Here is a 72,089-nt window from a genome sequence, read left to right as displayed (position 1 = left end):
CCAAGACAACATCAAGGTGAACAACTTTTCTCAAAACAACCACTGCAAATTCTTGCTCAAATTCAAATGGTGATCAAGCAAAGTAGCAACCATGAAACAAAAACAAGATCATACCCATTTTGAGATTTTGCAAACCAACTCCAATTTGACCACCACCACCATTATACTTCAAATATTATATCTTTACAACCCACCAAAATTCAATCGAAAATTCAAAAATCTTGTTCTTGCGGCCATTGTGTCAAACAGGTTGTGTGCACCATTCTACCAACTACATACATGCTATAATCCAGTGTATTTTTGCCCAAACCATCAAGCCTAGCTCAGCATTGGTACTCTCCTACACCTCTTGCATCATTGCAGTACCGGAGCCATCATAGTTTGGACAAGATTTTGCACAACAAAGTCATGCCGTGCATGCATGACACACACACATGAGCACTTCCTCTCTAGACAATTCTACCGTGTCAAACCATGTCCTGGCTCTTCCCCTTGTCCTCCTGGATGTGCCAGACACGCTGCTCGACCCAGTGGTGCACCGCACGCACCAGAAAACGCGACGCCCAGACGCGCCCAGACGTGCACGCGCACGCCAGAGCGTGCACGGACACGCGCCAGAACGCGCTCGGCCACGACGTCGCCCCGCTCGCCTGCATCACCCCGTACATCTCTCTCTGCGCCACCAGCTCCCCCACGTCACCCTCTACGCCGTGGACATGCCCGTTGGCCCGCGGGAACACTGTGCGCGATGCCACCGTCGACGCCATCCGCCGGTACCCGCGACAGAGACCGCACGCGCCCGTCCTCGTCTCTGCATATTTTCCCCGCAATCAAGCCCTGCGTCACCGCCATGACATCGCCAACTCGTGTGCGTCCTCGCCAGTCCGCCGGTGCCACTGTATCACCGTCGACGCCGATGACCTCACTCCCGCGCCTCAGACCTCCCTGGATGCTATAAAAGGGGCCGCTCCCCTCTTGTTTTCTTCACACCACCAGCCTCCCCTCTCATCACAACCTCTCCTCATCCACTCGCCGCTGCACATTTCCCAGTAGCGCCACCCAATTTCACCGCCGGAGGCCGTGATCTGCCGCAGAAGCCATCGTTGATTGAAGCTGCCCCAGGAGACGCCGTCTGTTCGAGGAGGTCTTTCGTCGTCCACAACGTCGCTGCCACACCTCTCCGTCGATCGCTGGTGCCCAGGATTGCCGCCGACCCCCTACCTCCACCGTGCCAGCACCCGCTTCTCGCCGCCGCCGACGACGACGCTCCACCGTTCGATCATCGCCTCATCCAACGCCCACGAGCAGCGTACCGCTTCGGTGAGTTACAACCCGCTGACGAGTGGCCCCCACCCTGTTAGGCAGCCCACGCGCAGCGGAAGCGTGGTGGGCTGGCCTTTGCGTTTTTAAACGGATTAGGCCCAGTTTCGTTTCCCGCCGGCCCACTTAATTCAAATTTGACTTTTCAGTTATTTTCAAAATTGCTTGCAGATGCTATTTTCAAAATTTAATAGAATCAAATCTACCCTACCAAATTTGATGAATTTTGTGTTGATGGAAAGCTTGTGAAAATCTCTTTCCAGCCCCACTGGTCTCACCTACCAATTCGTCGTAGAATTAATGTGACAAAAATAACAAGGCTGGGACTTTTGTAACTTCAAACAATTATTAAAAATCAACCCTAAGTGATTTTTAGTTGATTCCAACTCTCATAGATCACATTTCACATACTCTACATGTTTATGTAAAAATATCACATAGTTGTTTGTATGATCATGGACTAGAGCAAAAGAATGGTCATGTAGCTATTTCTAGTTCATTTAAACTTATCCAAAATGATTTCTCAAATAGTATGAGAGGTTCCCTCTCATTTAAATCATGGTCCTAAGCAATTCAAAGTGATGTCTTGACTTGGTCTATGTCATCTCATAATGGATTACTTAAAGACATTAAATTGTTGCAATAGTAAGGATTAAATGATATGAGGTTAGTACCTCATTTAAATCATTTTTCCCAAATAATAGATATGAAGTCTTGACCTTGATCAACATGAATTCATACCTTATTATTATCTGAGGAAATTAAATTGTAAAAAGATTCAATGAGAGGAAGTTATTTCTCTCTTACAATTTTTCTTAACACAAAAGCCAACCCCTTTTGATTAGTGTTATGATGAATGAATAGCTTGTGTGAACCATGTGTGTGATTAGTATAGCCTTAAGACTTGCTTGGTGATTGTATACTTCGTATTCGATTTTAGATGCTAGTACCGAGGAGTACCAGGAGGAGGAGGTCTACTTCCAGGAAGAAGAAGACCATTTTGATCAGTACACCAACCAAGGTAAGCTAATATTCTTGCAAGCTACCTTAGTGCAAAGCTCTCCTTGAGCAAGGCACCATTGCCCTATTAACTTGACTTTCACATTACAAATCCCAGTTTTTATCTCTCAAAGCTTTATTTGCCTTACAAGATTACTTTTATAGTTAACTTGAGTCTAGTTGTGAAGTAGTACAAGAGTATCAAAGTTAGCCTAGAAAGCTACAAGCTAGTTAGCACCCCTCATGCTTAGTTGCTAGTGCTAAATTAAAAATGACTACTCTAGATGGGAACATGTGATTTGAAATGACTTTGAAAACCTTGGAATGATGAGTCATTCCATTAAAACATTTTGAAGGTGACTTGAATGACTTGGTGAATTTGATAAAAACTGATGATTGAGTTGGATGTGATACCATTCCAATTCTTGAGTACCCCCACAATACCTGATTATGGGTAAGGCTTTAGCTGGAAATTTATGTGTCTTAGTATGGGTTCCCTCTAAACAAGCGTCATAGAGGTTATGCCGAGGCTGCCTCCGTTGAGAGTGAAATGACGTGAAATGAGGTGAATGTACGATCCAAGCCATATGCAGTCCCCGGGATAACAGTTGGCTATCACCGGGAGGCCAAGCTCATGGGGAGAGGTGCCTATACTAGGGTGTGTAAGTGAAAGGTTAATGGTTGATGATCCGCATACTGAGTTATGATTATTCAGGGTTATCCCTGACGGATGCAGTCAAATGTTGTGGCACAAGTGTGCAACCTCTGCAGAGTGTAAACCTATTCGAATAGCCGCGTCCGCGGTCATGGACAGTTGGAAAGGCCATACTGTTCCGTCATCTGAACTTTTACAAATGTGACTTATGAATTGAATTGGAAATGTGACTTTAATTTGAATCACAACAGAGTTGTGGGAATGATACTAATGTTCCCACTTAAGTTAGTTAGCACATGAGGAGTCTTTTACTAAACGGATTTATATTTTTGTGCCCTCAGTTCCTTAGTTGTGCTCAGTTTTCCCCAGCTCCTTAATTTTTCCTCAGTTTTCCCCAAGACCTTGTCTGAAACCATCACAGGTGCTGTAACGGCCGGTTGCCCGACGGTTGACCATTATCTTCTGACTAGTGGGGCCACGTAGAGCCCGCAAAGACATGTCAGACCATCCATCTTTGTTTGACCGTAAGAATCGATGTATCCCTGACCAAAACGCGCACGAGTGGGGCTTCGGTATATCGAATGACAAGTGGGCCATGGCGCTGATACAAGGGGCAATACACGGGTAGGAATAGATTTTTAAACGGAGCGCTACAACGATGGCACGGAGGAGGTGGTGTAACATCCCAACTTTTCAATAAAGAAGGGAAAGAGAGAGTTTCCAAAAAAACCCAAAATTTAGAACCAACAAAAACTTTTTATCATCATATAGTGCTATGCATATAGATCACCTTGTTAATTATTTGAGTGTGCATTTTGCCATGATGCTTTCTTGTGTGATTACACTTACACTCAAACCCTAACCATGATCTATTGATCATCCAATTACAAGGAAAAAGAAAAGAGAAAAGAAAAGATAAAATTCACCTCAACACACACATATGGCTTATGCCATTTTTGCAAATACTTAACCTAGACCATTTTGGCTTGCACCATTAGTTGTAAATGGTTACTAAACACTTATTAGTACTTTTGGAATCAAAGAAACTCAAATCAAATCAAATTTGAATCAAATTTGGGCTCACATGCAATTATGGTCAAAATGGCAATTCTTAGCCTGATGCCCACTTTGAGCCCTGCTATTTAGAGATTTCTTTACTGTACCTTGCCAACTCTTTGCACCTCATCCAAGGTGAACAACTTTTCCCAAAACCATCACCCCAAATTCTCTCTCAATTTCAAATGGTGAGCAAGCAAAGTGGAGACCATGAAGCATATGTTAGATCATATGCAATATGTGATTTTGCATTTCAACTCCATTTTGACCACCACCACCTCCATTCTATTTCTATTGTTATATCTTTACACTCCACCAAAAATCTTTCCAAAATTCAAAAATGTTTTTCTTTCAGCCATTTCTACAAACACTTTGTGGGCAGAGATAAAAATTGAGCCCATGCTGAGTTTGTGGGTTGGACCAAGTCCAACCCTAGCCACCTCTGCTGCCCTGGAGCATCACCTCACCCCTCAGCATCAACTCCATCACCTGCAAGCACTAGACGTTGGTCATCTTGACCAAAACCCTGCATGTCGTGCTCACCATGCCATCCACTTGCCATCTCCCTATCTGGTCACCTCCACCCTGCACCACCGTGTCCATTAGCTCACCCTCACTCTCCTGATCACGCCAGACCCTAGCCTCGACGAAAAATCGCATCACATTGTGCAGAATGCGACGCGACCAGACACGCCCAGACGTGCACACGCACGCGCCAGAGCGCGCCCGGCGAGCCTCGCAGACACGCCCAGAGCACACGTCGCCCCACCAGCTCGCGTCACCTCCGCCCTTGCTCTCTGCGCCACCTGCTTCACGACGTCACCGCGCACCGCCCAGACACCGCCATTGGCCCGCGGGAACGCCGCAGACGACGCCCACTTCGCCGACGTCCGCCGCGGGTACTGGCCGCTCCCGTCACGCGCTCGTCCTTGCATCGTTTTCAACGCAATCACGGCTGACGTGACCGCCATGACCTCGCCTGCACACGCGCTTCATCGCCAGTGGCCAAACTCCCCTGTAGATGCGTCATCGTCGATGAGCTCCTCACCGCGTCACGGCCTCTCCTCGCTGCTATAAAAGGAGCACCCCGATCCTCAAATTGAGCACACACCTCGCCTCCCCTCTTCTCCCTAAGTCGCCTAGCCACCTCGCCGCTCCACATTGCCCACCAGAACGCCCCAATCGCTACCTCACCGCCGCGCTCCGTCGCAGAAGATCGCCGGAGCTAGACGCCGCCCCAGGAGACGCCACTGCTACCAGGCGCTTCGTCGTCATCGACAACGTCGCTGCGCACATCTCCGACGACCGCTGGAGCTCCGTCGAGCTCGCCGACCCCCTACCGCCGCCGCCAGTGAGTTCCTCTCTCGTCGGAGACGACGACGTCCCTCGACCGTTCGATCCCCCCTAATCGTGCGGCCCACGCTCAGCATACCGTTTCGCTGGGTTAAGTCCCACTGACGGGTAGCTCCCACCCTGTCAGCTGGCCCGCTGCGATGCTGGGTCGGCCCAATTCCCTCTCGCTCTGCTTAGCCCGTTAGCATTTCCCGCCAGCCCACTGCGTTTGAATTTCGAATTCTAGTTTTAATGCAATTTGCAATCTGATGCCAACTTCAAAATTAAATAGGGACAAATCTACTTGGCCAAATTTTACAAACTTTATATCTCTGGAAAGCCCATGAAATTATCTACACAATGCCACTAGTTTGAACCCTAGATCTTGTGTAGAATTAAAGTAGCAAAATAAACAAGGCAGGGACTTTTGTGAGTTCAAACAATTATTAAAAATCAACCAAAAATGCTATTTAGTTAATTCCAACTCCTATAGCTCACATTTTACTTACACTAATTGTTTCTGCAAAAATATGGCATGGTTACTTTGGGTGATCATGGCCTAGTTTAATTAAAGGACTATATGGCTATTTCTAGTCAATGATATTGTCCAAAACTATGTATAAATCATATGGGAGCTTTTCTCTAATTTAAATCTTGTCACAAACATTTCAAAATGAGGTAGATACCCTGGTCATTTAGGTCTCATGTGAAATTGTTTGATGATATTAAATCATTTATATGTTAGGATTAAATTGCATGAGGTGCTTCACCTCATTTAAATCATTTTCTTAAATGATGAGTATGAAGAGGTTGACTTTGGTCAACCTAGGTCATATATTCTTCATGAAGGAAATTAAATTGTAATAAGATAATGTGAGGAATTTATTTCTCTAAGGAATTAAAAGGAACACCTTAATCAGTATGAGAGGAAATTATTTTTTCTTAAATAAGAAAACAAGTCCGCCAACTTAATAGTAATGTGTGATGCTATCCTAAGTTGTGTAACTCATGTGTGTGTGCCTAGTTTAGTACTTAAGTTTGGTATGATGATTGTATACATCGTATTCGTATTTTAGACGCTAGTACCGAGGAGTATCAAGAGGAGGAGGAGGTCTACTTCCAAGGAGAAGAAGACCACTTTGACCAATTCCCCAACCAAGGCAAGATAATACTCTTGCAAAGTGCAAAGCTCAACCAGAGCAAGGCATCATCCCTTTTACTTTATGTATTAATCCCACTCCAAGTTTTTTACTTTACAAGCTTTATTACTTTTGTTTTATCAAAGTACTTTTTGATTCATGATTCACTTGGTTAGTACTGGATTAGTTCAAGAGTATCAAAGTTAGCCTAGAAGCAAAGCAAATTACTTGGCACCCCTCATACCTAGATGCTAGTGCTAAATTAAAAATGACTACTCTAGATGTGAACATGTGTTTGTGAAATGATGGTTAAAACCTTGGAATGATGAGTCATTTCCATTGAAAGATTTTGAAGGTGAATATGACATGAATTTGACTTGGTGAACTGGTTAAAAACTGATGATTGAGTGGGATGTGATACCATTCCAATTCTTGAGTACCCCCACAATACCTGATTATGGGTAAGGCTTAGCTGGAAATTTATGTGTCTTAGTATGGGTTCCCTCTAAACAAGCGTCATAGAGGTTATGCTGAGGCTGCCTCCGTTGAAAGTGAAATGACTGGGAGGCCAAGCTCATGGGGAGAGGTGCCTATACTAGGGTGTGTAAGTGAAAGGTTAACGGTTGATGATCCGCGTACTGAGTTACGATGCTTCGGGGTTATCCCTAACGGATGTAATCAAATGTTGTGGCACAAGTGTGCAACCTCTGCAGAGTGTAAACCTATTCGAATAGCCGCGTCCACGGTCATGGACAGTTGGAAAGGCCATACTGTTTCCGTCATCAGAAATTTATCTCTTTTTGACTTGTGAATTGAACTTGAAAGGTCACTTTGAATTTGAATCACAACAGAGTTGTGGGAATGACACTAATGTTCCCACTGGAGTTAGTTAGCACATGAGGAGTTGTTTACTAAAATCTTTCTAAACTAAAATTGGCTTTATGCAAACAACCCTAGATCTTAGAACACTCTCAATAGCAATGTTAGTACTTACATTAGTATTAGTTTGCGAGTACTTGAAAGTACTCACGGCTTTGTCCCTGGCTATTCAAATGGCCAGACTATGAAGCCGAACAGTAGTATGAAGAGGACGACCAGCAGGACGTCTACAACAACTAGGAGCTTCTAACGTCAAGCGTTGCCTGTGGAATAGATAGTCCACTACTACTTCGCTTCCGCTACGTATTTGTGTAATGATCAATAGATCAAGTGTTGTAATGAAACTGGATCATGTGATCCTATTTGTCTAATGACTATGTTGGTATTGTAATGAATGATGACTCCTTGATATTCAACTGTTATGTCTCGCAAAAACAATCTTCCTGGGATTGCGATGTATGGCATAATAGGCATCTGGACTTAAAAATCCGGGTGTTGACAGGTGGCCTGCGGGTTGCCGAGATGAGATCGACGTCCACAAAGAACTGCATGAGGCGAGACCAGACGCATTAGATAGATATGAACTAGACGCATTTAACCATGCAAAGAAGAGATGAAATGGTCGACGACATCGACGACTACCTCAAAACTTTGACTGACCGTGTCCAACACGAACGCGAGCAATGTAGAGAAAACTAGTGTCTCTCCTTTCTGGCGTGTATAGATGGGTGCTAGAAGAGTGTGGTGGCGAAGGGAAAGACCTCGCGGTGGTCTGTGGCGTCCAACATAGCGGGGCGGCGTGGCCGTGCCCACAACGGCGCGCATGCATGTTCGGCATTGGCATCAGCATGTACGTTCGGCATTAGCCTCGGCGGTATCTCTGGTGTGTCAGTGATCGAATGAGGGGACGGGATTGAGGGTGCATCCCGACGGTGACCTAGCAGTGGCGGCGAGCATAGCCGTTCTGACCATGCCGATATCGGCATCGGCATCGTTTGGAGGCTATGGTGCTCAAATCAAGGTGAGATTTGTTTCTTGTATGCTAAAAGTGATTTGAAACAAGTTTTGTGTTGAAGGTTAGGTAACGAAAGTTTGTAACTAAGTCCAAAATTATACTAGCGCCATGGTGAGGTTCTTTTTGATAGAGCTATACGGTTGGGCAAACTTTTTTGACACTTTTTAGATAGGGTTCCTTGTTGTTACAAGTATGGCATCATGTATTGAAAATTTGGGGTCATTTGGAGATGTTCGAAAAAATCAGTTTGCTTAAACGCATGCCGTTTCATCTCACTGAAACCAGCTTTTCTAACAAGGTGATTTATTCTACCTTATCTAAATGACCTCAAATTTCATACAACTGATCTTCTATACATAGATAGATAGATTGTTTCATTTTTACATTTTTCGAACTTTTTATTTCCCTTTATAATACCCAATTGATTTTCAGGTCAAAACCTCGAAAAACAGCATCATGTATGGCATCATTTTCGCCATAAATTTCAAATTTTGTGAAACTTTCCCTTTTAGATATTCCTTGTTGTTATAGATATGGCATAATGTATGCCAAATTTGGTTAGGTCTCACTGAAACCAGCTTTTGTAACAAGTTAGGTTTTTTCGACCTTCTCAAAAGGGATTTTTTTCTACCTTCTCTAAATGCCCTCAAAAATCATACAGACGATCTTCTATACAAAGATAGGTAGATTGTTTCGTTTTTACATTTTTTGAACTTTTATTTCCCTTTATAATACCCATTTGTTTTCAAGTCAAAACCTCGAAAGTTAACATAAGTAGATGGTGAACCCTTCCAAACTTCAAATACAGAGATTCCCTAGATAGATTGGTTCGTTTATCATTTTTACCGTGAATAGTAATGGCTACAAGAAATCGGTGATGGTTTATCATTTTTTGCGTGAAAAGTAATGGATACAACAAATCGGTGATGGTTTATCATTTTTTCGTGAAAATTAATGGCTACAACAAGTCGGTGATGGTTTATCATTTTTTGCATGAAAATTAATGGCTACAACAAATCGGTGATGGTTTATCATTTTTTGCGTGAATTAATGGCTACAACAAATCAGTGATGGTTTATCATTTTTTCTGTGAAAAGTAATGCCTAAAAGAGTTTATAATTTTTAGCGTGTGAACATGAATAAAGAAAACCGCCCTTTAGCATACTTAGAGAGTGGAAAGTAACCGCCGACAGAGAGAGAGGGGTTATCATGCCCGTTAGATCATACGATCAATAGTCGGCGGGCACGATCCGCGTGACATGGGCTAGACCAATCAGGGCAATGTTGCACGTGTGCGAGAATTTGTGGAGGGAGAGGGCAAAACTGAGTAGTATCAAGAAACCAAGGGCACCTGTGTAATAAACAGACTAAGGGATTCAAATATGAGATTTTAAAAATGGAAAATGCGTGTTTTGTACAATGAAACCCATTTTTGCCTATCTCAAACTATTTGCAATACAAATATACATGAGTGTGAGAATTGTGGCCTCATTAGACAAAGTATGTTTTGGGGACAGCTGTTTTGGGAAGGGCTTATTGTGGAAAACCATGCACCTTCATAGCTACTAGGTGATTTGAGAAGGCCTTTGAGAAGTGGCAATTTGTGGTAAAACTTGATTTATCTATGACTTATCTATGTTTGAGAACTGGCAATTTGTGGTAAAGACTCCATGAGTATGTGCCACTATTTTTCAGAATTTTTTGCACATTAAATGACTCATTTAACTAGTTAATCTCATTTGTTGACTGTCTGTTGACCAGCCACTTGAGGGTAAAACTGAGCATATTGCACTAGCCAGTATTAGCACTCAAGGGGAAAACTAAGCACACAAAAAATGCTAGTATAATACTCGAGGTTATACCTGAGTATATCTAAATTTCCAGGGTTAGACTCGAGGACGCGTGTTGCGGTGCAGAAATGGAAGACGTGCAATTGTTGACGCGTAGAGGCGGGTCGCGGTGCAGAAGTCGAAGACGTGCAATCGTGGATGGGTGTCGCATTGCAGAAGTCCAAGACGTGCAGACGTGCAGCGGTGGACGCGTAGGATGCGGGTCACATTAACCACCCCTCGCCTTTATAGACGCCTCCTCCCACTATCTCTGTCACTCTCACTCGCCCACGCAACGCCATCTCTCTCACGTCCCATCATCTTCTCCAAAGCAAAAAACCCTCTCCCTCTCCCTCTCCCTCTCCTCTGTCGGCGAGATGGACAAGGAGAATGCCAATCCCATCGTCCACGGCGCCGTCGGCTCCAAGCGCGACGCCTCCCTCTTCGACGCCGTCCCCTCAACGGACGTCGCCGCCTCCTTCGCCGGTGCATAGGAGGCTGCTGCCGCCGGTCGCGGTCAGATCCCGCCAGGATATGACCCCTACGAGTATGTGTCTTACGTCCCGCCCCTGAACCCCTACGACACCTCCATGGAGGACGCATGGGGCGAGGTAACTACGGTTTGCTTCCTTTTTTGTTCCCCATTCCTTTTTGAACCCTATTTTTGCTGGTGTAGATGGATCTGTATATGGATGAGTATTGGGTTAATATTTGCGCCGATTTTATTCTATTTTGCTTTGATCCCTTCTTGATTTCGTTTAAGATTTGGGGTTCAGCCGTTCGGTTAATTTATGCAAGTAATAATGGGATCTCAATCAGTTAATTTATGCAAGTAATCATAGGATCTCAATCAGTTATTTTATGCACGAATCAAAAGATATCAGCCGTTTAATTTTGCAAATAATCTGGAATGTGTTCAAGTTCAGATCTGGAATCTGTTTCTTTGCCTATGATGAATCGGTGGGCACAAATTTTTACAGGTAGGGTTCAGCGAACCATTGCTGTGTACAAATCTGTTGTGCATGAGCTTTGGTTCGCTGACTACATCCATGTAGACATATAATCGTGTCCACTCTAACTGAGACTGCCTCTGTTTTTCCTAACTTTGTTATCATGCATGTTAGTAATCGTTGCAACTCATTCACTAATAGTTCCCGTTTGATATGGATCAGCTGTCTGGCAGCGACGTCGGCAGCGACGACGAGCACCATGACATCAAGACTCGCCAGGTGCTGCGGAGGCTGCAGGTCGGCCAGTACGTCTCCTACTTCGCCAAGGGTGTCTACAGGTGCCCCTTCTGCACTAGGAGGCTCAGCGACACTGACTTCAACTGCCTCCTCACGCATGTCGAGAACATCGGCAACACCTTCCCCAAGGTCAGCGGGTCGGTGAACCCCCACTCCTTCCGCGCCAAGCACATGGCCTCGGCATGCACCTCCGCAGCATCCAGCGGGTGGAGATCTCCGCTGGGCGCATGCCTCCGCTCAAGCCCAAGGCTCCCAAGGGGAGCAACAAGTGGAGGCAGAGGCAGATGGGGTAGGCGGAGTCCTGGACGTGTGCTGCTACTGCTGCCTCCTATTTTTTTGTTAGCTAGGGATCCCTTGTTGTTATGTTGTTAGTATGATGGTGTTGTGAAGAACCTCGAACATGTTACTATGTTTGGCTGCTGTATGCAGCTTATTATCTAGGGAGGGATCCCTATTATCTATCCCTATTCTACTATATGACCGTGTGAATTTATCGTACATTCCCTGTAGATTTGCTTCTAGATTTAACTACATACATATAGGCCAGATGGAGTACTAAATTGGGCTCCCTACTAGATTTGCTGCCATATTGGGCAAACAACGAGGGCCAAAAGGCACAAATAATAATTAAAGAAAGACAGAAATGCAAGCTTCTCTAGATTTGATACTAATTAGGTGAAAAAAGGCAGAGAGAAGGAGGCGGAAAAGGTACTCTTAAAAGGGAAAATGCCAATTTGGGCCGAGAGAGACAAAACCCAGCTCCTGCTCACATGCAACCAAACGCTATCTCGTCCTGTCCCACGCGGTCCCTTTCTACAAGCCCCACGCGACATGGGCCCACACGACGCGGCCCCACACGTCAGCACGGAACGGTCAACTAAACGGGAATCCTGCCGTCTGAGCTGCTTTTGCGCGTTTCAAACAAGGACTTGGGGAAAACTAAGGAAAAACTAAGGAGCTGGGGAAAACTGGGCATAACTAAGGAACCGAGGGCACGGAAATAGAAAACCCTTTACTAAAGTGTTTATGAACTAAAATTGGTTTTATGCAAATAACCTAGAGCTTAGCATACTTTCCCTCAAACTGTTAGTGCTTACACTAGTATTAGTTTGCGAGTACTTGAAAGTACTCACGGCTGTGTCCTTGGCTATTCAAATGGCCAGACTATGAAGCTGAACAGCAGTATGAAGATGACGGCCAGCAGGATGTCTACGACAACTAGGAGCTTCTCCTAACGTCAAGCGTTGCCTGTGGAATAGATAGTCCACTACTACTTCGCTTCCGCTACGTATTACGTAATGATCATTAGATCAAGTGTTGTAATGAGACTGGATCATGTGATCCTTTTTATATAATGACTACTATGGTGTTGTAATGAATGATGACTCTATGATATTCAACTTTTATGTCTCGCAAAAACAATCTTCCTGGGATTGCGATGTATGGCATAATAGGCATCTGGACTTAAAAAATCCGGGTGTTGACAAATTGGTATCAGAGCCATTGTTTGACCTTAGGAGACCCTAGTTAGAATGGACGTTTGAAAAACTTAGTTTCAAAAACAAATGAAGTGAATATTTGCCAAAAACTTATTCACACTCTTACCCGTGAGACTTTTTCCAAAAGATGAAATTCATGCTTCACTTTGAAATTCTACATAAAATTGTGATCCACTTGCACTTCTCTAACTTACTCATCCAATTCACTTTCAGATGGAGCCAATCAACACCAAGTTTTACCAGCTGGGGAATGGTGGGAGTCTGATCTTCGAAAGGGACTTAAATGCCCTGTCGGACTTCCTTGGACGCCCTCACCCCGAGTTCCACGGAGTCAAAGTCAACGACCAGCCCGGAGGGGAACTTCAGTGGATTATCACCGCTGATCTGAGGGGCAAGATGGAGCCTCCTACTTCGGAGAGGATCCTCTTTTCCTTCAGGGAAAGCAACTGGGTGGACGGACTTGCTCGTGCTCTTCAGGAAGCACTTGCACGTCTGTGCGGGCAGAATGGGGTAGCACTCCAAGAGGCTCGCTTTGCTCACCTCGCAAGGCGTAACTCCGCTGGAGAACCCATGGACCTGCAATCCCACCCCGAGCTGAGGCACCACGTGGAGCATCTGGACTTTATGATGTACCAGACGCAGAAGGAGCTGGACAACGCCCGTGTCTACGCTAACCAGACTCACGCCCACATCACTCAACAGGGCGATGCCATCAAGATGCTTGCAAAGGATCGCAAGTCACTCCGCCAGCAGCGTGCCAAGAAGGACGCTACCATTGCGCGCCTTCGCGCAAAGATAGTATCCTTGGAGGCCACTGTCAAGGCCCAAGAGGACCAGATGAGAGAGATGGAAGAAGAAGGTGAAGACATTCAGGGAGGAGGAGCCTTCCTAAGTGATGATGACGACTTCGAGGAGGATGAGAACACCGATGTGGAGGACTACGAGTTTCTGGATGCCGGAGAAGATGACTACATCCCGATAGATGTAGATGATGAGTAGTTTCACATGTTCACTTGCGTAGGTGTGAGTTGTATCCCGTCCCTTGTATCGTAGCTTGGAAAAAATGGTTCTTAAAACCATTAGTGTGTTAACATGTAATGTGTGTTGTTTGCAATGAATGAAAGTGTTGTTTGTTGTTAACATTACAAAGTATTCGAGTTTTAAACTATTTGAACTTACTCAAAACAAGCCATAGAAAATTCCCTCTTATCTCATGATCTATCTCAATGTTCAGATGGCCCCTCCAACCCATAGCGCAAATCAGGCTGCCATGGTGCAGATGTTGCAAATCATGTTGGAAGATAGAGAGGCTGAAAGAGCTGAACGACAGGCCAACATTGCAGCACTTCAACAGCTGGCTAACAACAACCATGTAAGGGTATATTGCCCCTATGTGTGGTTTTGGTAATTAATGACAACCCCTATGGACTAATGTTTTCATTGAGTTTATATGAAGGAATATTCCATAGGTACTACTTGTACTCCATGTGTTGGATTCAAGTATGGATGCCATGAAGATAAAGGTGTACCTTGTGTATTGGCATCAAGATCATCGGTATGAAGATATATATGTGATATGATCAAGAAGAAGAAATGAAGATGGAGTTCCTATGTGGAACTCGATATTAGCCATGATCTATCTTATGTGAGTATGAGAAGATACAAGGTTGAGTTGGGCAAGTTCAAGATGAGCATCTTGAGTGAATCACATGCTTGAAGCTTGTCGTCCATTTGGTGATAATGGACATGTGAAGATGTGCATCAATGGAGCTTTCCCATCATAGTGTATGGGGGACTATTTGTGAGTCTTCACGAAGCAACATTGATCAAGTGAGGCATTCCGGCTTGTGTAGAGCTTGAAGAGTTATCATCAAGATCAAGCGGGATGCGCAAGGCAAAGGTATGACCTTGATAGGTTTTCCTTTTACCGGTCTCAAGGTGGTTGATGGGAGACCGGATTATAGGATAGATAGCCGCACTATTAAGAGGGGCTTTCGGTTGAGTAACTTGATCACATCGTCTTAGGGAGCTCAATCCTTTGCATACTTTGCATATTCTTATTGCTTCTTAGTGTTTCTCTGTGTGAGGTTCTTGAGCTTGTTGCTAGCTTTACAACAAGCCCAAGTTCATCGAAAACGGAATCCGCATGCATCTTCTATTGCGTTTTCGAGTTTGGACGTCTTTACCGTTTCTTGACGGTGGGAGACTCCCTCTCTAAAATCATCTAAAAATGTTCTGTGAGGAGTCTCCATGGTACCGGTTTTTGTTGGGGTTCTATTCGTCGTTATCTTTCCAACAAAATTGGTTTCATGTCAATCGGAGTTCGGGAGCATTAGTTATCACAGTTTTTGTATAAACATGTTTTCCTGCTCACCCGGTCAGGGACCCGGTCGGACCGGCCCATGCGCCGGACGGTTCCGGTCTGCCGCCCGGTCAGCCGGCCTCACAACCGGCCTGCCCGGCGTGCCGACCGGTCAACCGGACGCCAACCGGATGACCTCCTGGACGACACAAAGTGACCCCGGTCGGGGTCTGGCCTGCCGACCGGTTTGGACCGGCTGGTCCGGTCTGTGGCCCGGTCTGACCGGGCCCTGGACCGGACTGCCCGGCCCCAGGCCCGGTTGACCGGCCTCCTCGACGGTTGACTCAGCCCAACTTTTCCCCAACGGTTATATTTGCTCTTGGGCTATAAATAGCCCTTCTTCCACCTTGGGCTGAGTTAGTTCTTCCTATTCTCTCTCCTCCATTGTTCCATTTTGAAGAACTTGCTCTCCCCTTTGAATCCTCCAACCATTCTTGCTCATTCTTGAGGATTTGAGAGAGGAGATCTAGATCTACACTTCCACCAAACCATTTCTTCTCTAAGTGAGGGAATCTCTTGGGATCTAGATCTTGGAGTCTTTGGTTGACTTTCCCCTTTGTTCTTCCTCTCCAATCTCATCCTAGCATTCGTTGCTTTGGTGGGATTTGAGTGTGAAGGACTTGAACACCTCTAGTGTTCTTGCTTTGCATCATTGCATAGTGTTGAGCTCTCTACCAAGATTAGTTCGAGTGAGAGACCGTGAGCTTGTTACTCTTGGAGGGAGACCTCCTAGTTAGCTTGGTGATTGGTGCTCCGGTGATCTCTTCAAGAAGATTGTGAAGAGGCCCGGGCTTCTCCTTCGTGGAGCTTGTGAAGTGGTTGTGGAGCTTGCCATCTCCGGAGCGGAGGAAAAGCTAACCATAAGGAAAGGGCCATTATCCTTCGTGGGTGTGGTTTGGAGAATAGGGTGAGCCTTCGTGGCGCGGGGAATCCTTCGTGGGACCTCCACTCCTCCAAACGTGACGTACCTTCTTGCAAAGGAAGGGAACACGGGAATACATCCTCGTCTCCGCGTGCCTCGGTTATTTCTATACCCGAGCTCTCTTTCCTTGTGATAGCCATCGTGCTTGAAGTACATATATCTTGCTATCACTTGTGCTACATATATCTTGTGCCTATCTTGCTTAGCTCTAGTTGCTATTGTTACACTTAGTTGAGCTTAGCATATTTAGGATTTGTGCTTGTAAACTAAACGATAGTTTAATTCCGCATTCTTACAAGACAAATCCGCAAGAGTTTGTAATTGCATATTCACCCCCCCCCCCCCCCTAGGCGACATCTCGATCTTTCAAACCATGGCCATGGAAACCATGATCACCCTGGGTCAAAGCTGAAGAATTTCCAGAACACAAACCCCCCAATGTTCAGCAAAACAGGAGAGCCACTTGATGCCGACGACTGGCTCCAGACCATGGAGAACAATCTGGAAGTTGCGGGAGTCGAAGCCGCAGAAAAAGTCTTGTTTGCTACCCATTACTTAGCAGGACCTGCAAGAGCCTGGTGGACCAGCACCCGTGCCATGAATGCCGGCCAGGTCATGACTTGGGCAGATTTCAAGCTCAAGTTCAGCAAGTATCACGTGCCCCCGGGTCTGATAAAGAAGATGAGGGATGAGTTCCGGGAACTCAAGCAAGGTAGAATGTCTGTGGTAGAATACCACGACAGGTTTCTCACACTGTCAAGGTACGCCCTGGACGAGACCGACACCACCGAGAAGAGGAAGGAAAGGTTCCTGAACGGACTGCATGATGAGATGCAGACTGTGTTGGTCAACATCCCCTTTGCCGATCTTGAAGCCCTGGTGGATTCCGCCATCCAGATGGAAGGCAAACTGCATCAAGCCAACGAGAACCGAAAGCGCCGCATGATGAACCAGAGTGGGCCCAGCAATACCCCAAGGTATCGCCCCAATTCAAGTGGAGGATTCCACCCCATAAACAACAAGCCCAATGCACCGATATCACGTCCGGGTTTCCAGAACCGGAGTGGAGGACACCCTAGGCCAGGAGGCCACAACAACAACAACCACAACAACAACAACTTCAACCACGCCCCGATGAGAGCCCCCAACAAAAACAACACCAACACCGCACTTGCACGCCCGCCCACTTTTGGCAATCGATGTTGATGCCGGACCAACGAGACCGAAGAGAACGCATGGTTCGCTCGTTCCCACTTGTGTTGTTGGCGTCGAAGTACTCCTTCATCCTCATCAAATATGTGTCTCTTGTTTGATCGGTACCGGTTGTTGGATCCATTCCAATAGTCAACCATGTCTTGCAAAGCATCTTGTCCACTGTTATGGTGTAGTTCGCCGATCGACCGGGATGGCGAGGTTCAATCAACCCTTCTCCTTCCTCATCAATATCCTCATATTCCTCCCATCCCTCAACGGTGTAGTTCGCCGACCGACCGGCGATGGTTCATCGGTGGAGGCGGCGGCGGAGGCTACGCGCGGCAGGTCGCGGTCGCCTTCATTTTCTTCGGCGGCGGGTTACCGGCGCCAGCGGCTGCGTACGGGCGTTTGGAGCGGCATCTTCCTCCTCGGCGGCGCCCACGCCGTGCTGAGGGCTTGCGCGGCGGCGGCGCCTGTGTGCAGCGTCGCGCACGACGGGACGAAGAGAGCTCGGGCAGTGGCGGTTGTGTTGCCGGCGTCGGCGCCACCGCTAGGGTTTGGCGCATGGGGCAGCGGCGCGACGGAGGCGGCGGCGGGTGGAATGGAGTAGGGAGGGGTCGTTGGCGTGCCGGAGGGCCTGTCCATCGTCGGGATTGCGCCGGTGGCTGCGCGGAGGCGAGGGATTGGGCGGTGGGGCGGCGAGGCGCGGGGGAAAGTTTCATCGCGGGGTAGCCGGAGCCCAAAATTTAGCGCTTGGGATAGGGCAAACCGGCCTGCGCCACAGCATCGCGCCGTTTGCAGCGCCTGCTGGAGGGACAATTTTGCGGTCCCATGCTGCAAAACGGCAGTTTATATAGCGAGCCCTGCAAAACGGCAGTTTATATAGCGAGCGACCTATATAACGTGCCTATTGGAGATGCTCTTAGGCGCACTTAGCCACCATGCCACAGAGGGTTGGGCTGGGGGCATGGATTATGAATCTAAGAACTAGTCTAGAAGTCGTTATTTCACTATCGTCTCAGATGGCTGTTTTGACTAATTTCATGAGTTGATGAGTCGACCGATTAGTTGTGGACTAGTGTCGACTAGTCCTGTTTCCCGAGTCGATCGATTTTAAAAAATATATATTGTTAAGTGAGGCACTTGGGAGCAAAAATTAGAAGCCCTATCTAGATGATATAAGTTAAGGCCTATGCCACCGGAAAGTGTTGTTGGCTCCCGAGCAACATTATTCTTGTTATTTTTAAAAATTAAAAGTTATTTTTACAATTGAAAAATCTGAAACTAATTCCGGAGATTGTGAGTGATACATCTCACCAGCATTATTATTTACTAGGTAGGAAGGCGCGGCTTGCCGCGCGCTTGCCCGCCTACGGCAGGCAGGCATATAAGAATAGCCAACGAAATCATACGATTGAAATCAGGGATGTGTTAATTTTATGTTCCTGTAATATGCACATAAGAAACGTTATTGCAGACAAAATATATTTACTTTAGGAGTCCACATCACTAGGAGAATGTAATAGGGTTGAAATTGCCATCAGACTTGTTTTAAAAAATAGTATAAAAAGGAAAAATACAGGAAGCAATTTGTTGTAATACAAGTACTGCATGGATATTATCATAAGAACGCTGGTCTAGACATGTAGATATACTAACATTGCTATAAGTACTCATATGGATAAAGCTGCTATAGCTGGTCTGAACTTTTTGACAGCAGATTAGGACAAATAGCAATTCTGTAGCAGCAAAATAACATTGGACAGCAGGTTAGGATTAGTAGCAGTAAAATAGTCATAGTTGAATTCACTTGTCATTACAATTGTACACAACTTGGGAAATGACATAACTACCATCTCGTGGTAGTTTATGGTCTATTACAACATCAAAAGTAGGCAGTACTAACATAATTGCTTTTGCTCCTGTTGTTCTGAAACATTGTACTGAACTATACATAGGCAATTCAAACAGTGGCCGGCCCCGCTCTACTCATTGAGAAGCAGGCATAATTCATAATTCTCAGAGCATTGCAATACTATAACAGCATATATGCAGGACATTTGGGGGCCATGTTCGTAGAGCGAGAAAGCCATGCTTCTGTTCAGCTGTAACGACAGATTGCTGACTGCATAGAGGGTCCAAATATTTCATATCTTGCCTACGACAATTTGTATGAAGAATGGTGGCAGCACCTTGTACTTTGTAGCGCAGTCATTATTTGTCACGGAAAAGCGTCCTGCAGACATTGCACTTTGGCTGCGTTTTTTCTTGGATCTTTTTCACGGCACTTTAGAAGGAATAGTTTTAAGGAAAGAAATAGAAGGCATATCAATAAAACATTATTTGTGGGAAAGTAAGAAACAGTGGCTCTACTAATAGCTGACAAATACTACGTACCTGGCAGACACCTTTGCAATTTCAGTTGGGGGTGTTGATTTGTAGTTTCCATCTGACAAATCCTAACATACGGAATGAAGCAAACAGTAAGAGACGGGGAGTATCACACAGAAATGAAAGTTCAGGTATTCTGGTCAAACTTACTCCTGAACATCTCGATTCATGTATGATATGTGGAGCAGCCATTGGCTGGAGAATAATTCGATCAGTACTCAGTAGAAGCATGATCACTTGCATTCCCTAAACAAATGGAGCAAGTGATGTTGCTTCCACGGATAACTGCTCTTTTAGGGCAAACACAGTCATAGCACACCGACGACCAGAACTGCTCTTCTTTGAGCTTTTGCGTGTATTTGTTTAGGTTGGCAAAATTAGTATCTTTCACTACTATAAGAGCATTGTCTTTTAAATACGATAAAGCAGCAAGATATGCTGACTCTTTAGCCTCAGTACTCAACCTAGTTCACCATAGAAGTCCCGACTCTCCATAAAAGGGTTTCCTTTGTGTTGTGGGACATCCATAATAACCTGTATATGCCGCTATGTCTTTGTCACCCATGCATGTAAACTTGAACTCGTGAATTAGTATCCCAAGTTTTTATGCTGCCTTTTTCAGAACATGTACAGGGAGCAGAAACCTCGATCAGTACTCAGTAGAAGCATGATCACTTGCATTCCCTAAACAAATGGAGCAAGTGATGTTGCTTCCACGGATAACTGCTCTTTTAGGGCAAACACAGTCATAGCACACCGACGACCAGAACTGCTCTTCTTTGAGCTTTTGCGTGTATTTGTTTAGGTTGGCAAAATTAGTATCTTTCACTACTATAAGAGCATTGTCTTTTAAATACGATAAAGCAGCAAGATATGCTGACTCTTTAGCCTCAGTACTCAACCTAGTTCACCATAGAAGTCCCGACTCTCCATAAAAGGGTTTCCTTTGTGTTGTGGGACATCCATAATAACCTGTATATGCCGCTATGTCTTTGTCACCCATGCATGTAAACTTGAACTCGTGAATTATTAGTGTTGATATTATTAGTGTTGATATGATTTTGGCAGATAAAAAGGTACGGTTGATATGATTATTAGTGTTGATATGATTTTGGCAGATAAAAAGGTACGGTTATTACCTCTGTGTGAATTGAATAGTTCCTGAAATTTACTATTACCTAATATATTTCTTCATAGGGAAATACAATCCATGCTTCTATTGGAAACAAACTGTTCAGCAATGTCTTTGTCACCCATGCATGTAAACTTGAACTCGTGAATTAGTATCCCAAGTTTTTATGCTGCCTTTTTCAGAACATGTACAGGGAGCAGAAACCTTGACACAAAAAAATAAAATATAAATAAGCATTTCATGTACTACTGAAAAAGGAAGGTAGAAGTTCAACCTAAAGTCTTTACTGTATGGTAAAAAGATGCATGAATAGGTAAGATGAATTTCAGAAAGCAATAGCATATCACCGATCCGCTGTAAAATATAAACCTAAGAACCAATCTATAGATTCAACCTTCCATTTATCCTTTATCATGTGGAGATTAATAAATCCATAGAATCAATCACCGGCTATGTTCACAGTAGTGTTAATGAGAAGAAATATCTCATGAGGCAGAGTAGAGTGACAGAAACAAATGACATAGAGCTAACCTGGGGAAGGCCCTTACTCAGAAGCTCGTCGTCTATCGACTCTCCAGAGGCATAAAGGGTCATTGCTAGGGGCTCGGTATCCATGGCAGTGTCCACGGCAAGTAGACAAGCAAACAGATGTAAACAAAGTTATGAAAACTGTTAAATTAAGGTAGCATCTAAAAGATATATAGATAGGGGAAAGTGAGGCTGTCAACATGTCACAAGTGTTGACTTACAAAATATATCTATATTACATTACCAGGTCATTTCGTTTCCAAAAAAGCATTACCAGGTCATTACATAGTATAACCCAAGTCACGCCTAGGATCATATCAAGGAAAATACAGACACAAATGAAAACGGCATGATGTTTAATAGTGGTATATCCCAGCTTGTGCCTAGGATACTTCTGCGGGTGCATGTCTTCTTCATCTGAAGAGTTCTAATAAATGTGTGCATACATTTGAGTATGGAACAGTCATTTTCTTGTAGTAAATGAAAATATTATGCTGTTTAATAGTAGGTGATTTTAAGAACAATTTTAGAAATATTTGAGGGAACCGGTAACCAATTGATGTTGTCTTTTTGGTGGTTTCTATCAGAACAGGGTTCGTCAAATGTCTGGTGGTTTCTAGGAGTCACATTATTATACATTTGTGCAACCTCTAAGATTCTATTCCAACTAGCCAAGGGACAAATGAACTATGAAATGAGACATGATCTAGAACACAGGTAGCAATATCATATTTTGCATCATCATACCAAAGTTTATTTTAAGAATTCAACAATGAATTTGTAATCCATAACTATGAAATATAATATAGTTGTTTTGCAAGAACCTAGGGAAAACAAACTACAAATAGGGAGAAGGAGTAGTCCTTATCATGGAAAACATCTAACAGAGTTAAGTTTAAGGACCAAGAATCCATAGCAACAATAGCATTACTACCTTATCATAGAAAATACTACTATATAGCTTGGAGGTAGGTTTTTCTTTAGAAGTTAACAAAAACAAAATATAACCAGTACTGCCTTATCATAGAAAATACTTCTATATCTATATCTTTAAGGTAAACAAGTGAACATACTGACATGTTTGTACATGGCTTCATCACCAAAGGAGGTGTATCCAGAGGAGGTATAATACTGTGTTCCAAACCTAATAATCAAAAGAGAGTTAATAGATAGAGAGGTACATCTATTAGCAAGCAACGGATAATAAGTCTTTGGGAATAACATGAATAAAAACTATACATTCACAAGTCTTGTATTCTTCTTGCCATGCTAGAAGCTAAGAAGGTATTGCAAACTACTCCCTCCGTGCAGAAATATAAGACGTTGGGAGTAGTTTCCGACCAGGTGAAAATGCAATGAAAATACATCTATACCCCTAAACTTAGATCCCGATCTCAACTCCCCGTCCTCGCCCAGCCCCGTCGTCTGCCGGAATCGATCCTCCACCGGCCAGCTCCTCCTCCCCCAACAAGCTTCCTCCTCCCCCGTCGTCCGCCGGAATCGATCCTCCACCGGCCGGCTCCTCCTCCCCTAGACAGCTCGCTCCTCCCCTAACAAGCTTCCTCCTCCCCCAGCCAGATCCCTTCTCCCCCGGGAAGAATCGGTCCTCCCCATCACCACACGATCCACGCCCACGTCCAGCTCCGATCGATCCCGGAAGCCGCCCGCCATCCCCTTGGCCGGAAGCTCATCGCCCTCGTCCAGGGATTCGCCAGGAGGCGCCAGGGCCAGGAGGTCACCAGGGATTGGATCACGCACTGCCTCCTCCACCGACGATTTGGTGACTGACGGAGCCACCAGTTGCAAGTTGTCGAGGTACCGGGCGGCGTCGGCAAGGGAGGAGCAGGCCGATCGAACTCAACAATCCGTGCACGCCGGCAAGCACCTCCAGGTCGTCGCCCCATCCTATGGTCGTCGAGCCACCCGAAGCTGTTGCGCCTGAAAATAGCTTCCAGATCTTAATTTTCGCTCTGTAGAAGACCATGTGCATCAACTTCCCAAGGATTCTCCCGCACCTGTAAAAACTTGCTTCAGTTCCTTTGATAAACAGTTATTTTTGCACACTCCATCAGCAATGCAATAGTTTTCATATGAAAGTGAGAACGGACAAATTTTTAATGCTACTGGAAACAGAATATGTAGCTCTGGAAACAGAATAAATGATCCCCTGTTTCTATCTTGAGTGCATTTTCACAAGACACACGAGCCATAAACTTTCAAAAATAAATCCATGTACTGCAGCATATCTCATATATGCACGTGTTTTTATAGTGTATTTTCAGAGCATTGCTATTATACTATCAGCCATACCTTGTATACAGTAAGATATTGTGATGCATTTATAATCATGCTTACCGGACAATAATAGCTGAAGATGTATCATTTTCACAAGAACAGTTAGCTGACTAGAGCATTTTCAGAAGAGCAGCATATGCAATTAAGAAAGAGACTGGCGACTGGATCCATCAAAGAGAAGACTGAACAAGAAAGATAGCTGAACAATGACACTTAACACTGAAGAAAAGACAACAGTGTACATGACCATAACTCCATCAGACAACTTCTTTACAACAGAAGAACTGAGATGTAGTATGTGAGTGGTTGATTATTAGAGCTAACTTCACATTGACTGAATATTTGCAAGTTAATTTACAGCATCAAGTGAATAAATCAAAATGGAATGCAGTTACTCAATGTTTATTCGGAGATCATAAATTGGTGTCTCATCTGCTCAGCTCTTTCACAATTCACACATCGAAACCAGCAAGGGAATTCAGAACAAGCAAATTTATACAGGCCATGCTAATTGATGTCTAAACAGAATATTGCTGAATCAAATAATGGTACTCCCCAACACATCAATATTCAGAGAGAGATGGTTGTCTCTTGTGCTCACCTCCAATGCCAGCACAGTCCTCGACCACCCTCTTCTTGGTCTCTACGAGGCTCCCTCTCCATGCCCACACCCACTCCTATGCCACCTGAGAAGCCGTCCACGGCAGTTGCTCAGGTCCGACCGCCACCGGCTGTGTTAGTGAAAGGATACAAACTGCATTAGGCACTGCATATTATCCTGCAAGAACTTGATAGCAGATGCATGGAACACAGTTCACCTCATAGCCCTTGCTTCTCCATGCTGGTTGTCGTCGTGCTAGTCGGAGAAGAAGTCGAGCTTCTCCACGCCGTTGGAGAGCAGATCCATCACCCCCACTGAATGTCAATGGCCATGCCTTAGTATGTCACTGAGATCAGATAGGGCATAGTCTTGCTTTGCCTTCTCAACCTGACAAGAATCACCAAATCGTCAATACAGCAAACAAAGAAAACTACAACAATCAGTCTGTCATGCTACATGATTTTCTTGCATATTTGACCCCTGAAATGCAGGGAGTACTTAAAAAATGGCTACAAACTGCTACTGTTATATCGGTGAGGAATGAACATTTTTCTATTGAGCAGGAAGATACAACTATAGGTCATGCAAAACTGTTCAAGCATACATGGAGAATCGACATGAACAATCATCTCCTTAAAAAGCTAAACTGGATGGAAAATTTTTGAAAGTCGTTGACAGTAATAGCAAGACAGCACAAAAGGTATACAACTCTGAACAACTGTACATTGGCAGAATTTTACACATGCTAATCAGTTAAGCTAAAAACAATTTCATTGCCAACTCAATTTGATCTACTCTAAGCAGGCATCTCACACTTTAACTAACACAAAGATTTTAAACAAATGCACATGGAGTATGCAAGACAAATCATAAAGCTACATTTTTAACCAAAGTATCATTCATATGATAGTACAGTGCTACTAGTAAACCACTAGGAGGTAGAGCTCTCTGGTACACTACGCATCAACAATTAAGCAAGGGAGAGAGAGTCGACATGGTGTTTTGGTCATGGTATGGCTACATCAAGCAAATACAGGGAAGGACTCAACATAATTCCATGAGATATATCACGAGTCAGAAGTATTGATACTCACATTTCCTACGAGATTCACATGATTTCCTCCCCACTGATTCTAGCGTGAGCACATAATAGAACAACTAGACATGGGGAAGGGGGATACCTGACGCAGTGGAGTTCGAGAGGCAGCTGCAGCTCTGGCAGCAGCTCTCCATGAGTCCCATCGCTACCCCGGAACTGGAGCTCCCACATGACAGTACCAATATCTTGATGACAACGGCGGCGAAACTGGAGCTTCGCTGCCGACCATGGGAGGGAGGGGGTGAGGCGGGCCATGCAGGAGAAGGCCATTACGACGACGCCTTCCTCATTCTAGCCCTCCTCCACGGACAACACCGACCCCGGCGTGGGCCTTCGCTGAGATCTGGGAGGACTTCTCCACACCACCACAACCTACGACTGGAGCTCCGCACAACCACAACCACAATTGGAGCTCCACCCTACCTTGGCTCGACAGATCGAGCACCACCGCTGCAGATCCGGCTACCCGGAGGAGGGAAAAATCGGATTTTGTCGAGCTCGATGCGGCAGATTAGGTAGACCGCGGGAGAGGCGATGAAGCAAGAGGAAAAGGGAGGCAGCGACCTGCGCGAGGTAGAGGGCGGTGGCGGGCGAGGGAGACCGCGGCGCTGATGTTGGCGACGGAGATCGCACCGGCGAGGAAGGGTGCGGGTGAGCGAGGTTGACGAGAGAGCGTGAGCTCGAGCGTCTGTCCGCACGAATCGAGCGAGACCATCCGCCTGACGCGTGCGAGGGCAAAAACGGAAACCCGGAAAATTTCGTAACGTGAAAAAAGTTGGTCTATAAATCCCCAACGTCTTACATTTCCGCACGGAGGGAGTACAAGCTTAGAATAGAATACCCAAGTAGTCATGTGTTGAATGTGTTTTGGTCAATTTTTAATATCAATCTAGTACACTCTAAACAACACATGTTACAGGAATTGTTTGCCTGGCTAGCAAATAATTTTGCAGGCACCAGGATATATAGTTGCCAAGAAGCGAATACCAAACATGTGAACCTCAAGCTCGATTATTAGGTTAACACAAACTGCAAAATAACTAAGAAACAACCCGAGAACAATTTCTAAGAGAAAGAAATAAGAGAAAACTCTTTTGTACGATATGAATAGGGTCATACTGGACAAGCTGGCGAGAAGTTGTGAGAGCTCAGATGTCCCTCCTAACACAGATCGAGCTTGCAGAATTGTGTTGAACAAATCTACTTAAACCATCGCAACAAGCTGAATAATAAAAATGATATGCTCAACGACAAAATTTAGCTAATATGTGCACAAAAAATAGAATAGTGTCAGTCTGAACAATGAAACATAGGACGTCATAGCTGTCAATAAGTTATAAATATGTAGATGCAAGATACTCTCATTAGTCATGTGTGAATGCAGGACATGTTTAGATTCCATTTACAACTCAAGAAAAAGGTCTTCAACAATAATGAGACGTTTACACTCCCCTGAATGGCCCTCCCACTTTCTGTGTGTGTTCCTCTTATATGATGACAAATACAAGATAGGTATATCTATTGACGGCAACATGTGTGATTATTCTTGGTCAATCAAACCTGCATACTCTCTACCTCTATTCTAGATTGCTACAACTTTGTACGGTAAAAGTTGGGATATGAATACTCAATTTGGCCTTGACTAACTGCATTTTCTGTTCCATACTGAAGTAGCTTGTACTAATTGTCACTGCTTTCTGTCCTGCAAACCAGGAAGCACTAAAGCAAGCTAAGGCCCATCTACATATTTACCCCTTTCTGAAGTTCTACAACTGAAATACATCACTACTACGTATAATTGAAGTCCGGAAGGAAAAAATCAAAACTTTTGATAATTCTCAAAAAGTTGACGCCAAGTAACAGTACAGAAGATAAAGTTAAGAGGACTCAGACCTAGGGCATATGATGCCAGGGATGCCAAGCTCCACTGCGGGTGAACGATGGAAAGAGGAGAAATTACCTTGTAACCGACAGCCTGAGCCATAATTACCTCTTTTCAGACGGCCATACATGAATACGTTCAACCAATAGATACTCGAACCTGCTAGAGAAGTCCAAAAACAATTAAGACTGAAAACAGAAAAATAGTGTTTAACTTTTTGTAGTTATACCTACTCTATATCACGGTGCTAACCTGATAGTTAACATGTAGTTGGATTACAACAAATATATAACCCAAAACTATGTAAACCAATAATGTGTTGCACAGGTAAGCTAGCATTTCGTAATCAATAAATACCAATATAAGGCCATCATCAAAACCAATAGTTTTACTACAGTGATTCTACTAAAATAATCCATTTTGTACTGATTCAAGAACAAAAGATTAAGCATCTAAATCTGCTCCCCATGAAGTAAAAGGAAATTTGCGATCTCACCTTGCATGCGTAGAAAACATCAGTGCTTTCCTCATCTTCCATCTCGAAGTTTCTTACTATTATTATGACCTCAAATCAAAGCAAATGTATTAGCGATGATCTGCCGCGCCCTAACTCCAAAACTGTGCCTCGAGGGGCACAGGGCTTCACATATGTGCCGCTATTAGTATAGGAAACCTTGCCCGTGGATCTCCAATGTGATAAGAGCAGCTGTAATCTCTAGGTCACCTACCGGGTGACATTATTAAATAGAGCCAATTATTCCAGATGAAAGCAATGCTCATAGTATTAGTATTATTATCTACAGACCAAATTTGGGACTATGAAAACAATAAGTAAATAATACCATCTCTCATACCTGTATTGTACCAAGAAGTAAATGTTGCATTGTAGTTTTTAAGAAAAAAACAAAAAATATTGTACTGCCAAATCATTTATTTAAATTCTTGTATTATGTAAGCTTATAGAAGGAATGATAATGGGCAGGGCCTAACAAGCATATTTCATTTGGTAGATCTGCCAGTTTACCACTACAAAGCAGATCTTATATATGCAAACCAAGCCACAGAAAATAAATGTAGTTCAAGCATCACACTTTTCCATTTGAATTTAGCAGGTATCACACCCTATGAACAATAAAGAGTTGATACTGCTACCTTGCAAAGCAAACAACTGCAGTAGCAGAATTATAAAGGAGGATACAAAAAAACAAATATACTCTCAGTCCCAATCCATTTCGGCAAGATGCCAGTATCAATATACTGTCACCTAAGGATGGGAATGGGTCGACCTGGACCTGGCCCTGCTGGCCTTGAGGCCAGTTTGAGAGGCCACGGGTCGACCCAGATTGAGTGAAGTCACTGGCCTCGCTGGCCCAAATGGGTACGAGGGGCCGGCCCAGATTTTAGCTTTTGTGCGTTTTTTTTGTTGTTATAAAGAACAACTAATCTAGTTTCAGCTCTCACCCGTTTAGCAAAGTTCAGTTGATTCTATGTTTAAAAAAAGTTCAGTTGATTCCAGTACGGTACAGAAGTAGCTAGCTGATAGCTAATTGGCACTACATTCCATAGCTAGCTGAGGCTATTTGCATATTGTTATACTAAGCACGGACCACGGTAATACTAATTGCGTCGTTGTTAGGAGCTGGTACATATACTAATTGGCTCAGATAGCGATCTGCATGCTAGGAGCTGGTACCACTCGCGGAAACTACGTAATGGAACAATGGAAATAACTAAGCAGAGTACTTTTCAAGCGGTGACCAATTAGAGCCAGTTGAGTGCTACGATAGAATCCAATGTGGGTCGGCCCTGCTGACCCATTGGGTAATTCGGTGTCGGCTTCACTGACCCGTTTTTTGTATGAAGCCGACCCGACTGGCCCAATGGCCCTGTTTTTTTGGGTCAGGCCAGTGACCCAGTGGGTCGAGCCGGCCCATTCCCATTCTGAGTGTCACCTTGCAAGCCAATAAATAATTTTGTTGCCACCAAATCCTAAAAACAGAAACATAAACTCTCACTCTCAATGATTTTGGCAAGGATGCCCTATATGCTAAGTATAGCAACGGGCAGGTCAAGCTCGTCGTTGGCCTCAACAACACACTCCCCATCATTGTTGTCGACAACAATGATGATTACCTGCATGTTTTGGAAGCAGTGCCTCCACATGGGCCTATGCATCATAAAACAAGAAGTTCTACTTTATGAACTTCTGAACAAAGATGCACACCTACTTCCTAAACTTGTAAACAAAGATGGAACTTATACCTTTGGACTGCCACCAGGATCACTCCTTGTGTGCTATGGTGCAGGCTGATGATTTAAGCCGTTGCAAGCTTAAGTCCAAGGAGGGAACTGATCCTATGAGTCATCGTCTCCAGTGATGTGCAGAAGATTAAAAGGTGCCAACCAAACCCAAGAATTGCTCCCTACTTTATTATTTCATAACATGCACAGTAGTTGCAAAGATGATATCATAATCAAAACATCAAGGAGCGTGTCGATTTACTCGTCCTAATATCCCATACCGGCAGTTTATTTAGAATATCTAGGCAAAGTGTATTAAAACCGAGGATCGTAAAGTTTGGGGGTGCGAGGGCCAAGGAATTTAGCCTACCACACCAAAATTGTTTCAGCCTAGAGGTATTTCCAACAGGAGAGATAACAATACAGTAAAATTCGCAAGATTTTCAGGCACATAAATGCAAGTTGGTCCTTGCCAGCAAGGTGTTATGGACAAATCAAAACATATTCTAATTCGGTGATTAAAAGGTCTTTCAAGAAAAGCAATCGAAAATATTCAAGGTACATAAATCAATGTGGTGTTACAACTTGGACATTAATTGTATGTTTCCGCTGGCTACATGATACTATTGACAAAAGGGATGCATGTATGATGAAATTTGGATCTGTGATGCTGGTGGGTGGATTATAGAACTGTAGGTGAAATGTATAGGTCAAGTTCTCGGGTACTAATTAATCATTTTGCATCCTCTGTTTGGGGCTTGTTTCTTGTATCTATCCATGGCGTTTTCACCCACCAGTGTTCTGCAACTAACTAAATGTATATATTTGGTGAATCAAATGCTCACAAATTTAGTAACTAATTAAATCTACATTGGGTGAATCAAATGGTCAAATACAATTCAGAGATATCCTTGAATATTTCAGGTCTGTAAAACGAAATTTGAAACATTTTTTCAATTCACTAAAAAGGTTCTTACTTGATGACAGAATCTTCCATATATGTTCTTACTACACATGGTTAAATTCTTCATCGCTTCATATCATTATCGGATGATTATCTCCTCTTCAAACATAAGTCACCCTAATGCAGGTAAATAAAAGAGTTAGAAATTGAAACCAACAACCTAAGCTCACCTCCTTCGCGACAAACAATTGCAAGGAAAAATTTTAGCTTGCTATAAAAATTGAAATGAAACGACGACATGGGCCTGAATCAAAGCACGCTACAAAGAGAAAGAAAGAAAGAAAAGAAAAGAGTATACATGTACCTGCGAGATGGAAAAGCGATAAGCAGCACCCATCTTCTAGCAAACCCAGGCGAAGGACACAAAGCTGCACACATGAACACAGTGACCTGTAAACCAGCTGCGGCCATGAAACAACCAAAAAAGGAGCAGAGGAAGTACTTGCATAGCTTCAGGCTACCATTTGCTAAGGAGGAAAGACTTATGCAGCATAAAATATACATGAAAATAAGAGGAATACATGAGCAGCACCGTGCGCACACGGCATGTCATTCAGAAGACCAAGCGTGGTCTTTGCCTCAAACGGCTGAGAACTCGCAGACCCAAGGGCTGGAGGGCATGATCATAGGTCTAAGGCTCCAAGCATAATGAATCATTTGCGTTTTGACTTTTGAGACCATGGCACAAAATAGGAGGAAACAAACATCATACTATATGCACACAATATTTTGCAACGATACCGATCATTAACACCATCAAAAATACTTCAATGTTTCTGCAAGGAAATAGGAAAATTTATTCCAAATATTCAAGTTACTCGGACATGTGCATCTACCCATTGCTGCAACTCCTCTCTCTTCAATGCATGCAACAAGTGTAAGCACTCACTCAAAGCAACCTCAAACATAATATTTCCAGGTTAAATTACTCAAAAAAGTGAGACAAGGCACCATTAAACAGCAAGATCAAATTCTCCTCACCGGGACTGTCATGCTAATTCCTCCACACACACCATCATGTCTCTCTCTGCCTCCTTTTATCCTAGCTCTCACCCGGTGCCAGCTGAGCACCATGAAGGAGAGCCCCATGGAATGGATTGCTGAACATAGCAATCACAGACAACACAAAAATTAATCCAGTTGATTGACAGTGGCTCCAAGGAAACAAAACGAGGGAACCTCAAATCCTCCGAGAGAGAGAGAGAGAGAGAGAGAGAGAGAGAGAGAGAGAGGGAGAGCAGAGAAAAGGGGAGGGATAGGCAATGAGGGAATACCTGCGGACAACCACCGCTGCTGCCAGTCACCACGGAGCCGGCGACGCGCCGGTGTAGGTCGTGATCCTCAATCCCCTCCGAATCAGCTCTTCCTCGAGGAGAACTTGAGCAGCGACGCCATGGCGGCGGCTAGGGTTTTCAGGAGGGAGAGGGGGAGGAAAAGCAACCACGGACGGGAAAACAGCGCAAGGCACCCGCCGGCGAAGGGCAGATGCAGATCGCCACGCACCGCCAGGCCGGCCTCCTCCACTCTGAAATGAAGATGGAAAGACAGTTTTGCCCTCCCATGCTAGAATGTTTAAAAGAGATGTAGTAACTTGTGTTGAACTTTTTTTTTTGCAGGAACTTGTGTTGAACTTGTGTCAGTTTTAGTTATTAAATCTATTAGTATTTGATTATCATATACAGTATAATACGTAGTGTTGTTGTACTAGCGACTGCTAAAATACATGTCAACTAGTTGAGGTCTAGACTGTCGGTGCTCGTTTTTTTGCTTCACACACCAATCAAACTGATGTAGGCAACGGGGAGAAAAGAATTATGAAAATAGAAATCTGCTTCAGAATTTGAAGTCCAACGGAATTTTTGATTTGGTCATAGCTGCAGACAAGTATTCAGCTCCAACATTCTTTGATACGGACCACCAAACGGCGGTCTACTGGGATGCAGAACATACTCTTCTATGTCAACTCAGCACAAGAATGTAACTATCCCCTGGACTATGGTAAATCAAGGCGTGAGATCGGCTCCAGATCAACAGAAGGATACAAGGTGAAGGAATTTCAGAGAGAGACGCAGGGAGGAAGACAGAAGACAGGAGACAAGATTCAGTTTCATTCATTTTCTTCATACTGCTTACAGTTCTGTCTCCATACTAATACCCAACTCAACGCTTACATGTGACCATGGTCCCACGACCCGCTGGACTCACATGCCTTTCTTGCTGGTTCTGTATCGTGTACAGCTGCAGGTGTTACCAAGAACATGAATACAATCACAGATTCAGAGGATCACAGGTACTCAGCCACCGCTGCACCGCATCAGCAGTGCTCCGTCGGAAACCAAAGCAAAATGTGTATTGCAGATAGCTACTACCTTGAGTCAGCTTACTAGAAGAAGTTAGGCCACGATGTCAACGTTACGAATACAAGCACATGATCACAGGTTCACTGTTGGAGACCAAAACAAGCGTTGCATCAGTGGTTCACAGGTTCACTTTTGGAGACCAAAACAAGCGTTGCATCAGTGGTTCACAGGTTCACTGTTGGAGACCAAAACAAGCGTTGCATCAGTGGTTCACAGGTTCACTGTTGGAGACTAAAACAAGCGTTGCATCAGTGGTTCACAGGTTCAGGCCCGGGCAGCAAGACCTCAGCCTGCGCTCACAAATAAAAGGGTAGCCAATTTTTAGTACATAAAGATGTTAAGTGCGTGACTATATCAGGCAATAGTCAAATAAACAAATAAATAAAGCAAGTAATGTACTCCCTCCGACCGGATTTAATCGGCGCTAGAGTTGGAAAAGCGATAGAATAGTATGTATGTAGTGTGCGTTGATTAAATCCAAACAGAGGTAGTATAAATGAGAGTTGCACAGGGTAAGACATCTAGGAACATAATCATTAGGTTGAATTATGCTCTGGAGTATAGAGCATTTATTTCATAGAGAAATCAACTATCAAACACAAATTTGATACAAATATTAAAAAAATAAAGTTAAAAAATGAAGACATGCTTACAACCAAACAAATGTATATATGGAACAAAATTAGAAGGAAGCACTTACAGATCATACAGATCAAAAAAATTGAATAATTCAGAGATGAGATCCGCCAAATAATCTCCCAAGCACAGGGACATTAGTATCTCCAAACCGGAATCACAATCATACAACAGAACATTATTATTATCCTGAAAACAAGTTACGTCGGCATGTTAAGTGATAATAGTTTTGGAACGTCTTATAAGTAAATGTAGCATGATTTTGTTAGGAACTAACCCAGCTATTGTAGAAGCAATGACTAAAATAATTTCTTGATAAGAAGAATGGGGTGGTACGGTCCATTCCTCTGTAGTCGCCTTTATTGAAGGTTACCATGACCACTGGATCCGTTGACACCAATTCAATCCAATCACCATTTAATTTGCATCTGCGTAGGGCATACCTGAAATCCGCTTTTTGATATGGGTCAAGAGAATCAAACAATATCTTTAACTGGTAAACGATGTTTGCCCTGCACATTGACGGAAGACCAGCAAAATGAGAAAGCAACACCAATCTGTACACCCAGCACAGACGATGCCTCTGCTCAGCTTGGTCCCAGACAAGGGTGCTCTTCCGTAGTTTCTTAATGAGGTTTTCCAAATACGCTGGCCACTTTCCATCAACTGAAAAATGATTCTTGATGGAGGTTGCAAGATCTTGAAGGTTTCTACGAATTAGGCGAGGTATGGCGTTAGCTGTAGCAGCTCGATTCGGGTGGACCATACCATTTTCATCAACAGAGAAATCCTCTAATCCCAATGTTCCAGTCCAACATCTTCCGGCATCGATAGTGTCGATTGCGGACCTCAATACACCTCTCAGGGTCGTCAATCCTAGGTCTGTATATTCTAGTTCAGTGTCAGCTCGGCCCGGGATCTGTTTCGACTGAAGAATATCCTCTAAGGGAATGTCGGTAAATACAACCATTCCACCACAGAGCCTTGAACGGATCATTATGGTTGAGCCCCTGTCAATTCCTTGTTCTGATAGTTTTAATTTGGGTTTTAATATGCGACCCTCACACTCCAAATATTGCTCAGTCTGACTGAACACAGCCTTCTTCTCAATAAGTTGTCCCAGCTCTGTAGAAGTTTTTGTTAGATCAATCTGTACTGATAAAGTTGTGCCAGAAACTGTTTTCACGAATACTTGGCTATCCATAGAATTCTCAGTTCCGAGGCAACTAGTCACATCCGTACTATCCTGGGCACTCAGCAGGTCACTCTTCTTCTCAGATTGAATGCAACAGTCCATATCTGCAGGGGTGTACCTCTTCAGTTGATTGGCTAATACAGGTGGCAGCTTGCTAATCAATTCTGTTTTGCTTGCAGTACCATCAACATCTGTCTGCTCATTTTGGGTTTCCTCCACTCGTTGGGCATTATGATCATCCAGTACATGTTCATCAGTTGTAAGGCAACTAGGAGCAGCTTCTTGAACACCTTCATGACTTTTAGCTTTTTCATTGGCTGTCCTGCAAGAGGCTAAGTCCTTTTGACCACAGCTCTTCCCTGAAGTTCTATCAGTTTCCGGCAGCTCAGAAGCAACCTTGGAACAGTTCTTACAAACTGTCAGGCCATGTGAAAATAGTTTCAGGCAGTCCTCAATTGACGGAAGAGAGTTCATATGTTCTGCCACATCATGAACACTTTCGCTGCTCTCAGTTTGCTCCTTCTCTTCTGGATTGTGAGAATCTGCTACCAATTCCTTCACTTTAGTAGAATCTGCAGATTCAAGCATACAAGGATTTATTATTTTCTTCATTGGCTAGATCATGCAACCAAAACCCTCATACTTTGCATTTTTGGAATCTATCATCCACACTCTAAGCTGTTGTTTTCGACAATAGATGTGTACTTAAGGTAACCAACCATTTGGGGTAACACTCACAGTGTGAAGATAAAGACTCAACACCCTAAGCTATATCCAATGGAAATTCAACACCCTAAGCTATACTGTTGTTTGCTATGGTAATACTAACCATAGAAAATAAGTTTCCATGTTAATACTGCTGAAACATCCTACCCTATTTTATGTAGCCATCCCGAAGAGTTCAGTGCTATATGAGTATAGACTTACCAGCTTGCAAAGGGTTGCTTCTGGCTGGAGAGTCCTCTGGTTGAAGAACATGTAATGAATTATGTGTAACTTCATTATGTGAGCAACTTTTGCAGGAAATAGTCTCAAGCAGCTCGGACCTGAAAATGAAGTTATACAAAACACTTAAGTTTCCACTAATGGGTTCTGGTCTAAATCATATTGTCAATAAACACTCAAATTCAGTTGGTACTTAAATCACAATTAAATGGATGGTACAATTAGACCGTTCATATTGTCACAATTAAATACTCCTGGAATGCCCGTCTACGGCACTGATAATTACTGGGCTACCGAAAAGCAAATGTTTGTGTTATAATTATAACATTGGTTTGTTGTTCACTTTTTTACAGGGGATTTAACACTCAAACACAGTTGATACTCAAATTACAAATTAAACCCATGTACAGTTAGACCGTTTACATTGTCACCGTCTTTCCTTCTTTTGTAAGAGATAACAAATAAACTTTTTTCTTATATGCTAGCCTCACTTAATATTTAGCCTGCTGCAAAATCAAAATATAGATAGTAAAGGTATACAATGATTTGAACCATTGGAGAAGTTCAAGTATAGCACAAGATCAACTGACAAACCATCATGAAAGGATAAGCAATGGCTATTCGTCAATTAATGAAATAGATGAGACTGCAACACTACAGAGCTAAATGGGTAAGTCGCATTCAAAAGCACAAATTAACACAGTGGGCATGTTCTATACTAGGCTCACTTAATGCAGTTTAGCCTGCTGCAGCTTTAGAATACAAATTCACTTTACTGTTAGGCTGTTGCAGTCATTCGGTGAATGCAATGTATTCCTGGAATGCCTGTCTGTTGCATTGATAATTACTAAGCTACTGAATAAAGAGAAAATGTTTGTGTTATAATTATAACATTGCTTTGTTTATTCACATTTCTTTAATATAAATCGTGGTAGCCTTCCAGTGATAAAAAAAGATAACATAATGGAAAGTGGACAGTCTCAATGGTTCTTTGACCTACAATGCCGGCTGGGGTCTTCTTAAAGCTTTTGCTAAGCGAAGTTATATTCTTAAATCTATTATAAGCAAGCTATGAAGCAAAATAGTTACTGTATTTCTGAATATCAGGAACTTAACGGAACTGGCATACAAGAAAGGTATCAGATATTACTGTGTACCAAAATCAGTACCTGGGGTCCATGAATGGTCCTACTTGAAGAATCTCCTTAAAGCTCACATGCCCACTCAATTTAGGAAGACCGGATGCAGGTCTCTCAAGTTGAATGGTTAACACAGGCGGCAGCTTGCTAATCAATCGTGTTTGAGTTGCTGTCTGCTTATTTTGTTTTCCCGCCACTTGCTGAGCACGATCATACATTACCTGCTTTCCACTGCTGTGTTTGTGAGTGCTGGTATCCTGAATATTCTGAGTACTCAGCAAGTCAGTCTGTTCATCAGTTGTAAGGCAACTAAGCGCAGCTTCTTGAACACCTTCATGACTTTCAGTTTTTTCATGGGCTGTGCTGCAGGAGGTCAAGTCCTTTTCACCACAGCTCTTCCCTGAAGTGACTTCTTCAGAAGTTATGTCCTCAGAGAGTGTAACCTGATGATGTGAATCTGGAAGATATGGTTGCCTACTTGGAGATTCTGCCGACAAGCTACCAAAGTCACTTGGGCATGTTTTCATGTCTGACATTTCAGTCTGGTCTCCATCAATAGTTGTATTTACATTGCTACTTGCCATGATGTGTTCGACATTTTTACTTCCATCGGTTTCTGGCAGCTCAGCGGCAACCTCGGAACAGTTGTTACAATCTGTCAGGCCATGCGAAAACAGTTTCAGGCAGTCCCCAATTGACGGAAGAGAGTTCATATGTTCTGCCACATCATGAACAGTTTCCCTGCTCTGAGCTTTCTCCTTCTCTTCTGGATTGTGAGAATCTGCTACCAATTCCTTCACTTTAGTAGAATCTGCAGATTCAAGCATACAAGGATTTATTATTATCTTCACATTGGCTAGATAATGCAACCAGAAACCCTCATACTTTGCAAATTTAGAGTAGCAAATCATGCATATATCATATATTGCCACATGGTGTTCTTTTAAGTTTGGTGAAGGAGTACTTACCAACGTGCAATAGCAGCATATCTTCCTTGTTCTCGTGCAGGAGCTCCTCAGCCGTGTCCGGCGACTCGCTGTCCAAGCCCAAGTGGTGGCACCGCCCCATGTTGCTGCTGCGGCTGCTGCTTGTTGTCTCCGCAGACAAGTTGCTCGAATCTGCTCGAGACGCGGCCGCAACCTGCAGGTCCAGCAGCGCCTTGGCGACCTCCCCCTGCACGGTCACCAGGCGCACGGACAGCAGGCGCAAGTTTTGGAGCGCCTTTGCCGATGCGGCCTGCACATCCAGCCGCATGGTTTCCAGCGCTTTCTCGGCCGCCGCCTCCGCCCTCTCCCGTTTCATCTTCTTCTTCCTCTTCTCCTTGCCCATCGCGCGCTTGTCGCCTGGAAACTGAGAAACAGCAAGAAGTAGCCGCGTCATTAAGTAAGCGAAAATTCCGAGGAACCGCAAAACGAGAGAAAACTGCACCGATACCACAAGTCGAAATCGAACAATCCTCACCGCCTTCGACCCTAGTGAGGAAAATCGACCGTGAACACGAAGCAAGAAGCCCACACACAACAAGAAGAGGAGAAATCCATCGGGAAAAAACCCCAGCAAAACAGAACACCCGAGCGAGTTAACCGCGTAGTGGACTTCCCCCATTGCTAGAAAGGAAAGCAGAAATCTACATCGACAGGACAAGACGAAATCGAACATTCCGGTACCGAAGCATCACCACCTTGGCGGCTTAGAGAGGAAATCGGCCGAGAATAGGAGGCAAAAACCCCCACAAACAACACCACGAGGAGCAACCGACCATTCCGGGCAGGCCAAGCACACGAGAGGGGCGGCGGGGATTCGATTCGGGGGTACCGAGAGAGAAACCCCGCCCACCAGCACTCCACCAACACCGATCAACCAAAACGCGCACCCGAGTACGCGGCGGGGCGGGATTTCGTTGGGGGGAGGGGGGAGGAGGAGACGAGACTTACCAGGAGACGGCGAGGGAGAGGGCTCGGAGGAAGAGCCGAGCATGCGGGGGAGGCGTCCGCGGCGGCGCCGATAGCTGGTGGAGGAAGGAGCTACGGAGGGAGGAGGGGGAAGGGAAGGCCGTGGCCGCTGCGGCCGGAGCTGTTTTTTCTTTTTCTTTTTTTCGCGTTTAGAACATTCCGGAATCTTGTAGGACTACTTAATATTTCGAATCGAGCTCCGCCCGGGTCCCGAAATTTTCGCTTTGCGGCGGTGGCGCCGGGTGGGATTGGGGAAAAGCCCTATATGCCGACCTGGGCGGCCTTTACTGCGCAACGCAAAACAAGGCGGTGTGCGTTGGGCCAGCCCAGTGCGTTGTTTTTTTACTTTTTCGTTCTATCTCTTTCCTTTTTCTTTTCTGTTGTTTATTTTCTCTTTATTTTCTCAACATCTGAATATTTCACAAACCTTTTTTTAATCCTCTTGTATGAAGAAGAAGAAGAAGAAGTTGGGGTATAGATGGGGCTAAGGGGTTACCAAGTCAATCTCACACCTTTTATTTGATGATGACTATTCATGTGGAAGCTTATATGACTAACTGAAGTTCCTTGTAACAAGTGTTGGACACCTGCTGTGCAACTTCTAGACATATGGTGAGTTTAGCTATGTCTACAAATGCCTTGGTGAGAGATAAAATTTGTGAAGCCGCGCATATTGACACAGGGGCCCTCTCGAGTAATATGTCTAGGGCTCCTGACGCTTGCTGAGCTGGATAGCAATGATTGCTTCAAACACTTTACTGAAATAATTCTACCATGAGTAAATGTATGGAAAGAAAAAACAACTATTGATGGGATGCCAATGTTCCAAATAGCTAAGGGGGTGTGTAAGAATATGGTGGGATGCCAATGTTCCAAATAGCTAAGGGGCTGTGTAAGAATATGATGGATGCTATCTTCCAATTTTTGTGGGGCGATGATGAAAAAATGCATTTTTCGCTTGATGAAAGATTTGCTACGTGAAAAGGAAAGGTGGTATGAGATTTAGAGATTTCCACCCCTTCAATTTAGTTATGGTGGCTAAAGAGGAATGGAGGCTCTTACTGATCCAGACTTAGTCCTACAAGCCAAATACTATCTTTAAGATAACATTTTAAATGCAGGGCCGAAATCTGGCTCCTCCTTTACTTGTTAGTTCCTTGCAAGTTTAACCACATTCAGACGTGGATTTCTATGGAGAGTTGGCAATGAAGAGAGTAATGAAATATGGGATGATTCATGGGTCCCTGCTAGTCCTACTAGGAGATTCGTATCACTAAGCAGAGGACTGGGGAGGCGGGGTTGTTTATGTAAAAGTGAATGAACTAATCAACAATTAACAATTAAGGTTTTCATGACTTTATTGCATGGCGCATTATACAAAGCATATACTGTACCGTGAGATGGCGCCGTGAGTTTGGCCTTACTGCGGGTCAGCTTGCAATCCCAAGGGTGTCAGCGACAAATCCCGTCTGAAAGAACCTTTGGAAACTGAAAATCCCTTGAAAAAAATGTCTCAAAACAAATTTTTGTGTGAAAACAACTTACTTCCGAGTCATAGGTTTATAATCAATGTTTTATTTACTAGTTAGCATGATAAGTGATTAAATCATCGCAGAAAGTAGATGGTAGACGACAGGGCGTGCTTTATAGATGCTTCTCCCTAGGTACTATCATAGTACCATTACCGACAAGGCCACGACGGTGTACAAACACGTCAGATCTACAAACATCATGTTGGTTCGGCGCCCCTCCCATGGGCATCGGATCGTCTCCAAAAACCAATCTTGTGTCTAACCTAGCTTTCGTCTAGTCTATTTTGGCTACTCCGGTGACATTAAATATTAGACACAAGTTACAGAATTCGACTCCAACACGTAGCCTACCCGTACGGTCTAAGTCCAATTGTAACCTATACACATATTCAACGCAACTTCAATAATCTCCACCTTTTCTAATATGTCGCCAACTTGTAAATCGACATCTTCGCACTAACATCTGTGTGTTTTGAACTTGGTTTTCCTCATTGCTTACTTGCATGAGCCAGCGTGTGAATCCTCACCGAACTCGGTTGCCTAGGTCGATCCCGCCGCGACTTCTTCCTCTTCAGCTCCGCCTGGAATAATGATTACATGCACTTTGTACAGGTTATATCTAGCCCTCCTACCCTTTAGCACAAGCTTCTTGTCCTTCTTAACTCACATGGTCAACTTGCCCATGTCAACACCGTATACATAATTGTTGCCATGCAGTTTCCCACATGCCTCCGAGCCCTTGTCACATATCTAACATTTTTTAGCACCGTTTCATCACCATCTTGAGTCTTAATCTTTATATCTGGCATGCCCATAATGCGCTGAGGCGCACCATTGATCGACTTCCACCAGGCTTGTAGGTAGCAAACCACACGTTGTTAGACGTCACATGATAAGAGGTCCGTGAATAATCTAGCACTCACACTCCATCAAACAGTTTTCTTACTAAGGTCGGAACTTCAGTATCATAATTAGTTGATAATTAATTGCAGAGGTAACGAAAATATTTGCAGCTCCATCAGTTTTGTTGTACGTGGACCAATGCTTCTTGGTGTGACCCACTCCTTGCAGTGAAAACAATGCGTCTTACCCTTCTTCTTTTTCTTCTTGCAAGATTTTCCACCATGATTGTGTCTAACCCTTTCCATCACTACCACGAGTAGAAGCATCTTACTCGGAAGTTTCATTTCTCGTTGATCATAAGATAACAACGTAGTTTGTACTTCGCTTGAAGTGATGCTTGTATTGTTATACGTCAGAGTAATAACCAAATTTTTGTGGGACTTAGGCAACGAAGTAAGCATGAGCAAGGCCCTATCCTCGCCGTCCACCTTGGCCCCAGTACGTTCCAAATCGTAGACCACACAGTTGAAGGCATTGACGTGTTCAGTAAGATCTGCCTCCTTCTTGCATCCTCATGCCAATACAACTCGTCATGTCCATGAACTGCTCCTCCAACATATTCTAGATTACGCTTAGGGCATCTCCAGCGGCGCTACGTATTTTAATGTCCGCGAGCGTCCATTTGCGTCGCGCTGCGGACGCTAAAATGATCGTTTTTGTCCGCGCGTCCGTTTGCGTCTGGGGGCTGCTCCAGCGGGGCGACGCATTTTTTTTCTTTTTTTCCTCTTCTCCATTTAAACATAGTTCCAAATATTACATACTGAAACATGATTTTACACAAACTAACACATAGTTTGGAACATGGTTTACACAAACTAACAAATAGTTTGAACCATGGTCGACACAAATATAAAATTTAAAAAAAAGAAACCAGTTGTGTTGATTTCCGTATGTTCGCTGCCAAGAAAGAACATTCGAGGGCACACCCAGTCACCCAAACTGGAAAATCCAGCGGGAGGAGATGGTGCCCTTGTTGGTTCTACCGATGAGACGAACATCCAGAAACTTCAACTACTGGCTTCGTCTGGCCCGTAGCCAGATTCGCTGCAAAGAAAGAACACTCGACGTTCTAACTATCGGTGTCCGAGCCGGATTCGCCGGTGTGGTAGTGCCTGCGGCAGGCTGTGTCGTCGAACACCTTGACGATCATCTCGCCGTCCCCCTCGTAGAGGAAGGTGAGCTGGCAGCCGGGCTCGAGCGCGAGGTCACGGGCGAACTTGCCCCAGCCCGTGTGCAGGTACATCTTGCCCTGCCCATCGAACAAGACCTCCACGGACCAGCGGCAGAAGTTGCAGCTGGCCTCCCGTAGCTACAACTGCGCCGGCTCGACGCCGTCGACGAACTCGGCGAACTTGTCCGGGAGCCGCTTGATGGCGAGTGGGTCGTCGTCGATGCGGAGGAGGAACTCGAAGCAGCGCTCGTCCTGCGAGGACGAGGAGGGCGCAGGCGACGACGAGCGTGGGGCCTTAGCTGCTCCACCACGGCGGCCCCTGCCCCGGCCACGGGGGCGCCCAGGGCCGCGGCCTCGACCGCCTCGCCGGCCACCTGGACCGGCCATGGACTTCCTCGCGGGACTGGCAGCGTCGCAGGAACACCTAGGCGGCGCTACGGTCGAGCTTTGTGGCGGCTAGGGTTTCTTTGGAGGAGTGGATGAGGAAGAAGAACGCGCGCCTGATACGTCCAAAACGTATCTACTTTCCCGAACACTTTTGCTATTGTTTTGCCTCTAATTTGTGTATTTTGGATGCAACTAACACGGACTAACGCTGTTTTCAGCAGAACTGCTCTGGTGTCTCGTTTTTGTGCAGAAATCCAACTTTCGGGAAAATCCTCGGAATTTATGCAGAAGGCCCTATTTTCCTAGAATAATGACGGAGCCAGAAGGACAATTAAGGTGGAGGCCCGAGGGCCCCACACCATAGGGCGGCGCGGCCCCAGGGGGGCCCGCGCGGCCCTGTGGTGTGGCCCCTCGGCCGGCCTCCGACGCCCTCCTTTGGACTATTTATCGGCCTCGACCTAAAAACGCACGGAGAGAAGTCGAAGTCGCGTAAACCCTCCGTAACGCCGCCACATCGCGAAACTCCGTCGCGGGAGCCGTGTCTCCGTTCTGGCACTCCGCCGGGACGGGGAATTGGAGGAGATCATCGCCATCATCACCGCCAACGCCTCTACATCAACCAGCCATGTTTCCCCCATCCATGTGTGAGTAATTCCCCCGCTGTAGGCCGAAGAGGATGGTAGGGATTGGATGAGATTGGTCATGTAATAGCATAAGATTGTTAGGGCATAGTGCCTAGTGTCCGTAATTGGTACTTTGATGATATTGTTGCAACTTGTTATGCTTAATGCTTGTCACTAGGGCCCGAGTGCCATGATCTCAGATCTGAACATGTTATTGTTTCATCATGATATTCATTGTTTATTGATCTTACCTGCAAGTTGTATACACATGTCGCTGTCCGGAACCGATGGCCCCGAAGTGACAGAAATCGGGACAACCGGAGAGAATGGTAGCGATGTGAGGATCACATGTGTTCACGGAGTGTTAATGCTTTGCTCCGGTACTCTATTAAAAGGAGTACCTTAATATCCAGTAGTTTCCCTTGAGGCCCGGCTGCCACCGGCTGGTAGGACAAAAGATGTTGTGCAAATTTCTCATTTCGAGCACGCACGACTATATATGGAACACATGCCTATTGATTGCTTTGTACTTGGACACCGTTTTATTATTATCTGCAAATGCCCTGCTATGATTGTTACATGAGTTTCTCTCATCCATGCAACGCCCGTTATCCGTCCCCGTGCCTACAGTATTTTAATCCTGCTGTTTACTATAATCACTACCGTCGTCTCTGTGTTACTCTGTCGTTATTTCACTATCATCGTGCTATAAAACTGTTACTACTGATAAACTCTTGCGAGCAAGTCTGTTTCCAGGTGCAGCTGAATTGACAACTCCGCTGTTAAGGCTTCCAAGTGTTCTTTGTCTCCCCTTGTGTCGAATCAATAAATTGGGTTATACTACCCGCGAAGACTGCTGCGATCCCCTATACTTGTGGGTCATCAAGACTGTTTTCTGGCGCCGTTACCGGGGAGCATAGCTTTATTTGGAAGTTCACTTGGATTAATATTGTTCGCTGCAAATTCTCCATCATGGGCAAACCTCGCGATACTAAGATCGCCATATTACCATCCACTACAAGAAAAGGTACAATTCTGAATACCTCTGCTGCTCTTGATTCACCATCTGTGATTGATAAACTTGTTTCACCGCCACATGCTTCGCATGCGGGTACTTCTGCTGAATCTGAAAACTCTCATAATATTGATAATATTTCTGCTGTGCTTGATGATAGTGGTTCATTGGGATCCTTTCTAGATGCTACAATTGCTAGGTCTAGACAAATTGAAAATACTGAAACTCCTAATGCTATTACACCTGTTAATTCACCTGAACTTAATTATTTTAGTGATGATCCTGATGAAGATTATGTGGAGCTTAATAATGATTTTATTGAAAAATGCAATGCTACTACTGATGCAAGAAAAATTAAAAAGTTGCTTGCAGAACATGCTGTTAGATATAAACTGTCTCCTGATCCTAAGTTTGCCACATCTCCTATAAACATTAAGGATAAAGATTATGATTTTTCTCTTGATCTATCTCATATAGCTATTGTTGAGAAAACACCCTTTTGTGGTACTGAAAAAGAAAGTGCTGTTGAACACATGACTGAGTTATCTACTCTGAGTAGCTTGTTTTCTGATGATGTCAAGATGCGTACTTACTTTGTTGCTAAAATCTTTCCATTCTCATTAAAGGATGACGCTAAAACTTGGTATAATAATTTGCCACCTAATTCTATTAAAAGTCCAAAAGAATTGCTTGATGTTTTCTTCCGCAAATACTTTCCTGCTAGTGCTCAACATATTGCTTTGCAGAGAATTTATAATTTTGATCAGGGAGATGAAGAGAAATTGCCTGAGGCTTGGGCGAGATTTTGCTCTCTTATTAGAGCTCGGCCTGATCATGATCTGGAAAAGCATGATTTACTTGATATATTTTATAGTGGACTAACCATTGAGTCTAGGGCATACCTGGATAGTTGTGCTGGTTGTGTGATACGTCTCCGACGTATCGATAATTTCTTATGTTCCATGCCACATTATTGATGTTATCTACATGTTTTATGCACACTTTGTGTCATATTCGTGCATTTTCTGGAACTAACCTATTAACAAGATGCCGAAGTGCCGCTTGTTTTTTCGCTGTTTTTGGTTTCAGAAATCCTAGTAAGGAAATATTCTCGGAATTGGACGAAATCAAAGCCCAGGGGCCTATTTTCTCACGAAGCTTCCGTAAGTCCGAAGGAGAGACGAAGAGGGGCCACGGAGGGGCCACACCCTAGGCGGCGCGGCCCCCTTGGCCGCGCGGCCCCGTGGTGTGGGGCCCCCGTGCCGCCTCTTGACCTGCCCTTTCGCCTATAAAAAGTCTCCGTGACGAAACCCCCGCATCGAGAACCACGATACGGAAAACCTTCCAGAGACGCCGCCGCCACCGATCCCATCTCGGGGATCCAGAGATCGCCTCCGGCACCCTGCCGGAGAGGGGAATCATCTCCCGGAGGACTCTACGCCGCCATGGTCGCCTCCGGTGTGATGTGTGAGTAGTCTACCCCTGGACTATGGGTCCATAGCAGTAGCTAGATGGTTGTCTTCTCCCCATTGTGCTATCATTGTCGGATCTTGTGAGCTGCCTAACATGATCAAGATCATCTATCTGTAATTCTATATGTTGCGTTTGTTGGGATCCGATGAATAGAGAATACTTGTTATGTTGATTATCAAAGCTATGTCTATGTGTTGTTTATGATCTTGCATGCTCTCCGTTATTAGTAGATGCTCTGGCCAAGTTGATGCTAGTAACTCCAAGAGGGAGTATTTATGCTCGATAGTGGGTTCATGTCTCCGTGAATCTGGAGGAGTGACAAGAACCACTAAGATTACGGATGTGCTGTTGCCACTAGGGATAAAACATTAGTGCTATGTTCAAGGATGTAGTCACTAGTTACATTACGCGCAATACTTAATGGAATTGTCTGTTGTTAGCAACTTAATACTGGAGGGGGTTCGGATGATAACCTGAAGGTGGACTTTTTAGGCATAGATGCAGTTGGATGACGGTCTATGTACTTTGTCGTAATGCCCAATTAAATCTCACTATACTCATCATGATATGTATGTGCATGGTCATGCCCTCTTTATTTGTCAATTGCCCAACTGTAATTTGTTCACCCAACATGCTGTTCGTCTTATGGGAGAGACACCTCTAGTGAACTGTGGACCCCGGTCCAATTCTCTTTCTTGAAATACAATCATCGTAATATCGTTCTCTTGTTTTTCTCGCAAACAATCATCTTCCACACAATACGGTTAACTCTTTGTTACAGCAAGCCGGTGAGATTGACAACCTCACTGTTTCGTTGGGGCAAAGTATCTTGGTTGTGTTGTGCAGGTTCCACGTTGGCGCCGGAATCACTGGTGTTGCGCCGCACTACATCTCGCCGCCATCAACCTTCAACGTGCTTCTTGACTCCTACTGGTCCGATTAAACCTTGGTTTCTTACTGAGGGAAACTTGCCGTTGTGCGCATCACACCTTCCTCTTGGGGTTCCCAACGGACGTGCCAACCACACGCATCAAGCAAATTTCTGGCGCCGTTGCCGGGGAACTGAAGAAAAGCTACACCACAAAGATTTCTATCTCCCACGCCAACTTCACGCCAAAGAAGAATTTCTCGGCGCCGTTGCTGGGAGATCAAGACACGCCGTAAGGGGAGTCTCCACTTCTCAATCTCTTTACTTTGTTTTTGTCTTGCTTAGTTTTATTTACTACTTTGTTTGCTGCACTAAATCAAAATACAAAAAAATTAGTTGCTAGTTTTACTTTATTTGTTATCTTGTTTACTATATCAAAAACACAAAAAATTAGTTTACTTGCATTTACTTTATCTAGTTTGCTTTATTTACTGTTGCTAAAATGGCCAACGCTGAAAATACTAAGTTGTGTGACTTCACAACCACAAATAATAATGATTTCTTATGCACACCTATTGCTCCAGCTGCTACTACAGCAGAATTCTTTGAAATTAAACCTGCTTTACTGAATCTTGTTATGCGAGAGCAATTTTCTGGTGTTAGTTCTGATGATGCTGCTGCCCATCTTAATAATTTTGTTGAATTATGTGAAATGCAAAAGTATAAGGATGTAGATGGTGATATTATTAAACTAAAATTGTTCCCTTTCTCATTAAGAGGAAGAGCTAAAGATTGGTTGCTATCTCTGCCTAAGAATAGTATTGATTCATGGACTAAATGCAAGGATGCTTTTATTGGTAGATATTATCCCCCTGCTAAAATTATATCTTTGAGGAGTAGCATAATGAATTTTAAACAATTTGATACTGAACATGTTGCTCAAGCTTGGGAAAGAATGAAATCTCTGGTTAAAAATTGCCCAACCCATGGATCGACTACTTGGATGATCATCCAAACCTTCTATGCAGGACTAAATTTTTCTTCACGGAATTTATTGGATTCAGCTGCTGGAGGTACCTTTATGTCCATCACTCTTGGTGAAGCAACAAAGCTTCTTGATAATATGATGATCAACTACTCTGAATGGCACACGGAAAGAGCTCCACAAGGTAAGAAGGTAAATTACGTCAAGAAACCTCTTCCTTGAGTGATAAGATTGATGCTATTATGTCTATGCTTGTGAATGATAGGACTAATATTGATCCTAATAATGTTCCATTAGCTTCATTGGTTGCACAAGAAGAACATGTTGATGTAAACTTCATTAAAAATAATAATTTCAACAACAATGCTTACCGAACAATTCTAGTAACAACTATAGGCCATATCCTTATAATAATGGCAACGGCTATGGTAATTCTTATGGGAATTCTTACAACAATAGTAGGAGTTCACCCCTGGACTTGAAGCCATGCTTAAAGAATTTATTAGTACACAAACTGCTTTTAACAAATCTGTTGAAGAAAAGCTTGGGAAAATTGATATACTTGCTTCTAAAGTCGATAGTCTTGCTGCTGATGTTGATCTTTTGAAATCAAAAGTTTTGCCTAATGAGAATCATCATAATAAAATTACTACTACAGCAAATGCCATTCAAGTTAGAATTAATGAGAATATAAGATTAATGGCTGAACTGCGTGCTAGGTGGGATAGAGAAGAAAATGAAAAACTAGCTAAAGAGAAGAATATAGCTAAAGTTTGGACTATTACCACCACTAGTAATGCTAATGCTACACATGTTGCTGCACCTCCTACTCATACTAATAAAAGAATTGGTGTTAGCAATGTTTCCACTTCGAATGCAAAGCGCGAAAAACTGCCTGAAACTGCTAAAACTGCTGAAACTGCCTGTGATAAAGCTGCTGAAATTTTTTCCAACATTGGGGATGATGATCCCATTGCTTTAGATTATAATGGTTTGAATTTTGATGATTGCCACATCTCTGAAGTTATAAAGTTCTTGCAAAAACTTGCTAAAAGTCCTAATGCTAGTGCTATAAATTTGGCTTTCACGCATCATATTACAAATGCTCTCATAAAAGCTAGAGAAGAGAAACTAGAGCGTGAAGCCTCTATTCCTAAAAAGTTAGAGGATGGTTGGGAGCCCATCATTAAGATGAAGGTTAAAGATTTTGATTGTAATGCTTTATGTGATCTTGGTGCAAGTATCTCTGTTATGCCTAAGAAAATTTATAATATGCTTGACTTGCCACCGCTGAAAAATTGTTATTTGGATGTTAATCTTGCTGATCATTCTACAAAGAAACCTTTGGGTAAAGTTGATAATGTTCGCATTACCATTAACAATAACCTTGTCCCCGTTGATTTTGTTGTCTTGGATATTGAATGCAATGCATCTTGTCCCATTATATTGGGAAGACCTTTTCTTCGAACTGTTGGTGCTATCATTGATATGAAGGAAGGTAATATAAAATATCAATTTCCTCTCAAGAAAGGTATGGAACACTTTCCTAGAAAGAGAATGAAGGTACCTTTTGATTCTATTATGAGAACAAATTATGATGTTGACACTTCATCTCTTGATAATACTTGATACACACTTTCTGCGCCTAGCTGAAAGGCGTTAAAGAAAAGCGCTTATGGGAGACAACCCATATTTTTACCTACAGTACTTTGTTTTTATTTTGTGTCTTGGAAGTTGTTTACTACTGTAGCAACCTCTCCTTATCTTAGTTTTGTGTTTTGTTGTGCCAAGTTAAGCCGTTGATAGAAAAGTAAGTACTAGATTTGGATTACTGCACAGTTCCAGATTTCTTTGCTGTCACGAATCTGGGTCCACCTCCCTGTAGGTAACTCAGAAAATTAAGCCAATTTACGTGCATGATCCTCAGATATGTACGCAACTTTCATTCAATTTGAGCATTTTCATTTGAGCAAGTCTGGTGCCATTTTAAAATTCGTCAATACGAACTGTTCTGTTTTGACAGATTCTGCCTTTTATTTCGCATTGCCTCTTTCGCTATGTTGGATGAATTTCTTTGATCCACTAATGTCCAGTAGCATTATGCAATGTCCAGAAGTGTTAAGAATGATTGTGTCACCTCTGAATATGTCAATTTATATTGCGCACTAACCCTCTAATGAGTTGTTTCGAGTTTGGTGTGGAGGAAGTTTTCAAGGATCAAGAGAGGAGTATGATGCAACATGATCAAGGAGAGTGAAAGCTCTAAGCTTGGGGATGCACCCGGTGGTTCACCCCTGCATATATCAAGAAGACTCAAGCGTCTAAGCTTGGGGATGCCCAAGGCATCCCCTTCTTCATCGACAACATTATCAGGTTCCTCCTGAAACTATATTTTTATTCCATCACATCTTATGTGCTTTTTCTTGGAGCGTCGGTTTGTTTTTGTTTTTGTTTTGTTTGAATAAAATGGATCCTAGCATTCACTTTATGGGAGAGAGACACGCTCCGCTGTAGCATATGGACAAGTATGTCCTTGGTTTCTACTCATAGTATTCATGGCGAAGTTTCTCCTTCGTTAAATTGTTATATGGTTGGAATTGGAAAATGATACATGTAGTAATTGCTATAAATGTCTTGGGTAATGTGATACTTGGCAATTGTTGTGCTCATGTTTAAGCTCTTGCATCATATGCTTTGCACCCATTAATGAAGAAATACATAGAGCATGCTAAAATTTGGTTTGCATATTTGGTTTCTCTAAGGTCTAGATAATTTCTAGTATTGAGTTTGAACAACAAGGAAGACGGTGTAGAGTCTTATAATGTTTTCAATATGTCTTTTATGTGAGTTTTGCTGCACCGGTTCATCCTTGTGTTTGTTTCAAATAAGCCTTGCTAGCCTAAACCTTGTATCGAGAGGGAATACTTCTCATGCATCCAAAATACTTGAGCCAACCACTATGCCATTTGTGTCCACCATACCTACCTACTACATGGTATTTTCCGCCATTCCAAAGTAAATTGCTTGAGTGCTACCTTTAAAATTCCATCATTCACCTTTGCAATATATAGCTCATGGGACAAATAGCTTAAAAACTATTGTGGTATTGAATATGTAATTATGCATTTTATCTCTTATTAAGTTGCTTGTTGTGCGATAACCATGTTCACTGGGGACGCCATCAACTATTCATTGTTGAATTTCATGTGAGTTGCTATGCATGTCCGTCTTGTCTGAAGTAAGAGAGATCTACCACCTTATGGTTAAGCATGCATATGTTAGAGAAGAACATTGGGCCGCTAACTAAAGCCATGATCCATGGTGGAAGTTTCAGTTTTGGACATATATCCTCAATCTCAAATGAGAAAATTATTAATTGTTGTTACATGCTTATGCATAAAAGAGGAGTCCATTATCTGTTGTCTATGTTGTCCCGGTATGGATGTCTAAGTTGAAGAATAATCAATAGCGAGAAATCCAATGCGAGCTTTCTCCTTAGACCTTTGTACAGGCGGCATAGAGGTACCCCTTTGTGACACTTGGTAAAAACAGTGCATTGTGATGATCCGGTAGTCCAAGCTAATTAGGACAAGGTGCGGGCACTATTAGTACACTATGCATGTGGCTTGCAACTTATAAGATATAATTTACATGATGCATATGCTTTATTACTACCGTTGACAAAATTGTTTCATGTTTTCAAAAATCAAAGCTCTAGCACAAATATAGCAATCGATGCTTTTCCTCTATGAGGACCATTCTTCTACTTTTCAATGTTGAGTCAGTTCACCTATTTCTCTCCACCTCAAGAAGCAAACACTTGTGTGAACTATGCATTGATTCCTACATACTTGCTTATTGCACTTATTATATTACTCTATGTTGACAATATCCATGAGATATACATGTTACAAGTTGAAAGCAACCGCTGAAACTTAATCTTCCTTTGTGTTGCTTCAATGCCTTTACTTTGAATTATTGCTTTATGAGTTAACTCTTATGCAAGACTTATTGATGCTTGTCTTGAAGTGCTATTCATGAAAAGTCTTTGCTATATGATTCACTTGTTTACTCATGTCATATACATTGTTTTGATCGCTGCATTCACTACATATGCTTTACAAATAGTATGATCAAGATTATGATGGCATGTCACTCCAGAAATTATCTGTGTTATCGTTTTACCTGCTCGGGACGAGCAGAACTAAGCTTGGGGATGCTGATACGTCTCCGACGTATCGATAATTTCTTATGTTCCATGCCACATTATTGATGTTATCTACATGTTTTATGCACACTTTGTGTCATATTCGTGCATTTTCTGGAACTAACCTATTAACAAGATGCCGAAGTGCCGATTCTTTGTTTTCTGCTGTTTTTGGTTTCAGAAATCCTAGTAAGGAAATATTCTCGGAATTGGACGAAATCAAAGCCCAGGGCCTATTTTCTCACGAAGCTTCCGTAAGTCCGAAGGAGAGACGAAGAGGGGCCACGGAGGGGCCACACCCTAGGCGGCGCGGCCCCCTTGGCCGCGCGGCCCTGTGGTGTGGGGCCCCGTGCCGCCTCTTGACCTGCCCTTTCGCCTATAAAAAGTCTCCGTGACGAAACCCCGCATCGAGAACCACGATACGGAAAACCTTCCGCAGACGCCGCCGCCACCGATCCCATCTCGGGGGATCCAGGAGATCGCCTCCGGCACCCTGCCGGAGAGGGGAATCATCTCCCGGAGGACTCTACGCCGCCATGGTCGCCTCCGGTGTGATGTGTGAGTAGTCTACCCCTGGACTATGGGTCCATAGCAGTAGCTAGATGGTTGTCTTCTCCCCATTGTGCTATCATTGTCGGATCTTGTGAGCTGCCTAACATGATCAAGATCATCTATCTGTAATTCTATATGTTGCGTTTGTTGGGATCCGATGAATAGAGAATACTTGTTATGTTGATTATCAAAGCTATGTCTATGTGTTGTTTATGATCTTGCATGCTCTCCGTTATTAGTAGATGCTCTGGCCAAGTTGATGCTAGTAACTCCAAGAGGGAGTATTTATGCTCGATAGTGGGTTCATGTCTCCGTGAATCTGGAGGAGTGACAAGAACCACTAAGATTACGGATGTGCTGTTGCCACTAGGGATAAAACATTAGTGCTATGTTCAAGGATGTAGTCACTAGTTACATTACGCGCAATACTTAATGCAATTGTCTGTTGTTAGCAACTTAATACTGGAGGGGGTTCGGATGATAACCTGAAGGTGGACTTTTTAGGCATAGATGCAGTTGGATGACGGTCTATGTACTTTGTCGTAATGCCCAATTAAATCTCACTATACTCATCATGATATGTATGTGCATGGTCATGCCCTCTTTATTTGTCAATTGCCCAACTGTAATTTGTTCACCCAACATGCTGTTCGTCTTATGGGAGAGACACCTCTAGTGAACTGTGGACCCCGGTCCAATTCTCTTTACTGAAATACAATCTACTGCAATACTGTTCTACTGTTTTTCTGCAAACAATCATCTTCCACACAATACGGTTAACTCTTTGTTACAGCAAGCCGGTGAGATTGACAACCTCACTGTTTCGTTGGGGCAAAGTATCTTGGTTGTGTTGTGCAGGTTCCACGTTGGCGCCGGAATCACTGGTGTTGCGCCGCACTACATCTCGCCGCCATCAACCTTCAACGTGCTTCTTGACTCCTACTGGTCCGATTAAACCTTGGTTTCTTACTGAGGGAAACTTGCCGCTGTGCGCATCACACCTTCCTCTTGGGGTTCCCAACGGACGTGCCAACCACACGCATCATTGTGTTTTCAGGAAAAGAACTCCAGACGACGCTGAAGAATTATTGGCCAAAATAAGCCGGAATCATGATGATTGGACTACGCCTGAACCAACTCCAACGCCAATATTGAAGAAGAGGGGTATGATTAAATTGAATGATGAAGATATGAGGGAAGCCAAGAAGTCTCTCAAGGAGAAAGGTATTAAATCTGAAGATGTGAAGTACCTTCCTCCCATAGAAGATATATGTGAGATAATTCCCACTTCATCCATGATTGAGGTAAATTCCCTTCAACGCTTTACTAGGGAAGATATTCCGTATTCGAAACCTCCTGCACAATGCTTAGATGAGTTTGATAATTATATTGTTAAGCAAGAAAATTTTAATATGAGAGTAGAGAATCATTTAATGGAAAATTCTCGAGCTATTAGTGAATTGCATGGTATTGTGGAGAGAACCTCCAATGATGTTAAGATGCTTGTTAAACATTTTCATATGATTCAAACTCAAATTGATCAACTCACTAAAGTGCAAAATGACTTGTTAGGGAATAATTCTAAAGAGAAACATGCTTATGAAGTAACAACTAGAGGTGGTGTCTCTACCCAGGATCCTCTATATCCTGAAGGGCATCCCAAAAGAATTGAACAAGATTCTCAACGCATTGAACCTAGTGCTCATTCTAAGAAGAAAAAGAAGAAGAAACATAAAAATGTTGTAGAATCCTCTGAACCTGTTAATGATCCTAATAGTATTTCTATTTCTGATGCTGAAACTGAAAGTGGTAATGAACATGATAAAGATAATGATAATAATGATACTCCTGATAAAGAAGAGGTAGAGGATGAACCTGAAAAGCATGCTAAAAATAAAAAGTACACTAAAGAAGATTTTATTGCTGAGAAACATGGTAATGAAAGAGAACCTTGGGTGCAAAAGCAAATGCCTTTTCCTGCTAAGAAACTAAAATCAAAGGAAGAAGAACACTATAATAAATTTTATGATTGGATGAAACCTTTATTCTTGCAAATCCCTTTGACTGATGCTATTAAATTGCCTCCTTATTCAAAGTATATGAAAGATATTGTTACTAACAAAAGGAAAATCCCCAATGAGGAAATTTCCACTATGCTTGCTAATTACTCTTTCAATGGCAAAGTTCCAAAGAAGTTGGGCGACCCAGGTATACCTACTATTCCTTGTTCTATCAAGAATAATTATGTTAAAACTGCTCTATGTGATTTGGGAGCCGGTGTTAGTGTTATGCCTTTTTCTCTTTATAAGAGACTTTATCTAGATAAGTTGATACCTACTGATATATCTTTGCAAATGGCTGATAAATCTACTGCTATTCCTGTTGGTATATGTGAGGATGTTCCTGTTCAAGTTACTACTAACTGCTTGATATTAACTGATTTTGTTGTGTTGGAAATGCCTGAAGATGATAATATGTCTATTATTCTTGGGAGACCTTTTCTTAACACCGCAGGGGCTGTTATTGATTGCAATAAAGGAAAGGTTACTTTCAATGTTGATGATAGGGAGCATACCGTTTATTTCCCCAAGAAGATTGATAAAGTATGTGGAGTCAATACTATTACTAATGTGAGAACTATTAAAGTGGGAACTATTGATTGTCCTATATATGAGCCTAAGGAAGAATATCAAACTCTCGTGATTGGATCCATATCAATACAATTCAAGGTAACATGATTGACTTGAGGTTTATTTCTTCTTATGTTATGTAAAATTTATTTGGTGGCAAGACTTGATCAACCTTGTTAACAAATACTTTTTATATGCGTAGAGGAGGTAAACAACATCTCTTTCCTCCTCCACTTGCTCTAGTTGCTGTAGCACCTTTTAATTTGCAAAGTTCTTTAGTTATTTGGAGATTTCAAAAAATTTCCTGGCCAGTAATAATAAACTAAATACCCAGAAATGTGCATTTTTCAAAGTTTTCAAAAATTCACAAAAATTATACCGTTGGTCCTATTTTTCGACGAGGCACCTGGGAGCACCAGAGGATGACCTGTGGGGCACCAGAGGGTGCCACACCACAGGCCGGCGCGACCAAGGAGGTGGGCGCGCCACCATGTGGTGTGGGCCCCTCCTTGCCCCACTTTGCCATCTCTTCCTCCCAGCACCTTCTCTCTCCCGAAAAAACTCGTACCAGGTTCCTCTCTCTCGCGTTTTTGCTCAAGAGCTCCAGATTTTTCGATCTCTTTGCTCAGCCCAGATTTCTTGCTGAAATTTGGCACATTTGCTCCTTGGTATGTGACTCCTCCACCCATCCAAGAAGAATTTTGTTTGGTTGAGTATATCTTGAATATTTTGCTGCTGTAGGTAACATGTTTAGTGAGCTTGCATGTTTGTTCTAAGTGGTAGAAACTAGTTTTGATGCATGATTAGTACTCTAGCAAGTTCCTATGGTAGTTCCCCTTGATTATATGTCACCAAATCAAATTTTTATTTTGTTTGTTGAAATTTCAGAAAATGGAGTGGAATAGTTATCAATTGAACCAACAAGAATTGGAAGTCCAACAAGTTATGAGGGTGAACCGTGAAGAGGGAGTATACCCCTCTTACTACCCGTGCGCGGATTTCATGAGAAGCGCGGGGATATTTGAAGACGTTCAAAGTCTAATTTCTCGTGCAAGGCTGAGTGGCTTTGTTGAAGGAGAGCCAAGACAATATGTAAAATTAACTATGTCTTTTGTGCAGGACTTCAAGTTCAATTGGTCGCGATCTAACCCCACGGTCCAGTATAAAATTTACAATAAAGCTGTCAACTTGCCATTCAGTGATTTTTGTGCAGCAATTAGAGTACCGCAATGGGGGTAATGCGAGAAGATAAGGGAATCGCCGCGAGAACTCTTGTACCTCTTCAAGATGATTTGCTATGGAAGGAGTTTCTCAGAGGATAGTGGTAAAATCACTAGCATTCAGCTCCCGGCTATCCGCTATTTTGCCTATTTTATTACTAAGTGCGTTCTTGCTAAAAAGATTGGTGGTAAACTTTCTATCCCGGATTTAGCTTTTCTAGCTGCGGCACTTCAAGGTAGTAAGACTTATAATTTGGGGGCATTGATAGCTTATAGACTTGCTACTAACCGTGAGAAAGGTGGAATTTGTGGAGGTCTCATCGCCTCCCGTTTACTAGCTTTTCATAATGTAGAACCTCATCATTTTGATATTCCATTCCCCATAGAAAAACTTGACATAGCCTCTATGATAAAACATGAATTTGTTTCTAATTCCTCCAACTTGGGTAACCTGTTTTACAAGATGACATTTTATAAGAAAGTCTGGAGAATAACTAAGAAAACTGAGAAATTAGTGAGATTGCATGCGCCTGTTCTGTCTAACCTTGATTCCAGGGGAGATTGGTCGGTCACAGAAGGTGCACTGGATGCACACATAGAGGGAGGAGGCCAACATGCAAGAGACGGCACGGAGGTTGAGGAGCACCTCGACTCATCATCCGATGCAGCAAGTTCCTCGCATCAACATGGTGGATATGCGGAGCCTCCACGCTTTTCTTCTGCACAGGAGCTTTACTATGACTACTCCATGAATTACCCACCGGCGAGGAACAACGACCCTCGTTGGGGTTGAACTCCACTTAGGCCAAAAGCCTAAGCTTGGGGGGAGGTATACCGGCATCACTCATTCTTTGCATATTATGATTGCTGGATACTTGTACATACTTGTTCTGTTTGTTTGAGTGGTTTTCTAATGAGAGGGAGATGATATTTGGGGAAGTGCTGCCTGAAAACAGATTCTGGGCTGTTACTAGAAAAATTCGTGCGCACAGCCAGAACATTATTTTGAGCTGCCAATTTTTGTGCAGGTTCCCCAGGTTGTTATCTAACTTTCATTAGTTGAACACTTTTCAAGCTGAGTAACATAAGATTTTTGTAAAAATCGATTTCTGTACTGCTGTCAGGTTTTGGCAGATTTCTGCCATCTCGCTTTTCTGTGTTTCTTCTAGTTTGCTATTTCTTGTTTTTGCTTTGTTTCCTTCCCAAAACACAAAAAGACCAAAAATATTTCTGTTGTTTCTCTTCACCATTTGTTTGCTTTGGTTCCTTGAATTTGTTTCGCTTTATTTGCTATTGCTAGTTTGCTATAAGAAAACCCAAAAAGATTTTGCTTTGTTTGCTTGTTTCCTTTTGTTCTTGTTTGCAATTTGAAAACACCAAAAATATTTGCTGTTCTTCTTTGGTTTGTAAAGTTCATCTTGAGTTCAATGGTCTTCGGTGGCTGGAGCGTGGTTTTCATTTCATATTATCCAAGCTACACAAGTGAAAAGGCAATAATGACGATCTACGACAATCTGATTGTGGTGAGAGGCTGGTATGAACTCTATTTGTTTTCATTTTTGTACATATACTCATCCATGTGAGCATGCTTAGTTGGTTCATGTGAGGTATATGAGAAAGTCTAGTAGTTCATGATCTCTCATGTTTAGCTCCAATCTATTAATATGAGTAGCATGTCATGGATGTTTGCTTGCATTGTTTTATTCATAAGTAAGTATGGCATTGTGGTATCCTCCTCTGAATAATTCATTTATATCGACTTGGCACATGCTCACGCATGCATATGACTGAACAAAAAGTCAATTAAGCCTCGATGATCTATATTGCTTCAGAGTTCTTGTATCACTTTTATGCCTCCGTTAATTTATTTTGCCGCAAGCATGATTATGACAGTTACTGCTCTCTTGATTTGTCACTCCCTAGTCTATTGCTAGCCTTCACTTGTACTAAGCGGGAACGCTGCTCGTGCTTCCAAACACCTGAAAACCAAGTTGTTCCAAAAGTGTCCACTATAAATACCTATGCATGGCATTTCAAACCATTCCAAGTAAATTCTCATGCGCTACCTTTAAAACCTTCAAAATGCTTCTCAATTTGTGTTTATGTTTCATAGCTCATGAGGAAGTATGTGGTGTTTAGCTTTCAACCTTGTCATTTACTTTTGACGGACTCTCGTATGGACTAGTGGCACATCCGCTTATCCAATAATTTTGCAAAAAAACTGGCAATGGGATTCCCAGTCCCGAATTAATTAACTTAAATAGACACTCCTCCATGGTTTGTGATTGTTGGACGGCACCCGAAGGATTCGGTTAGCCATGGCTTGTGTAAGCAAAGGTTGGGGGGAGTGTCATCATCATAATAAAAATAAAATAAAAAGGCACTCCTTCGTGGTATGAGATTGTTGGCAGGCACCCGAGGATTCGGTTAGCCATGGTTTGTGTAAGAAAGGTTGGAAGGAGTGCCAAATAAATATGCAATAATTCATGGGAGCCGCTCTTGAAAGTCCGGTTGGCGAGGTAGTTGGTGTACCCATTACCATTCGTTGACAACAACTAACACCTCTCAAAATAACTTTACTCCTGTCTTTATAAAAATGAAAAGCTCTAGCGCATGTTAATCCCTGCTTCCCTCTGCGAAGGGTCAATCTTTTACTTTTATGTTGTGTCTCCATTATTTCTTTGAGCACTATCCTGAGAGCACAACTGTCATTCTTAGTATAATATGCTTGTCTCAAAATATGATTGATTGTGGTATAACTTTGATGCATTTATCTTTTGACAATCACTACTTCTAGTCTTTCTATGAACTCCAGAGGTGCCCAGGCATTTATGTTTTGCCAATCAAATACAGGCAAGCGAGATACCACTTTATCATACTCTCTTATGAACATTGCAATCCTGCTTATATCCATGATTCATGATGCTTATTATTAATTGTTGGTACCTCTTCATGATTGACATAACTGTTAGATGATCTTAATTGCATGTGTCTCATTATGAATTGCTTAAGTATTAGCCATAGCATGAGAATATATACATCATATGATCAAATGTGTTCGTGAAAGTTCTTTTATCGCTCAGTTGTTAACTGAATTGCTTGAGGACAAGCAATAAGCTAAGCTTGGGGGGAGTTGATACGTCCAAAACGTATCTACTTTCCCGAACACTTTTGCTATTGTTTTGCCTCTAATTTGTGTATTTTGGATGCAACTAACACGGACTAACGCTGTTTTCAGCAGAATCTGCTCGTGTCTCGTTTTTGTGCAGAAATCCAACTTTCGGGAAAATCCTCGGAATTTATGCAGAAGGCCCTATTTTCCCAGAATAATGACGGAGCCAGAAGGACAATTAAGGTGGAGGCCCGAGGGCCCCACACCATAGGGCGGCGCGGCCCAGGGGGGGCCCGCGCGGCCCTGTGGTGTGGCCCCCTCGGCCGGCCTCCGACGCCCTCCTTTGGACTATTTATCGGCCTCGACCTAAAAACGCACGGAGAGAAGTCGAAGTCGCGTAAACCCTCCGTAACGCCGCCACATCGCGAAACTCCGTCGCGGGAGCCGAAGTCTCCGTTCCGGCACTCCGCCGGACGGGAATTGGAGGAGATCATCGCCATCATCACCGCCAACGCCTCTACATCAACCAGCCATGTTTCCCCCATCCATGTGTGAGTAATTCCCCCGCTGTAGGCCGAAGGGGATGGTAGGGATTGGATGAGATTGGTCATGTAATAGCATAAGATTGTTAGGGCATAGTGCCTAGTGTCCGTAATTGGTACTTTGATGATATTGTTGCAACTTGTTATGCTTAATGCTTGTCACTAGGGCCCGAGTGCCATGATCTCAGATCTGAACATGTTATTGTTTCATCATGATATTCATTGTTTATTGATCTTACCTGCAAGTTGTATACACATGTCGCTGTCCGGAACCGATGGCCCCGAAGTGACAGAAATCGGGACAACCGGAGGGAATGGTAGCGATGTGAGGATCACATGTGTTCACGGAGTGTTAATGCTTTGCTCCGGTACTCTATTAAAAGGAGTACCTTAATATCCAGTAGTTTCCCTTGAGGCCCGGCTGCCACCGGCTGGTAGGACAAAAGATGTTGTGCAAATTTCTTATTGCGAGCACGCACGACTATATAGCCTATTGATTGCTTTGTACTTGGACACCGTTTTATTATTATCTGCAAATGCCCTGCTATGATTGTTACATGAGTTTCTCTCATCCATGCAACGCCCGTTATCCGTCCCCGTGCCTACAGTATTTTAATCCTGCTGTTTACTATAATCACTACTGCTGTCTGTGTTACTCTGCTGCTGTTATTTCACTACTGCTACTGCTATAAAACTGTTACTACTGATAAACTCTTGCGAGCAAGTCTGTTTCCAGGTGCAGCTGAATTGACAACTCCGCTGTTAAGGCTTCCAAGTGTTCTTTGTCTCCCCTTGTGTCGAATCAATAAATTGGGTTATACTACCCGCGAAGACTGCTGCGATCCCCTATACTTGTGGGTCATCAGCGCCCCCTTTATATAGGCTGGCGGCATGCGGTGGCCGCAGGACGCGTGGCGTCGCCATTAACGTGGTTGGCGGAGGTGGGCGGCCGCTCGGCAGCCGAGGCATCGCCATTAACGTGGCGCAGACTGCCGAAGCGACGCAGCGGCGACAGTCGCTGGCGCGTTTGAGAAGACGCATCGACGCGGTCGCTGCCAGGCGGGCCCGACGAAACGTCCGCCAGACGCGAGCGGACACTTTCCGCGTCCGCCGAGTGTCCGCCAGAGACGCATCCCATGCGCATATTTGGGCCAGGTTTACGTCTCCGCGGACGGCCCGATCACTTTGCGTCGTCCCGCTGGAGGTGGTACCAAACGCATTTCCGGTCACGGCGGACGAAAACGGTCGCTGACTCCTTTTCCATCACATGATACATGACCTGGTCAGATAGACTCAACCGTATAGAACTAGGGCCTTGATTTGCATCTCAGGTCAGCCATCGGCATTCATATTGGCAGGCTTCACCCGCATCAGCTTTGATTGTCTTCAGGAGCCCCTAGTGCTCCCACAAATCCTTGGCCCTCGACTGCCATAGCAGGAAGTTACTCATACCATTTGAACTTTGTCACCTAGAACGTGGTTGTGGGAGACATCTTGTCCGGCCACCCGCCGGTCTCCTGTGATTCAACAAAGCCTTCTCGCGCGTGCCGCCTCGCTTCTGAATATTTTGTGCTTGGAAATTGTGGCTAGGCAAGTCGCGAGCTCTTTGATACATTTTCCTCTCATCCCCACCTTTTATTAACCTTGAGATAGTTCGGATCTATCTCCACCTTCAGTCCAACCCCACATGACTTTCCTAAGATCCAAGTAACGCATCACGCCATCCAATTAGGCCTTCCTTTGTTCCCTTGTGCACACCTAAAAATAATTTGGTTCACGCCTTTGCCAAATTGAACCATTATAGCTCCACTAGATATTCCGAATCTTAGAGCCACACGGACGCACACTTATTGTACGTGCATCATAGACCACAACCATGATGACATCAGAACTCGCCGAGGTCCTGATCGAAATGCACCTGATCTCTTCTCGTCGTGCCGTCCTCTTCGGTTGAACCGGGGCCTTGCCGCTCGAACCCATTGTGTCGCATCACGGCATCAGTCAGAACTATCTCCCCAACTTGTGCGCCAAGCAAATCAACAACCAGTGTTTTTTTTATTCGATCTGCTTTGATGACGTGGCCTCCTCACATCGTCGTGATCAACGTTGTCCTTTGCTTATGTTGTTCCACTATCATCAACAACGCGTGCCATAATGCGGCCCTTACATTGCGCTTAAGGAACCTCGAAATCATTTCAGCCTCCGCTCCGGTAGAAACCCGCCACCCACCAGAACCACCACGCCTTGCCTTCCTCTAGATCATCCACACCATGAAGCTAATTTGTAACCGCAGCTCTGATACCACTTGCTAGCATAATAAGCAATCAGATCGTTGCAGAAAGTAGACGGGAGATGATGTTGTGTACCACTGTTCATCGATAAACACTTACATCTGTGGGGTATGCTTTACGAGCGCTCCTCCACAGGTACTATCATGGTACCGTCGACGGCAAGCCCGCCAATGTGTACAGACACGTCAGATCTACAAACGCCACGATGGTCAGGCACCCCTTCCACGGCCATCAAACCACCCCGAGAATCGATCTTGTGTCTAACGTAGCTTTCGTCTAGTCTATTTTAACTACCTCGGGTGCTTTTATATACTAGGTCCAGGTTATAGAGTTCGAGTCCAACACGTAACTACCCACACCGTTCAAGTCCAGTTGTAGGCTATACACACATATTAGACACAACTTTAACATTCACATTACACGTTCCACCAAATGGATTGAAAATCACAAATTTTGTTGGTAGCATCCCTTACTCTCTTACTCTCTCAAAAAATGGCTTGCAAAGATTTGTTCTACCACAAAGTTCCAATCGTGATAATCTTTTAGGTTATACTCCATCTGTTCTAAAATAAGTGTCGCAACTTAATTTAGATACGAATGGATTTACAACTAAAATGCATCTAGATACATCTAGACAAAACTACTTATTTTAGAACGAAGGGAGTATATATATCCCCAAAAATGGCAAAGAGACGACTTGATCATGGATTTATTTTTGTGGTCGATCCTCTTTGGTGGAGAAGATGTGTTCATCCTCCAAGAGCTCGTAACTCCCGATCTATTCATGGTTATGAGAAATTAGAAAACAAATTACAAGTATATATGTTCTTATCAGCTGCTGCTTTTGTTTAAAAATAAGTGTCTCAATTTTTCATATGTGTATGTACAACTAAAATGTATTTAGATATATTTATATGTAGATAAAACTGAAACATTTATTTTAGACGGATGTAGTACCAGTATGGGTACCAAAAAATAATATCTCTTACTAGTATAGCAGAAAACAAGAGGCGATCAGCAACAAGAGTTGTTAAATAAATCCAAAGATCGATTGAAAGCGATTACCATGTTAATATAGATGTATTTACTGTGTAGAAAACTAGAAATATGCTGAGTAGACTTTATGTACAAAAATGCTACTACCCATCATTAATGCAAGTTGAATATCCATCCAAAACGATCAAGTATTAACCCACAGGAAAGAAACCACACGCCGTCACGCCCTGCACAGAACCAGCAAAACGAGACGGAAAACTCTGATGCTTATTTTATGGCTCCCACGCTGACGGAAAGGCGCGGCGAGCCGGCGATGTATCGAGAAGAGGCGCCGGGCAGCCCTCATGCAATGGTTCAACTAGCCTCCTACGTACGTGTAGGTCCACCCGTGAACAACTGGGAACAGCTGGGAGCAGCAGGTGACGGTGCCTAAACAATTATCCTCGCAATTACTCTGGTTGGAGGCCGGCCCTCTCATATTTGAGGCCCGGTGCAAGACAAAAAAAAAAGGCCCTCGGACGTAATTATAGAGCTCTTTTTTATATATTTTCCAACAATAGCAATTTACAAATTAAACACGATTTCCATATTCTCATTCATACAAACTTTAGATGACATCTCAGCACACAAACATAAACACACACACACTATGGGAAAGATGAGACGACAAGATTGAAATGGCCTCAAGATCTCCATTTTTTAAAGCCAGAGCCTGCTCTCGATCGTGTCCTAATGGCCTGCTCCAGCCTTCATGTACCTAACCTGTATGGGCCCCAAAGAATCTGGGGGGGGGGGGGCGTGCGGCCGCACCGCCTGCACTTGCCCAGGGCCGGGCATAGGAACTTTCTTTTTTGGCCGATCTCTTTTACTACAAGCTTATCAGATCAATATTCAAGAGCCAACCTGATATTCCCAACAAAACATATCGTTATTTTTTTCTTCTTCCGACCGTTTGTGCCGACCCAAACTATTATCTTTACTTTTTCTGTAAAAAAAAAAACTATAACCTTTTTTTCTCTTCTTGCAATCAAAGCTTTTCAAATACCCTTGTGTTCACTAATGTAAGATGCTAAGACTTTAAGATACTCCATCCGTTTTAGACATAACACATAGTATAGTTTTTGGCACGAAAATTAAAGAACACACATTAAGGAAAAAATTACATCATATTTAGACGGGATTAACCCTAGACAATTAACATGAGCTAAAAGAGAATTTTACATAAGATAAAAAAGTAATTAAATCCCTAAAAATATTCTCCGTACAAGTGGTGCAACACAATATACCTTATATTCTGATTTTTTTCTCAAAAAATTATACGGCTTATATCTAGAAACTTAAGGAGTAAACCCAAGTAGAATAGTATTAGAGGGTGAAAACGTGGAGTGGCGGTGGTGCACGAGAAGAAAAATAGAGATAGAACACGTTCACGTGCGGCTGAAGCGGACATGAGAACTCCACGAATGGTGGTGAAACAAATGGAGACGATGATTACATGATGAAAAGTGACAACAACCTTGATATCGTGCATGACACAAGTTCAACAAAACCGAAACTAAAAATGTTGACCAACGGGGGAAGATTTTCTCACTTGGATGTACGTTGTTAGATAGATAATAGACCTCTCCAGCAAAACAAAACAGAAACTAAGTGGCCGGTATTACCTCCGTTACAAAACCTTGTCACAATTCGCGGTCCCTATGGAGGGAATAACCGCGAAAATGCTAAGACCGGTTTGTGCAAAGACCAACTAATAGGAAATTTTTATTTCGTGGCGGTGGCGGGCGCCGGGAGCTAATGCGCGTGCGTGAAAGGTTTGCTCAATCCATGAAGCATGCGTGATGTTCCATGCATGCTTGCTCCGCGAAAACGACTGGATACATCCCTTCGGAAACGCAATGCAAGGCGCGCCAACGAGCTTTGTCGGGGCAGGCAGGGGCGGAGCTGCATGTATGCAAGGGGGTGCACGTGCACCAGGGTAAAAAAATATTTAACCTTGATATCAGCTCAAAAACTAGTATGTGCACCCCTGTAATACATGATTAGTGCACCCTGGTGAGTTAAATCAGCTCATATTACTAGGTTGTGCACCCTGGCTGAGCTTGGTCTAGCTCCGCCACTGGGGGCAGGGAAAGCTGCACCCGCGACGGCGGCTCATGTTCTTGTACGAGCGAGCCGGTGGAAAGCGATCTGCAACATGCTCAACAAGATGCCGGCGTCCGCAATGCAATGGCTATCCATGCGAGGCGAAACAAACACTCGACCATAAGGGCATGTACAGCGCAAGGCGCTTATGTGAACGCTTAAGTAAAATTAATAAATTATTAAATGCTTAGCATCCACGCAAGAGCCTATGTCCCCAGGGCTGAAACGCTACCGATCGACGCTTGCGCGATTAAAGGAAATAGATAGCGCCCCAATCTTCCAACGCGTGGACTCCAAGCGCTCGTACAACTCAAGGAGTCTCCGCGCGATATTAGCTAGAAACTAGCGACTGTCTAAGCGCCGAACTCCAGAGAAATTGCGTGGAGAAAAAAAGAATCGCTAAGCGCCGAAGTTTCGTTTTGCGTCGACGCAAAGGAAATTCCTGGGATCGGCTGGGAATCAACCAAAACGACCAGGACAGGAATCCTAGCGTCGCCCCTAAGCGCCTGCAGTGTAGATGCCCTAAGTAAGTACTCATCTGCCTCCGCCCGCGAACCCGTGATATCGCGCCCGCCAACACTGAAAAATTATGCCGTCCCTCTTCAGCATAAGAGCACGAAGGTGTTTTGGTGCTTTCAGTCCCGCATGTTTTCCTCGTTAAAGACCTTCATTCTGCTCCATGCATGGCAGTGCCCCGACATGCCTCTACTGGTTGGTGTCCTTGTTCGCGAAGAGATGCGGTCTTCGCTTATGCAAGTTGTGTTCTCCTTCGTTTTTCTTTATTGCGCCTTTATCCAAGAGTTGTAACATGTTTAGTGTGCTTTCATGTATCTTTTGGCCGTTGTGGTCTTTCAATGGTGGCCTTATGTAATCTTTGCCCAGTTAACGGTTTCGTTAATTTAAAGCTGAACTCGTCTTAAGCCTTATTTTTTCGATAAAGGACTCTTTATTACTTAAAGTTTAAGAAATACATCCGACCTATACATAGCCACGATGCACACAGTATGACACACACAAAAAACGTTACAAAAGTGCTTATAGGAGGAAAAAACAACTAGCCATCCGAGACGGTCATAGGAGGCAAAATCCTACGACTATGTAGCCACCCATGTTGGGTAATAAACTCCTTAACCGTCTCCCCAACTGTGTAGATACCTTCGTAAAGAGGCCGCGGTCCTCCAGACGCTGGAGCGACGACCATAAACGGAGCAGGGCCGTACATCGATAGATGACCTGCATAAGAGAGAAAAAAATTATCATCAAAAACCTTGTCATTCCTACATAGCCACAGCGACCATATAATGGCAATCGCTCCCACCCTGATAAGAACATTAAGCCTAAAATTCACTCCATTTAGCTAATTGCCAAAAATATTTAGAATGCTTCTTGGAAGATATAAGGTAGAACCTATCTAAACGATTGACCATATAGACATAGTGAACCGGCACTGAAAGAAAAGGTGTTTTATTATCTCAAGCCTTCCGTATAAAAACATGCATAGAAAAACATGGCCAGAAAATACAGCCGCTAACATTCGACCAAGGAACCTTTGGTTCAAATGTAACTAAAACTTTCTTCCTCGCATGACAACGCATAATCTTCCCTTGGATATATGTTGTTTATGTTGAATTGTCGAGAAATTCACCTACGTGCATCACAGAAGGAATCTTGACGGTCGGTGTTAACCTACGGACATTTAACTAGTTGTTAGACATGAACGGAGGCACATGTGATGGAAACGTACCTTTTTCCGCTAAACAATAGCCCAGAGTGTTACAAGACCGACATTAACCGTTGTGTCCAAGGACGTCGAGAACACACCCACACCCACACCCACAACTACTACATCGTTCAAACGCAAAACAGGTAATTACATCAATTCTCCTATACATGTACTAGTGGTTGCTCTCCCTCCAACTTTAGCCGACTTACACTCTGTCCATTCCTCCACAATCTGGGCCACCGAGTCATCACCGAAAAAGCTGCCTACTCCTTGTTGCGTGGAGGGGAGGTAGCGGTGTTAAACAAACGTGTTGCGCACGTTGTATAGGACTTAGAGTCCGTATCTAATACCTGATGTAATCCTCCTATATATACACATGAAATAAACGAAACTCGGTCATCCGAGTAGACCTAATTCTACCCGATCTTACATGGTATCAGGCCGGCCTCTTCTGCCGACACGTTGATCGCCAAACCCTAGCTTCCCTCGACGCCACCTCATCGCCGTCGTCTTCGGTCGCGGCCATGGCGTCCTCCTCAAGCACGGCGCCGACCACCCTCGGGAACCCACCATCCGACAAGCTCACCCGCGCAAATTTCCCGGGCTGGCGCGCCCAGGTCCTTCCGACTATACGTGGCGCCCGCCTTCTAGGCTACCTCATGGGTACTGCTGCCGCTCCACCGGAGGAGATCGAAGCTGCGGCGGACAAGGACTCCGTCGACAAGGCTCCCAAGATGGAGCCGAATCCTGCGTACGACACCTGGATCGCCCAGGATCAGATCGTCCTTAGCTACCTCCTCCAGTCGCTCTCCCACGAGGTTCTACCCCACGTGCACCGGATCGAGCATGCCGCCGGCGTCTGGAAGGCTCTTGAAGAGATGTTCGCCTCGCAGAGTGAAGCCAAGATCACGAATCTACGGACTTCCCTGGCGAACACAAAGAAGCTCAATATGACCACCTCGACATACCTGACCAAGATGCAGGGCTTCGTTGATGAACTGGCTATGGCCGGTTGCCCCGTCTCGACCAGGGAACACGTTTCCTTCATCCTTGCGGGCCTTGGTGGCTCTTGCAACTCCTTGGTGGCCGCCCTCGGTGTCCTCACTACGCCGATCTCGCTGGCTCACCTCTACTCTCAGATCGATGCTTACGACCAGCGCCAAGATATGCTACGCGGGTCCTCTGATGCGGATTTCGAGACCTCTGCCAATGCCGCGCAGCGCCAACGTCGTTGTCGCCCAAATCAAGGTCAAGATCGTGGTGAGCGCGGTGACCGCGGTGACCACCTGGACGCTCGGCGCTTTGATCGTCGTGATGATCGTTCTACCTCCTATGGCTGTGGTGGTGGTCGCGCACCGCCTGGTGCTGGCCGGGGTCGTGGCCGTGGGCGCCGTCGCACGACTCCGTGGGTGGATGTCACTTGTCAAATCTGCAACCGCGAAGGGCACAAGGCAAAGGACTGCTGGTATCGTTGGCAAGAGGACGATGATGGCTCCGATGATGACAAGGAAGCCCACATTGCCTCCTATGGAGTCGATACAAATTGGTACTCCGATACTGGCGCCACCAACCATATCACAAGTGAGCTGAACAATCTGACGGTTCGTGATCAATACAAGGGACACAACAGGGTAAACACCGCCAGTGGGCAAGGTATGCAAATTTCACATGTTGGTCATTCAATAGTACGCACTCCCAAACAGAGTTTTCGCCTTTGTGATATCCTACATGTTCCTAATGCCTCCAAAAATCTCCTATCTGTTCATCGTTTTACATATGATAATAAGGTCTTCATAGAATTTCACCCCTTCTTTTTCTTGATTAAGGATCAGGTTACAAGGGAAATTCTTCACAAAGGGAGATGTGTTGGAGGCCTTTATCCCTTCATCTCGTCATTGTTGTCACCTTCATCATCCAAGCATGTGTTCCTTGCCTCCAAGCCGTCCAACAATAAATGGCACAGTCGCCTAGGTCATCCCTCCTTTACTACTGTTAGGTTCATTATTAGGAAGAATAAGCTCCCTTTTGTCAGGGATTCTCACATTGAGTCGATTTGTGACTCATGTCAGAAAGCAAAGAGTCATCAGTTACCTTATCCAGTGTCCACTAGTGTGTCTTCTGCACCCCTACAATTAGTCTTTTCTGATGTATGGGGTCCTGCTCCCACCTCTGTTGGTCGTCATGAATATTATATTAGTTTTATTGATGATTACAACAAGTTCACTTGGATCTATTTGCTTAAATGCAAATCTGATGCCTTTGCTGCTTTTGTGAACTTTCAGAAACTAGTTGAAAGGAAACTTGATCGAAAAATCCTACCAGTTCAGTCTGACTGGGGGGTGAATATGAAAAATTAAACTCTCTTTTTGAGTCACAAGGGATCTCTCATCATGTCTCATGTCCTCATGCACACCAGCAAAATGGCTCTGCCGAAAGAAAACATAAACACATTGTTGAAGTAGGGCTTGCTCTCCTTGCCACTGCTCACATGCCTCTCAAATTCTGGGATGAGGCTTTCCTAACTGCTACATATCTCATCAACATGCTTCCCAGTAAAACTATCAATAATGAAACACATGTCCATCGTCTGCTAGGCACTAAACCCGACTACAAATCCTTACGTGTTTGGTTGTGCATGTTGGCCAAATCTGCGTCCTTACAACAAGCGCAAACTTGCTTTTCGTTCCACTCAATGTGTCTTCTTGGGATATAGTCCCAAACATAAGGGTGTTAAGTGCCTCGAAGTCTCCTCTGGACGTGTGTATGTTTCTCATAATGTTGTTTTTTGATGAGGCTGTTTTTCCGTTCCAAAACCTTCACCCCAATGCTGGTGCTCGCCTTAGACAAGAAATACTGCTCCTTGATTCATCTCTTCTAAATTCTGATTTTGGGGATGCTACTTTTGACGATCCACATGTGACTAACCTGCCTACTACTAATGGTCTCCCTTGTGCTCCTCTTGTTGTGCAGGTTTCACCACGAACAGATGCTGAAAATTTGGGGTCAAATGGTGCCACCAATCACCCGCCAGCCTCCTCTGAAATTCTGTCACAAAATACCACCAGCATCGATCCCGAAGAAGATCCCCTGACGCAATCTGCATCGGATCACGTGTCTGACGCGCAGCAGCACCTGGACCGGACCCCCGCATCTGGCCAATCGGCACCGAGATTCCCTCCCTCGGCCTCCGTGCGGTCCCCCTCTCCCGCCTCGTCTGTCGGCCAGGGCGACGGATCCTCTGCGCCCGAAGCGCGCGCGGGCGTCTCCTCCACGTCCGTGGACACACAGGGGGCCACGGGATCTTCTGCGACTAGCGGGACCAGAGGCGGGACCAGCCCGTCTATCTCACCTGCTCCGACAGCTTCTGATGGCTCCGACGGATCTTCTGCGCCGGAGTCTCTGATACGTCTCAAACGTATCTATAATTTCTTATGTTCCATGCTACTTTTATGATGATACTCACATGTTTTATACACATTATATGTCGTTATTATGCATTTTCCGGCACTAACCTATTGACGAGATGCCGAAGAGCCAGTTGTTGTTTTCTGCTGTTTTTGGTTTCAGAAATCCTAGTAAGGAAATATTCTCGGAATTGGACGAAATCAACGCCCAGGGGCCTATTTTTCCACGAAGCTTCCAGAAGACCGAGGGAGATACGAAGTGGGGCCACAAGGTGACGACACAACAAGGCGGCGCGGCCAGGGCTTGGGCCGCGCCGGCCTGTTGTGTGGGGCCCTCGTGATGCCCCCTGACCTACCCTTCCGCCTACTTAAAGTCTTCGTCGCGAAACCCCCAGTACCGAGAGCCACGATACGGAAAACCTTCCAGAGACGCAGCCGCCGCCAATCCCATCTCGGGGGATTCAGGAGATCGCCTCCGGCACCCTGCCGGAGAGGGGAATCATCTCCCGGAGGACTCTTCATCGCCATGATCGCCTCCGGATTGATGTGTGAGTAGTTCACCCCTGGACCATGGGTCCATAGCAGTAGCTAGATGGTCGTCTTCTCCTAATTGTGCTATCATGCTCGATCTTGTGAGCTGCCTATCATGATCAAGATCGTTTATTTGTAATCCTACATGTTGTGTTTGTTGGGATCCGATGGATATTGAATACTATGTCAAGTTGATTATCAATCTATCATATATGAGTTGTTTATGTTCTTGCATGCTCTCCGTTGCTAGTAGAGGCTCTGGCCAAGTTGATACTTGTGACTCCAAGAGGGAGTATTTATGCTCGATAGTGGGTTCATGCCTCCATTAAATCTGGGACAGTGACAGAAAGTTCTAAGGTTGTGGATGTGCTGTTGCCACTATGGATAAAACATCGATGCTTTGTCTAAGGATATTTGTGTTGATTACATTACGCACCATACTTAATGCAATTGTCTGTTGCTTGCAACTTAATACCGGAAGGGGTTCGGATGATAACCTGAAAGTGGACTTTTTAGGCATAGATGCATCTTTGGATGGCGGTCTATGTACTTTGTCGTAATGCCCTGATTAAATCTCATAGTACTCATCATGATATATGTATGTGCATTGTTATGCCTTCTTTATTTGTCAATTGCCCAACTGTAATTCGTTCACCCAACATGCTATTTATCTTATGGGAGAGACACCGCTAGTGAACTGTGGACCCCGGTCTATTCTTTACATCTGAAATACAATCTACTGCAATACTTGTTCTTTACTGTTCTTCGCAAACAATCATCTTCCACACAATATGGTTAATCCTTTGTTCACAGCAAGTCGGTGAGATTGACAACCTCACTGTTACGTTGGGGCAAAGTACTTTGGTTGTGTTGTGCAGGTTCCACGTTGGCGCCGGAATCCCTGGTGTTGCGCCGCACTACACTCCGCCACCATCAACCTTCAACGTGCTTCTTGACTCCTACTGGTTCGA

At 44.0% G+C, this 72,089-nt stretch overlaps 1 protein-coding gene and 1 long non-coding RNA gene across 9 annotated transcripts; both read right to left on the bottom strand.

The window, feature by feature from the left end:
- Positions 1–18,814: 18,814 nt before the first annotated feature.
- On the bottom strand, positions 18,815–32,135 carry LOC127316731 (uncharacterized). 8 transcript variants are annotated; one of them, XR_011748170.1, is made up of 12 exons: positions 31,856–32,133; positions 31,563–31,681; positions 30,886–30,949; positions 30,595–30,698; positions 29,639–29,745; positions 27,873–28,100; positions 25,577–27,535; positions 24,613–24,782; positions 24,396–24,525; positions 21,503–23,514; positions 19,846–19,907; positions 18,815–19,735 (listed from the first exon to the last, which is right to left on the bottom strand). It is a non-coding gene; the product is annotated as an uncharacterized lncRNA (long non-coding RNA). The 8 variants fall into 8 exon arrangements; XR_007860604.2 differs by adding an exon at positions 21,018–21,175 and having other exon boundaries at positions 27,873–30,698; positions 31,856–32,135; XR_011748165.1 differs by having other exon boundaries at positions 29,639–30,698; positions 31,856–32,134.
- A 529-nt stretch (positions 32,136–32,664) lies between these two features.
- LOC127316729 (uncharacterized) lies at positions 32,665–38,945 on the bottom strand. The gene is made up of 7 exons (XM_051347192.2): positions 38,791–38,945; positions 37,825–38,206; positions 36,887–37,667; positions 35,700–35,818; positions 33,855–35,344; positions 33,642–33,766; positions 32,665–33,231 (listed from the first exon to the last, which is right to left on the bottom strand). Exons 2-7 carry the CDS (start codon positions 38,183–38,185, stop codon positions 33,198–33,200), a joined length of 2,910 nt encoding a protein of 969 aa, XP_051203152.1. The 5' UTR covers positions 38,186–38,206; positions 38,791–38,945; the 3' UTR covers positions 32,665–33,197.
- Between the last annotated feature and the right edge of the window lie 33,144 nt (positions 38,946–72,089).

Source organism: Lolium perenne, chromosome 7 (genome assembly GCF_019359855.2).
Source record: "Lolium perenne isolate Kyuss_39 chromosome 7, Kyuss_2.0, whole genome shotgun sequence".
Classification (NCBI taxonomy): domain Eukaryota; kingdom Viridiplantae; phylum Streptophyta; class Magnoliopsida; order Poales; family Poaceae; genus Lolium; species Lolium perenne.
Note: the sequence above shows the minus strand (reverse complement) of the source record. Positions and strands in the feature narration are given on the sequence as shown.

What these genes read in the sequence shown, in the direction of transcription:
- LOC127316729 (XM_051347192.2), bottom strand. Translation starts at nt 38,185, where the DNA reads ATGGGCAAGGAGAAGAGGAAGAAGAAGATGAAACGGGAGAGGGCGGAG. An exon ending in GGACCATTCATGGACCCCAG is followed by an intron (nt 35,819 to 36,886) that starts GTACTGATTTTG and finishes CTTCATTTTCAG; the next exon opens with GTCCGAGCTGCTTGAGACTA. An exon ending in ATTGCTTCTACAATAGCTGG is followed by an intron (nt 33,767 to 33,854) that starts GTTAGTTCCTAA and finishes ACTTGTTTTCAG; the next exon opens with GATAATAATAATGTTCTGTT.